This window comes from Lolium perenne, unplaced genomic scaffold, assembly GCF_019359855.2.
Source record: "Lolium perenne isolate Kyuss_39 unplaced genomic scaffold, Kyuss_2.0 unplaced66, whole genome shotgun sequence".
Lineage (NCBI taxonomy): Eukaryota > Viridiplantae > Streptophyta > Magnoliopsida > Poales > Poaceae > Lolium > Lolium perenne.
Window position 1 is genome coordinate 20,869 of NW_027249024.1, and position 72,089 is coordinate 92,957.

Below are 72,089 nucleotides of genomic sequence, written 5' to 3' on the forward strand. Positions count from 1 at the left end.
AAGTTTTTGTAGTCTATCCGATACATTTTCTTTAAGCAAGGGATAACGAATAACGTGCCCAACTTCTGTTGGTTAACTGCCGACGGCAAAACAATGTTACCCTACACAGAATCAAGTCCCCGGGCATGATCCTGGAGTGCGAAAAAAGTTCTATCGGGTGCGCGTTCAGTGCTCCCGATGGGAGTAGCCCAGTGCAGGCACGGGCGCTTACGTTCGAATGCAGCCTCGAGTCACGTTTTTCCTTCGAGTCTTTATTCTATAGGGTGCGCGTCCGCGCTCCCGATGGGAGTAGCCCCGAGCCTAGGTGCGGATGCTCGCAATCCGCGCGTAGGCTCAAGTTGATCACCAGAGCATTTTCTTATCTCTTCGTATGCAATCATTCCTCATGACGTCATCGATGACATTTTTTCTGTCCCCTTGATTTTGACTTGATAAAACGTGACCTGCCAGCCCTGTTTTCGAGCAATTCCTGCTCCTCTTTACACGGTTAGCGAGGCACCTCCTCGATTTCCGCAACCATTAACCGGGGAAAAGGCCCATTAACAATACGAAACCTTTCTTAAGTTCCCCAAGAGACAGAAATTCCTAGTATTCTCCTTCATTCATCCCTTCGCTGTTCTTCTTCTTCTTCTGTTCACAACCGCTCGCGCCGCCACCTTTGTCTTCCGATTTCCCCAGGATCTCACAATGGTGAAGAAGAAGAACCCTAGCGCCGCCGCCGGTTCCACGGCGGCGGTGCTTTGCTGCAGTCCTCCTCAATTCTTTCGAAGGAAGGCGCCCCGAGCGCTCCTCCCCCAGCTCCCGGTGCCGCCGGCGCACCGAGCTCAGCAGCGAGGCCTGGTGATTGGATAGCCTCGACCATCACCAAGCGTGACGAAAAGAGATCCTGAAGTGCCGGGATTGATCTCCCCGATGAGGGGAATGTAATCTTTCCGGTGCGATTTCTCGACCTAACCCTCTGCCGGTTTTACCGTGATGTTCTTGTCGTTCTTGTCACCGAGGCCTTTCACTTCCTGTTCACGAATTCCTCCTCCATCTCCTGCGAACCTATGAAATCCAACTATGGCAACTCACTCCCAACTCAATCCTTCACGTTGCTGTGTTCATCACCCTCTGCGAAGCATATCTGGGCGTTGAGCCTCATTTTGGGTTATGGAAAAAGATCTTCTATGTGAAGAGATACAGCAGTAGCAATGGATCTTTTGTCACCGGAGGAGTAGGATTTGTAGCTCGTTCGGATGTCAATTACTTCAATTTCCCAATGAGAGAGTCCGTGCAAGGGTGGAGACTGAAGTGGTTCTATATCAAAGATTCCTCGTCAGCCGAATCTCAGCTTCCCCGCTTTGTCGATGTCCTTGAGGCCAAGCCTAAGAATTCTGGAAGAATGTTCTCTCTCCCCAGAATTTAGAAAAAGTAGCAACCGACGAATTATTCGCCAGATTCCTTCGGATCAAGGAGGCTGACGGGCAAACCATGGTTGGCACCGAGGTAGCGGCAGTGTTTCTGAAACATCGGGTCCAACCAGTCATGGCTAGGGTTCGTCCAATGTGGTTGTATTCGGGTCCAAAGGATGAGACCAGAATTAACGCTGCCGAACTGTCAGAAAAAGAACTGCTCGATGAAGTCCGTCGCCTCACTTTCTTCAGCCAAGAAGACTCGATCCCATTGTTGACTCCGTATACTCCTTTTGATGCCGATCATCCACCACCAGAGGTAATTTTCCTCCTCAGATTCTTGTTATGCTGCTATTTACTTAATCGACGTGATTCTCATTCGTCTTTTCTTCTACAGACCCTCATAGCTTCCGGGGATTTTCATAACTTGCCAAATGATACTTCCGAAGAAAGAGGCTCTTCAGAACCCGTCGACTCTCATACTGTTGAGCATGCAAACCCGACAAGCGATCACGATGACCTGATAGACTCTGAGACTGCTCACACCAATCTCCCCCATCAGCCGATGAGACTTGCGGCACAGAGGGATCAGTGCGTAATGATGACGCTGATCACAATGCCTTTGTTAATGTAGCTGCCGAAGAATCCAGGGCTCCACCTATGAAGAGATCAATCGGCGGCTTTGCCGATGAAGATGATCTCCTTGATATGTAAAGTGTTTTATTCTTTTTACCATTTTCAGTTCCTTGGTCTTTTCACATTTTCTCATAACTTGGTCCATCAAACCTTTCTTGTAGTGATGATGCTTTCATCGAGCCTCCGCCTAAGAAAGCCAGGTCTGATGTTGTCTCGCCGAGCCGCCGCAGCTTCCGAAGCTTCGGCTCCGAAAGCGGCTCCCACACGGCGCAAGCATCGACTGCCTCCTCCCTTTCCAAAGGGAAAGATGCTCCTGCCGCTGCCACAGCTCCTCTTTCTGTAAGTCTTTGTCAAATCTAACAAGAACCTCTTGGAATGTGCCTTTGCCTAATGATCTTTGTAAAACATTCTCTTTCTTCAAGGATCTATGAGGTGTGATATCCTCTTTAGAGGCCTTCGCCTTTTATGGATCTGTTTCTTCGTCAACGATTTCCTTTAATTTCTTTGCAGAAGCTGCCAGCATCCCTGCTACTGCCTTGGACAACGTTCCAGGCAACTCCCCGACAAATGGTGTGTCAATGGTTCTCGCCACCCACCAGCTTACCCGAGAGCTGCTTGACAAGGGAAAGGGTGCTCTGGCGCGGATGCATTTGATGATATTCCCCAAGGCCAAGCAGGAGAAAACTCTGGGGCAGCTAATTGACGCCTTCGCTGTCGACACCAAGGAGGTCATCGAGGTATTCAAGCGTACCTCACGTACCTATGGTGCCCTCCTTGCCTTCCAACTTATGATGGGTTACGGGTTTAAGGCTGACATCGAAGAAATGACTAAGGAGCTGCCGAAAGAAAAAGATGGGCGACTTGTTAACTTAAGCGCCTTTACAGCATCCTCCCGTACTTGTGCTCGCCAGCTCCTTGATTTAGTTTCGTCGGGAAAGGCATCAACTGGCCCCAGTCTGTCGACTCAGACTCAGGCTCCTTGATTGTTGTAACAATTTTATCCTTGGGCTAGTATGAAACATTGATTCGTTGCGAAAACTGAAATTTGTAATGAACTCTTGTCTTTGGCAATGTTGCCAACACACTTTTGTCATAATATCTTCATTTGCACTTCTCCTGATAGGAATTTCTTGAACCTCTCCCGATGGGAGTTACGTTGGATGCTTGATTTGTCCATAACTATCAACCTTTTGACGTTGTTGCCTGCAGGTTTTCCCGGTGCCCTCATTTGTTGATGACTCTTCGGGTGTTCTTCCTGAAGGTGATCGGGTCCAACGAATGAAGGATCGAATCACGCAGATGGAGAAGGACCTGCACAGCACTTACGCCTTGGCTGCGATTGTCAACAAGAAGGGCGAGATTGCAGTTGACGTAGAGCGGTATGCTCTTACTGAGCTACATAAGGCTACCGAGAGCTTGAACTGTGAGTCCTTTGATCTATGCGCCCTTTGATTGATGGAATCTTATCTAATCCTTTTGTTTACTTCCGTGCCAGTCATTGCCCTAAATCGTGCGAGAGGAGAACAAGCGGATTCACGAACGTGTGAATGCATTGACCCAGCTATCCTTATCAGAAGAGATTTTCTGGCGGGAGCACTCGAAGGCTTAAATTTTGTCGCGCGATTTCAGGATCGGGTTCAGCAAGTCCATCACTTTTGACAAGTGCTACAAGGCTATGAGGATGGTTTGGAAGACAATGTTCCCTTTGAACGCAGTTCCCCCAACTCTCCTTGCTTTGATGTCTGAATTTGGTAACGCCAAGAAGGTCCGCGAATTGGTACGCAGCGCAAGTTTTGCGGGGGCCAGGTTTACACTTGCCCTTGTTCTTGACCGTTATCCTTCGGCGGAGTTTGCTTTGTCGATTGCCAACGCTCTTGGAGACTTGGAGGCGGCTGTGCCGAAGGTATTGTTGCCTGCTAACATAGTTGTCGACAGACTCGAGGAAGATTCAAGGGTACCTGAAGAAAGAGGAACTCCGCAAGGGTGATTTCAGGAATTTAATGTCCGTTTTGTAAATAGAAAATTTGGCTACTTTATCCAAGTGTTTGGATTATGTAATGATGCCTTCTTATTCGCTAGATACATGCATATGTACTTTTACCATGTTATTGCCGTTGGCAAATTTTGAGCGAATCTTAGTTGCTCGTTTAAATGTATGTATATTGGTTGGTTAGCAAATCATGTGAGTGATCAGCTCATGTTGCAGGTCTTGCTAAACCTGTTGTATGCGCAACTTTGCTTTCAACCGTTTAAAATTTCGACAGGCACTCCCGAATATTTCGGGTGTAGTGATTCTGCCGATGAGCCCGTTGTTCTTTGATATTTCCATAAGTGAAATATCGAACGTGTTGTTGTTTATGTGTATTTCCAAACTCTTGCTATTTACAGCCACTCGTAGAGGCATCTACGGCGAAGGAAAGGTCAACGTCGTTTTAGCACTCGTAGAGCTTTTTGGAGCACGATCTTACGCACTCGTACTATTTTTGCATAGTGATGGGGCTTTAGAAGGTTGGTAGTTACTGCAATGCTTAACAAAGAATCGAAGCTTAAGTTCATATTAATAAGGTAAGCACGATGCTAAAAGAGGCGAAAAGGGAAGGCCCTGTTTATAATGAAGGAAAAGAAAATAAGGCTAGTAAAGCTGCTTAGGCAAGGAAGGGTTCTTCTCTTCTTGGCTTCTTCACCGCGTTAGTGGTTTAACTTTGCAACGTTCTTTGGTTTCATCGGGGATTTGGGCGGTGGTTGCCATCGTCTTGCTATCTCCTAAACCTTCTGTGCCATCAACTGCCGAACCCTTTGCTGCCGAGGCTTCTGCTGCCGAAGCTTCTGCTGCTGAAGCTTTGAGGGCGAGAGCGGTCGGCTTCTGCTTGGTTTCCCTGCCATCTTTTTCTTCCTTGATCTCTCGTAAAGACAGCTTGGGCGGAGGATCAACGGTTTCTCGCTGTGGCCCGAACTTTGCAGCGATCCTCTGAAAGTCGTGATCACAATTGTCTAAGCGTGAAAAACTTCCATAGACTGTGATGTTTGTCCCATTGTTCCCAGGCATTTTCAGCTTGAGGTATGCATAATGTGGCACAGCCATGAACTTGGCATACGCTGGTCTCCAGTATAGCGTGATACGTGACTCCCAGTTCACCACTTCAAACTCGATTTTTTCCTTCCTGAAATTGTCGGCTCTACCGAAGATAACATTCAGGTAGACTTTGCCAAGAGAGTAGCCCGGTGCAGTTGGAAGGATCCCGTGGAAGCAGGTATCTGTTTCTTCCAGCATATTCATGGTGATCCCCATGCTTCTGATTGTGTCGACGAATATCAGGTTTAGTCTGCTTCCACCATCCATGAAGACTTTGCTCACCTTGAACCCCCCAATTTGTGCTTCGACTACCAAGGCGGCGTGTCCTGGTTTTGGTATGGTCATCGGGTGATCTGCTCGACTGAACGTAATGTTCTGAGAAGACCAGTCGACGTACTCAGGGATGTTTGCCATGATGCTTTCTGCCAAGTTGATTTCTCGGGTGAGCTTCTTCATCTCCCTTTTCGAAACGCCTGTCCTGTGGATCATGCTCATCTGCCCACGTGGCGGTGGAAACGCCTCGTTGGGTTGATGGGGTTGAGCACTGCTGGACGTGATGCTGCGGTGGAGGTGGGGGTGGTGGTGGTAGTTGTTGCTTGCTTTGGCTATTTGGATGAGTTTGTGCATGTCAAGGAACTGCCGACGGTCCACTGAGCAGGTGACTTGACTCCGTTTTACCGTCCTAGGAAGCAACATACGAGTGCAGGTAACAAGGGGCGTTGACCTGTTCGGCGTAGGGTAGTTCGGGAGTCCTCAGCTGTCGTGGTTTATAATTACGACGGTTCCCAGAGTTGTTCCGGTTACTACCGTGCCTGGCGGCTCGGTCGTCTGCCGATCGGAATACCACTGCGGCTACCAGTTGTTATCATCGTAGTTGCGGTTTTTCCTTCTCTTGTGACGATCCTTCGGCCACCCGAGTCGTGCTTTGGCTGGTCAGCGTCTTCGTCTTCACTAAGCTGGCGTGGCCTTAAATGCGTTGTCCTCACCATCAGCCCAGCTGTTGGCGATTTCCATTAGCTTGGTTATGGTTTTTGGCTTTTTGCGCCCGAGTTCTTCTATGTAACTTTCCCGGCCTGAATGTCGTCGCTGAAAGCGTCGATTGCTCTATCGATAGATACGTCTTCGGCAGCGTTCAGAGCTTTGTGAATCTCCCGATGTATGAACGCATCGACTCCTTACGCTTACGTCGACAATTCCGTAGTTCCTCGATCCCAACGGGCCTCTTGTATGTTGCTTGGAAGTTGGCAACGAAGGCGTCTACTAGGTCGTCCCATGATTTGTGAGAACCTTTCGGCAGCCCCTTAGCCGAGGCTCGTGCTGAATCTTTCAAGTAAAGGCGTAAGCATTGCATTGCCGCTATCTGGTTTCCTTTGTGCGGGATTACGATCTGCCGAGGTGATCGTCTATCCGGGATCTTGGTTCCTGTTGCCCATCGTACTTGGCAGCATCGGTAGGGGTAGGCTTAAATTTTTTAGGCGGCATTGTTTCGCGGATCTTGTAACTTAGACGGTCGGCTCCCACAGGCTCGCCGTCGTACTCCTGGTCTTCATCAGAAGAAAAGCTATCGTTTTCCTTCCTAGCGGAGCGTCGTCGCCTTGCTTTGTCGATCTTGCTCTGGGTGATTTCATCCCGAGCATCTCTGCTTCATGATGTTTCGACCACTTTGCCTTGGACGGTGGTCTTTTCCTTTGGCAGGACTAGGTTGTTCCCCAATATTGCGAGACTCTCCAGGGCACCTCGATGAGCTTGAGCCATGGACCCTTCAGGGCGTTGGTTGATGAGGTATGCGGCGAGGTTGGCTGTTGCTCCTGCAACGGTTTTCGGTCGTGGCATGCCGGCGCTATCCATAGTCATAAAGGATTTGGTCAGATTTGACGTTATTTCCCTGGCGTCATCTTCTGAAAGCCTCGATAGTCTCGACCGGTGCTTGCCTGTTCCTTGAGTGTTTCGGGAGGCACTCCCTTGAGAGCCCCTTCGCCGTTCGCTGGATCGGTCCGCCACAGATAGGCGTCTCTCGAGGGTGGCTTGCTCTTTCGACAGGTGTTCCCGGTTTTTCTCCAGTATGGAGCGATAAGCATTGAGAGTTCCAACCGAAGTTCCTGCAGGGAGCGGCGTGTTGTTGAGTACTGCTGCCCTTGCTGCTGCCCACTCTTCATCTGCGATGGTGTAATCGCTGTCGCGGTTGCTGGCGCTGTTTTCAAAACTTGCCCTTCTACTGGAACGGGGGGTATGGTCTTCGTCTCCTCTGCGCCTTGTGTTTCCCGTGTTATTGGCGACATAAACCTGATGGGGGGCCGTTCTTCGGGTGGTTCCCTGGATGGTGCTGCCGATACTGTCCTCTCCCGATGAGTACTGGGCGTTGCAGATGAATGGTGTGTCGCTAGATCCCAGCCCGTGCACAATTGTCGCAGTTCGAGGTGATGATACGAAGTTAGTTTTGAAGATGAGGAATCATCCGACCCTACCGCCATGGAGGACACCGAGCAGGGAATCGAGGGCACGGGGGAGCACGTCGATCCCGTCAGACCAGCCGACAGATCGAGTGATGATGATGCGCTTGAGCTCGTCGATCCAGAGGTGGGGGATTCCAGCAATCGTAGGATTCCTTCTGCGTTGGCGTTGTAGTGGACGCTGCCGAAGGTCATCTCCATGTTCCCTTGTAGATCTGAAAAGTTCGAGCGGGAGGAATCGCTGTGTGGAGTAAACTCATAGGAGCCGAATCGAATCGGGCTTCCCAGGATTGGCGACGATGGTGTTGATGAAGTTGCTGGTGAAATTGCCGGTGAATTTGCCGGCAAAGCTGCCGATGTCATGATCGGATCTGCCGATGCCACACTGCCTTGTGCTTGAACGGGCTTCCACGAACGGCGCCAATTGTCGAGGTGCTCCTCGGCAATGCCCTCCGATAGGGGCTTAGGGTTGATGGAATCCTGCAAGCTGAAACGAGACATTGGTACACAGACAAGCGGGGAGAGCGATTTACCCAGGTTCGGGGCCCTCGATGAGGTAAAACCCTTACGTCCTGCCTGTCTGTTCTTTGATTATGATGAAAACAGGTTACAATGGGGTGCCGAATAGTTCGGCTGTGATCTCGTCGAGATGTTAGTTGCTAGGGTAACCTAGTTCTAAGCTTCTGCTGGTCTAATATTGCTAAGGTTGATTGTGTCCCCTCGATAGCCCCTCTCCTGGCCTTTATATAGGTGGCCAGGTCTCGAGAGGTCTAATCGAGTACGACTAGGTTCTGATGAATCTGTTTCTAAACTTTCCTTGTTCGGCTCCTTTCGTGCCTTGCACTTCAAGAAACCTTCCGCTGCACCGTCCTAGTGGCCCATCTTGCCATCGGGTACCTTCATGGGCCTTCAGTTGGGCTGTGTAGGGTAGAGCAACATTGGTTATCCGAAGGGTTATGCCCACGTCAGCTTGTATAGTTATTGCTGCGTGCATGTCTGGTCTTTGTGTTATCGTAGACTAACTTGTCAATGTTATTTTTCCTAGGGATTGATCATGCGAACCACTTATTAGAATATCCAACATTAACAGCGGGGACGCTAGGGAAGGTTGGAATCTGAGTTCTTGGTTGGTAACTTTGGCAGTTTACTTCCATTATTATCTATAACCTATATGCATTGTTCCTTATGCAAGAGATTAACACTTGGAACCCTGCCATAGCAATGCCATCCATGCTTTACTATGTTTCTGCCTATTTGATATGCTTGTCTTGGAGCAAGCTGCGAAGGTGATTTGAACACGACATTTGGTCATTCTTAATGCCGATTTACTTTATGTGGAAAACCTTGGCATTACCCTACTCTAAATCTGAATATGCACGAAATTCGTATCTCATGCAAAGCAACATCTAGTTGGTTTTAATCGATATCTGGTAAATATTGGCTTATTCATTTGGCAGCTCAAGTTTTTGTTATTTGAAACCAGTGACTTGGTCTTAAATGTGATATCTAAACACAGATTAAGGACAATGGAGCGGGAGGATTAGCATTTCACTTGATGGCTGAACCTAAAATGACAGACATGTCGACCACGACTAGTGCACGCAAGAGAAGGACTGCGGCGAGCCGTATGTTACGCTACATGTCGTTATCTGATCTCTACATTGCGTAATACATGTTTGAATAGTTAATTGTTGTAACTATTTTTGCAATATTACGAGAATGCATTTTTAGTGAAGCGAGTCATCATTTTTTGAAACTAACTACTGCGAAGTCCCCCACAGCCTTTTATTGCTCAAAACGAGAAAGAAGTATTTACAATATTTACAATAAAAAAATAGAAAGAACACAACTAGAGTCTAACTATTTACAACAAAGTTGTCAATCCATGATGACAAAATGGGAACAGTACTCTCTTTTACTCTATGCTTAAGTAGAGTAATATCGAGAAAGAAACCCTCCTTCCAATTTCTAAAGGTTGGTTGTATATCCTTGAAAATCTTATTATTCCTCTGCTTCCATATATTCCAGCAAGCCAAGATAATAATCTCCACAAAACAGGGGCCCTTAAAACGTTTCTTAGTATTTTTCATCATTTCTGGTCCGAACCGGTGCCCAATTGATTTGTAAGTATATCCAAACTACGACACTAAAGGTGCATTCAAAGAATAAATGTGACCAATCTTCGAGCATCGACCAAAACATAAGACACAACTATGATCAGAGGTAACTTGCCAATGTCTTCTCCTTAACATATCTTTGGTGTTGATTCGATCATGTAATATAAGCCAGGCAAAGAATTTATGCTTAGAGGTACACTTGCTTTTCCATATCCATTGTGATGGAAAGTGTGAATTGATATGATGAAAACTCAGTCTGTAAACTTGACTCGGAATAAAAGCTCCTGATTTGTTGCTTGTAATAAGCCATTGATCATCCTGATCTGAGGTAACTACACCTGCTAGCATATGTTGAAGTGTTCTTAATTCAGTAGCAGCCTCAGCAGAAATAGGTAGATGAAAAGCACATGCGGGGATCGGTAATTTGCAATGCCTCTTTGACTGAGATGAATGTGTCCCTTGCAAAGAAGATAGGCTGGGAAAATTATCTTGGAGTACCCCATCATTCCAATTATCTGACCAGAAAAGAATAGTCTCTCCAGACCCAATCTTGCAATGTGTCAATTGTCTGTATAGCTCAAACATTTTCATAATGTTCCTCCACCAAAATGAACCACAAACAGTGACAGCATGTGGTGCCTCTTTATAGTAGTATGAATTCTTTATTAATTTGACCCAAGGAAGATCCACATTATTATAGAATTTATGGAGCTGCTTCATCATGAGGCACTTGTTCTGAATCTTCAGATTAATGATACCTAAACCTCCTTTATTCTTTGGTTTGCATATCATATCCCAGGAGGCCAGAAAGTGCACCTTCTCATCATCCTTTCTTTTCCTCCACAAGCAATTCCTTCTGGCTCTATCAATAACATCAATCACTCCATCTGGTATATCCAATGTGCTAAGAAAATGAATAGGCATGGATGACAGAACTGAATTAACCAATATTAATCTATCTCCATAAGACAAAAATGATCTTTGAAGCATGTAAGCCTTCTTTCAATTCTATCCGTGAGTGGAGAGAGATCCCTGATTGTTGGTTTAGTTGTGCCCATAGGAATACCAAGGTATGGAAATGGCATGGAGGCAATATTACATTGTATCTGTGCTGATAGTGCCTCAGCTTCTAATTGGGAAATATTGATTGGTATGAGTGAAGACTTGTGATAATTAACTTTGAGACCAGTGAATGCTGTATACTCCCCAAGTATCTCTTTCAATATATGTAATTGCTCAATCTCAGCAGGTAACATAATAATAGTGTCATCTGCATATTGCACTATAGGGTAGTCATTACTTCCTCTATTTGGAATTGGTGCCTTTAATCTCCCTTCTCTGTATGCATGATTGACATAACTTTGTAAAAGATCCCCACCAAGAACATATAAAAGAGGAGATAAAGGATCTCACTGTCTCGACTCCTCTTACGCATACAAAAGTTTTACCAGGAACCCCATTCAACAGAATTGCAGATGAACCAGAAGAAAGAATCTCAACCACCCAATTAATAAATATTGGATCAAACCCTTTAAGTTCCATTATCTTGATAATGGCTTTGTGTTCAATTGTATCAAAGGCCTTCTCAAAATCTAGCTTTAACACAATAACTTTCCTCTTAGATTTGTGGCATTGATGTAGGTATTCAAAAGTCCATGCTAAACAGTCTTGAATAGTTCTACCCCTTATGAACCCATCTTTGGTTTTCATGAATGCATCTTGTAATTTGAATCTGAAGTACATTGTTAGCAGCCAACTTTGTCAGAAATTTCAGACAAGTATTTGTTAGTGAGATTGGTCTAAAATCATTCACAGTTTCTGGAGACAAATTCTTTGGAATCAGAGTTATAAAGGAACTGTTAATACTTTCCAGAGGAGCTTGACCCTTATGAAAATCCATGCACAAGTTAATGAAGTCATCCTTTATGATTTGCCAACACTTCTTGACAAACAGCCCATTAAATCCATCTGGACCAGGAGCTCTATCAGTTTTCATATGTTTAACCACACCCTCAATTTCCTCAACAGTAAACTCTTTTGACAAAGACTCCAAACCTTCAACAGGAGAGATAAGATGAGATATATCAGCTTGTGTGGCAGAAGCATTTGTTACTCCCATTCTATTTTTATAGCATGTCCAAAGAGCATTAGCCTTCTGATTATGATCCACCATAGAGTTCCCTTGCTCATCTTTAATAACTGAGATCACATTATATCTGTATCTTTCAGTAGCCTTGGCATGAAAGAATTTGGTATTTTCTCCTCCAAGTTTAATCCATCTAATTGTACATCTATTCTTCCAATATGTTGACTGTATGCCTAATAACTTTTTAAGATGTACCTTCACAATATTTCTGAAATTAAATTCCTCCCTACTTAAATCCCTAGAATCCTCCAGATTATCAAAGAATAATATGACCTTATTGCAGTGCTCAATTATCAACTTCAAATGAGACAGATTTTTCCCCATTTCTTCAGAGCATATCTGAGATTTTTAAATTTTGCAGCCAAACCAGAAGCAACATTATTTTTGTGAGTTGGTAATTCCCAAGCCTTCTTCACTACATCCATAAACCCTGGCTGCTCCAACCAAATATTCTCAAACCTAAAAATCTTTGCTTTTGGAATAGAGGTAGAGATAGACACCACACAAGGGGTGTGATCAGAGGTAGATTTTGACAAAGGGAATACCATTGTATTGGGAAATTTTAGAGTCCATTCACATGTTGTGAAAAACCAATCTAATTGCTCCATCAAGGGTGTGGCTTGCATGTTAGACCATGTAAAGCGTCTACCTTTCAGAGGTAATTCCAATAACCCCAGGTGGCTGATGATACTATTAAATAGAAAGATATCTTCCATATCAGCCCCTGGTTTATTCCTATTATCAACTGATCTCATAAAATTAAAGTCCCCAATTAGTAACCAATTATCATGTACATGGATATCCAAATCATGCAACCATTGAACAAATTCATCCCTCATGGAAGCAGTCATCATTAGAAGATAATCGCCAAAGCTACCCTGTGCAACATTATGATGTAAGTCTGCTTAGTACAAGTTCCATACATTGTCTTATTTATGCAACTTGTTATTATCTTATATCTACATTGCATAATAAATGTTTGAATAGTTCTTTATTTGTAACTATGTTTGCAATATTACTAGAATGCAGTTGTAATGAAGAAGTCCTTAGTAGAATATAGAGCGCAAAAAAGGTTCCGGGGTGAGCCTATGCAACGATATAATGTAAGTCTGCGCATAGTACTTGTGACTATCTCATATCGACAATGCTTAATACATGTTTGCATAGTTCATCGTTTAACTCTTTTTGCATTATTATCAGAATGCAGTTCTGATGAAGCAATCTTCATTAGAAGAGAGGCCCACAAAAAGTTCTGATCTTTCTTCTGATGCATCCTCTCATAGCCGTCAACCTAGACCATTCCTTTCATCAAACAGTAAACATCTCAAGGCTGTACTTTATAAAAGACATGGTATTCTTTGCTTTAAGGTCTGTAGCTGATATGTTGACCAAGAGTACACAAGATTCAATCAAGGCGATTGCCAAATGTCAACGTGTTATTGATGATGCTAATAGAAGTCTTCAATGATTCTATGTAATTTTTTTATTTGGGCACATTAACTGCCCACATTAATTGCCTTGTAATTTTCCTAGTTATTTTATTTGTGTATGTAATTGTGTGTATCATTGATATCAGATTTTAGGCTCATGAAATTTAATGCAAGTTAACTAGTCAAACACCCAGGGCCCTATAACGATTGGGCGGCCCATTAACGATAGTGTGGGACCCACTTTCATTTTGGGCGGTCACTTACTTATTGGGCCGGCCCGTTAACACGATAGTGGGCCCACACCTTATTGGGCCGGCCCACTATCTTGTTGGGCCAGCCCACTTGCTATATGGTGGACCCCACATACTAAGCGAGGACCCACCTGTGTTTTGGCCCGGCCCACTATCTTGTTGGGCCGGCCCACTTGCTATATGGTGGACCCCACATACTAAATGGGCCGGCCCTTTAACAGGAAAGTGGGACCCACCTGTGTTTTTGGCCCGGCCCACTTTCTTGTTGGGCCAGCCTACTTGCTATATGGTGGACCCCACATACTAAATGGGCCGGCCCTTTAACAGGAAAGTGGGACCCACCTGCTTTTTTGGCCCGGCCCTTTAACAGGAAAGTGGGACCCACCTGCGTTTTTGGCCCGGCCCACTATCTTGTTGGGCCGACCCACTTGCTATATGGTGGACCCCACATACTAAATGGGCCGGCCCTTTAACAGGAATGTGGGACCCACGTGTGTTTTTGGCCCGGCCCACTGGGTTGTTGGGCCAGCCCATTTGATCTATTGTGGACCCCACGTACAAAGTAGGCCGGCCCGATAGCAGGAAAGTGGGACCCACATGCTAATTGGGCCGGCCCAATAAATTTTTGGGTCGGCCCACTTGCTTTAAGGTGGACCCCACTTGGTAAATGGGCCGGCCCGATAACAGGAAAGTCGGTCCCGCATGTCTTGTGGGCCGGCCCTTTTCCCTGTTGACCGGTCAAACGAGTGCTTTCGGCCCGGCCCACATGCTTAGTGGGTCGGCCCATTTTAGTTTTGACCAGTCAACCTTAGAGGTTAGGCCCGGCCCACGTAACTAATGGACCAGCCCAGCTATATAGTTGACCGGTCAAACTAAGTCAGCTGGCCCGGCCCCAAACTTAATGGGCCGGCCCGCTTAAGACATGGCAGGCCTCGTGTGGGCCTACCATCTACCACGGGGTTTCAACCGGTTAACGCCGTTAGCGCGATTAACGGCGTACGCACGTGTCGGTTGCATGGCGTCGGCGATCCAGCGGGCTCCGGAAACATTTACTGCAACGATCCGATTTTCCATGGCGGAAGGCGCCCAAGCGCGACGGACCGAAAAAATCGTTGTAGAACTTTGCCTGACGCAGTTTCGACAACAGAACCCATATCGTCGGGTTAGGCCCATAGGCGACGAAAAATACCCCTTAGCGGACGATTTTGGGACGTTGTCTATCAGAACTTTTCTTGTAGTGGAGTTTGAAGTACTTATTATATATTTCTTTCACTTTGTGCCTATCTTGCTTAGCTCTAGTTGTTATTATTGCACTTAGTGGAGCCTAGCATATTTAGGGTTTGTGCTTGTAAACTAAACGTTAGTTTAATTCCGTATTCTTACAAGCCAAATTCGTAAGAGTTTTTAAACGCCTATTCACCCCCTCTAGGCGACATCTCGTCCTTTCAGCCACCATGTATTTCACAAAAGGTCAGGGATGTCCATATCTGATACATCATTTCTTTAAACTTTGGCAATGTATGCTTGCACTCTAAACGAACACCTGAAATGTAATGTCAGAATAGAGGAGTATCCCTTAAAATCATCGGCTCAACTCAACTCCATCTTACTGCATTGCCCATTTTTTGTTTCTCTATGCAGAGTCAATTAATTAATTCCTCTATATCTTATTTAACTGCTAATTTTGTGTAACTTTGATTGACAAATCTGTTGTTATATGCATAACTATGTGAAAATTTATTCAGCCGTAGCAATGCACGGTCATATTTACTAGTTCTAAATAAAGCTATTACATGATGAATTGACACCCATGCCATATAAAATATAAAGACAACCGCTAGGATCATGCCGGTTGCCATATTATATTAAAAAATTATCTCATACATCGAATATAATCATAATGATATAATGGCCACATCGCATCACATGCCCCTGCAAAAATAAGTTAGACACCTCTAATTTTATTTGCATGTTTTACGTGGCTTGCTTGCGGATTTCTAATAATAACCGTTCATACCTACGAACAATAACCACAACGTTGATACAAATATTGTCAAGCCACCATTTGAAAATTCAATCTCAACAATGGTGTAAGAGATAGACACCCGCAAAGCCACTTGCGCAATACAAGTTGCACATCAAACGTGGAGAAAATCTCATGTACGAGTACATGTAAGTTAGCCACCATCCCGCAAGATGCAAAGTACACGAGAGAGAGAGAGGCGAAAATAAAATCATCAACGCCCAGAAAATCATCGTGTTCTACTCGTGCAACACATCTACACATAAAACCTAGCTCTAATACCACCGATGGGTTTGTAGCATAGAAAATAAAAATTCTACTGCAAGAACGAACAAAGCCAAGATCAAATATACGAAAAAGGAAAGATCTAATCTACTAGATGAGAGAAGAGAATAGATTAGATTCTTACCCTTGAAGAACCCAAGTGGTAACAAGATCAGATCTCGTGGATGATGTAGTCCGACACTTGCCGAACTCAAGTTCGTGATGAAGTCCTTACGAGCGCCGCATGGCAGGAAGCACCTCTATGCTCGGGCACACGTACGATGTCGATGAAGACGTCCTCTCCCGGTTCCATAAGGCAACATATGGAGTAGATTCTCTGGGAATTACAGCAACAGGACATAGTGGTGTTGGCGGTGGAGGAAAAATCCAGCAAGGCTTTGCCTAAGCCTGCGCAGGAGGAGAGGGAGGGAGGAGAGGTGGTGGCTTGGGTTTCCGCGGGGTGGAGTGGCCGGCCCCTTGCCCCTCTCCTCTATTTATAGTGGGGGTGGCTAGGGATTCCCCCTTTGGCTCCACCTCCCTAGGCCGACACATGGGGGGGGGGGGGGAGGAAACTTCTCCCCGAAGTTGCCTTCCTATTTTTGTGGGATTTGATGTTATCTCTCCAGGGTGATCCTTAGGGGCTGACCAGGTGGGCCTAGAGGGATGGTGCGCCTAGCCCATTAGGGCTAGGCTACACCCCCTCGGCTCATCTGGCCCCTCCGGGTCGATGGGCCCATAGGTGGCCCTCCGGAACCATCTAGAAATCCTCTTGCAAGACACGGAAAATTTCCAAACTTTTCCGAAACCCCGAAAGTAACTTCCCATATTTGAATCTTATTCTACAGACTATTCTGAATTTCGGAGACTCCAACAACATTCGGTCTCCAAACCATATTCATGTATCTACCCAAAGCAGCATCGAAACTCACCCAACAGTCCGTGAGTGATGCAAACATGATCGAGACACATCTTCGAGAAATAACCAACCTCGGGACATGGAGATTTGTAATGGCTCCAACATATTCAACTATGACCTCGTGATCAAAATGAATCGTACGTATTGTGACCAATTCCATTTGTCACATGATACTTTACTTATCCAAGGTTCGATCATCGGTATCAACCATACCTAGTTCAATCTTGTTACCTATAAGTACTCTTTTCTCGTTACGTGACATGACATCCCATGTGACCTAGTCGCATGCTTGCAAGCTATAATTGGATGCAATTTAACCGAGAGGGCCCTAAGTATATCTCTCCTTCATTTGGATGGACAAATCTCATTCTTGATTCATGAGCCTCAACTATGAATTTAAGAATACCCAATGTCACTTTTATAATCACCCGATTCACGGTGCGACGTTTGATGTCATTAAAGTATTCCTTCACTTTAGTGGTTAACACAGTGTCATGGTCTAAGGGTTGGGTTATTATGCATTTGAAGGCTGTAGAAAAATAAACTTAATGACTTAATCTTATTGCTATGATTACTATGGGTGTATGTCCATCATCTCATTCTCCTAATAACATGATCCTATTATTAACAACATCCAATGTTAATGACGAGGAAACCTTGATCATCGGCTAATCAGTAAGCTAGTTAAATAACATGCTTACTAAGGACTCAGTTTGTTTACAAAACGCACATGTCATAATATTTCTTGTTAATAAAATTATAGCATGAGCTATAATTTTTTATCATAAACACAAAGATATAATAATAACCACTTTATTATTGCCTCTCGGGTATATCTATAACAGGCGCTTCCACGTCACCCTCACAGGACCACGCTGCTGCGCTCTCGCCTAGCGCCGCATCTCGGGTGCAAAATATGACCCCACCGCCATTCACCATGGGAGGACCACCACCATCTCTTGGGGACACCGACCCGGATCCCATCCCTCGCTGCCATGACCACGCTATCCGGGGCGACACATCGATCTATGGGACCGAAGGGCTCCCCATAGGGAACAAGCCATATTGCGAGAACACCGCCCGGTGCCATTGTTAACCGGGGGGGGGGGGGGGGGGGGCTTTAACCTCTAGATTCCTACGGTGGTAGAGGGGGGATGACAGAGCATTATATGGGGGCGGAAGCTAGGATGGCTTTGATGATCTTCAAAGGTTGAAGTTCGACATGTTTAAACATGGTGCAAGTTAGGTTTATAGATAAATTGGATCGTTTTGAATAAGTGTAAGAAATCGGGAGTGGTGTTTTGGAACATGTGAGCATATGCTATCCTCATTTTCAAGTGCATATTACAGATATTATGAAATTTCAAAAAAATTGAAGTAAAAATTTTGCACGTACATATTTACGTGCTACACGCTTACAAAGTCATTTCAGAAAAAATCGACTTATCATGTGGCCTGTGTAAAATTGAAAAAAATATCAGTGTTGAGAATAAGACTATTCACAAGATAAATTTTATCCTTTTTACATAGACCACACAAAATATTATTTTTTAATGAAACTTGGCGAACTCACATATATTATGGAGATGTACATGTAGAATGTTTTATAATTTTTTTGACACTTCCAAATATAGTTTTTTGGTAGAGGGACCATATACATCCGGGAGCCGAATTGAATTTCTGTAAGGAACCACACTATACACGATTAATGCATGCGGCAGTGCCAAGAATTTACATGGTTACCACCATAGATGGATTTGGAAAGTCGATTTGTACAAATGATATATTGGCATATTTCAAAAATATACACATATACAAAAAAAAATCGTTTATACAATAGCATATAACATTTGATCGCTCTATTTTTAAAAAAAGAAGAATAAATACAACAATGTATAACATGGTTACTTAACGACCAGATTGCATAGCATTCATAGCTTTCTTCTCAATGCTGAAATATTCAGCACTGGCGATTGTCGAGCTGGCCATGGGCTCGGAAAGCAAGCCTTCCATCTCTTCGGGGTTCTCTTGCGCCCATGGATGCTGCATCACCTTCATCAGTGCATCAAGCTTCTCTGTAACCTCCTTCATTGAGGGCCTGTTATCACCACACATATCCAGGCAGTGCTTTGCTATCTCTGCGATCTCTTCAAGGATCTCCATGTTGTCTTCACCTTTGACCTGATCATCTAATATGTTAGCCAGCCTATTCTCCTTCATTGCAGACATAAACATCATTGCTAGACTCTTTTCTTTCTCTGGGGCATCAAGATTGAACGGTATTCTCCCTGTGAGAAGCTCAACAAGAACAACCCCAAAACTGTACACGTCGCTCTTGTCTGTCAAATAGCATGTTTGCATGTACTCTGGGTCGAGATAACCACATGTCCCTTGTACAAGTGTGACGAACTGTGACTCATCAGTTGGTGCCAGGATGGAGGCGCCAAAGTCAGAGACTTTAGCGCTAAGGTTGCCATCGAGGAGGATGTTGGGGGACTTGACGTCTCCATGTAGGATCGGTGTTGAAGCCGACGAGTGAAGGTAGGTGAGCGCATCTGCAGACTCGATGGCGATCCCTAAGCGAGTAGCCAAGGAGATATACCGTCCATGGTTCCCGTGGATGAGATGGAAGAGCGTACCATTCGGGACGAACTCGTACACCAGCATGGGGACTTCCACTTCGAGGCAGCAACCAAGGAGCTTCACAATGTTTCTGTGGTTGATTTGGGATAGGATTGCCATCTCCTTACCGAACTCTTTCTTGTGTTGCTCGTCGATCGTCTTGCATTTCTTGACAGCTACTTCCACGTCACCCTTGAGAATTCCCTTGTACACGGTTCCATGTCCTCCGTGACCCAGAACTTGTTTTTCACTAAAGTTGTCCGTCGCCTGCTGCAATTCTTCCTCGTGGAAGATTTTGAATGCGTTGCCCTCTTTTGACTTCATCTCGTTAAATAATATCAGACCTCCATGCTGCCGAAAGTAACTCTGTTTCATTTTCCGTAGCTTCCTTTTCTCTTGGACCAAGCATGCACATGCTACAAATATCACAAGGACAACAAGCCCAATACTTGCACCTACAATGAGGTATTTGTTCGAATGAACAATCAGTAGCGACCACTTAATAGTATTAGAGTTTTTCCTTTTTGAAAAGCATTATATTAGACTTTACGCATGAGAAAGATACAAGTTACTACCGTTGAGGACTCAAGTATACCGTTTTGAACATGGACGTATTCTCCTAGTGTAAAACTTTGATCATCATCTTGCATAAATATATTTTTCTATCAAAAAATTATGCATTACAAATGTATACTTCATATTATAACAGATCTAATAGATATTTGTTTTTCTGAACAGACACTTCAGAATTCAGATACACAACCCTATTTGTGTTGTACTAGCTTGCCTCAAGATTTCCGTGTTGGCTCATTTATCTCATATGTAGCAAGCTTCTGTTTCTCGTTTTTCTCAAATAAAAAACATACTATATAGTTGAAACTTTGCAGGTCACTGAAACATCAGAAACAAAATGTGCAGAAAATAGTTGGAATTTTTTGATACCATGTAAATATAAATAATACTCTTTATTTAAATAAAGTGTTCTTTTACATATTCATTGCACGCTTAGTTTTTCGTGAATCTTGATTCTATTGTACCGTTCACCTACCAAATTTGAAGATTGGAGAAACAAAAAAGAACAATTTCAAACAATGTGAGTGTGTAGGAGAAGTCCCTGGCTCCCTGCCTAGACACATCTTTTCCAAAACATCAATTTTACATGATCAGTGTGGATCCATTTTTGAATAAATATTTGTCTGGTAAGAGACCGACCACGTTTGTGATCGGAGGGAGTAGAAATTCGGCCGAACACGGAATGTTGGTTCTAAAGAAAACAATCCAAGTATCACGCCGGTACAACTTTTTTTTTTCACGTGACATTCGATTAAGTGGAGTTACTTTAGTGCTCACGGAAGAAAGGAACTTACCAACAACGGGCATGGGCTGGAAACCGGAACCGGAACGCGTTTGAATTGGCACGCAAGCGCCATTCGTCATATAATATCCTGGGCTGCACGAGCAGCTGAAATTCCCCCGCGTGTTCTCGCAGATCATGTTATGGCCGCAACGATTAGCATTTTCGCTGCATTCATCAATATCTGTAACAACACGATTGCTAAGATATGCATACAGGGTGATTGGTGAGTTAACTGATGAAAGGAAGTAAATACAGTAGGAAGGAACCTGTGCATCCATCCTTTTCGTAAGGGTTGCCTTGGTACCCATCGGAGCAAATGCAGCGGTAACCTGTCTCCTTGCCGCGGGTGGTATCAACGCATTCGCTATAACCGCTGACACATGCGTAGGAGCTCGTGTTCTTCTTAGCTACCTCGCAAGTCAACGGCTGTGCTCTCCAGTTCAGGACCACTGGAACTCCACCCTTGTATGTATCAATAAACACCGTCGAATTGACATAGCTGGTGTTGAAACTGAATTTATCTTTTTCCATTACTACCACGTAGCTGCAAGGACTATCTTGCCATATTTCGGTGGTGTTGTAGTTTTGGTTGAAATAGCCACTATAATACCGAGTAATGTCTTTCGGGACATCGGCCTCGCAGCAGCCGGCACCAGAACATAAGCCATTCTCGAGGGTGACGTTGTTGGCGCACGTCGCAAAGCAACCTATTACATACTGCACGCAGCGTACAAATATATACAACAAGTATCAATATCATAATATTAAACATAGTACTCCGTCCGGTCAATATTAATGTACTTTACTTTATCTAGATTCATATGAATCTAGTTAAGTTTTCTTTGACTAATGCATGTGTATCTAGATAAAGTTGAGTCCATTAATATGAATCGGAGGGAGTAATATAATACATGAACCACCATAATATATATTTTATGGTGTACCAATAGATATCTCTATGACCAATATGTTTTTGTCTTTATACATAGTTTTTTTTTAATTTTACATAGTTAAATCTTACAAAGTTTGACTCTGGCCATAAATTATATGCAACATATTTTAGAATATAGGGAATTCCTCTTCAATAGGTAAGATGTTGTAAACACACATGAAGTGTTAATGTGGTCACTGTCCTTTTGTACAAATCTATACTTCTTATAAAACAAAATCCCACTAAGTACAATTAATATTTGTCTATCTCAACATGCAAGCTATCCACATCACCTATTCCCTTAGCTAATCATTTGTCCACCTCATCCCACTAATAGTTCTTATTTATTATCTATCTCTACATGCAAGATATTCATATTATCTATTTTTAACCATTAAACTAGCAATGTCATCTTTTGTTTCCCCTCGATTGATAATATCGCACCCTCGTGTTATATCATTATATAGTTAAGTGATGTACAACTTGAACACCGAAATAGTTTGACAACGAAAAGAACTCTTTGCGAATTAAACTCAATGTTAATTACGTGCTCTTATATATGTAACCACATATGACGTTTTTAAAAACATGCGGCAATGTGCATGCATTTTTCATGCAAGCCATCATTATCATTTGGTTTTTTACCTTATCTAAATCAATCACGTACACCTCTGAAATATAATGATTTTTAAATTTTCAAATACCTATCTATTTCATGGCTATTAAATTTAGTGTCTCAACTCCTATGGCCAACTAAATATTGCATATTCTATAAACCAAGTTTTATGTATTTTATTAGATTTCTTAAAGAGATATCTGCTGCAACGCGGGGGTATTGTTCTAGTAAGGAAGTAAAGATTATACCATTAAAACAGAGTGCACAACTAGAAAATGTACATGTGTGTTGCTAAGGCGCTTCAAAATGTATTGTATTTTAGCGTGTTATCCTATGTAGTGGTGTATGTGAACATACAACCTCTCAAATGCATTATATTTTAAATTTTTTGTATGCATTCAATAATTTTGTAGACAGCCATGCATGATATTAGGCTAGCAATGAATTTTTTCCTATGGGTCAACACAAGTGTTGTATCTTAGATAAGATAAGATACAACACTAATCTCATTCTTAATTAATATAGTGTGCATACTCCATTGTGAAAGTTCTAATGTGTGATTTTCCTTGTTACAACACTAATTAGCTTGTTCCTGCTTGACGCACCATTGCCATTGTATCTTTTTGTCGAGCTTGATGAGTTAGTCAATTCATAAAAGTAATAGGTCTCTCATTTAGCAACAAACTATAGTCACGCTGGAAGTAAACTGCTGCTAGGGTCAAAATGGCGCGGCTCAAAAGTGGAAAGGTTTGCGGTGGATACCTATGTACCTAAAGACGTGGAAGGCGTAGCAAGCCACGAAATGCTATGGGAAATTGAAAATAAGCATAGACCCGGAGATTCCTAAATAGGTCAATCTTTTAAACTTCCTGTTGAGATTAAGATCTAATAATTACACATCGAATATCATGCGCATGTTTGGTTGCTGTAATCCCATTTCTCGCATCCAAGGAGCCAAAATTTCGTCACTTGGTTACCTGAATCGTTTGGAATCTTTGCATCCCACGATTTTTGAAACAACCCAAAACATGAACCATGAGGCACCCTCGGTTCATCTGCACGCCCTGGGAACCGCGGGATACGAGATGTTTTCCCTTAATTCCCGACTCCACTCTCCTCACCTATGAAACCTCCATTCTCTCACCCCATTAGGGTTGCCCTCCATGGACGGTGTTCCTCCATATCCACCTCCGCCATGCCACTCCCTCCTCGTTCACCGGAAATAGGTGCAATAAATTTGAGCAGTGACCCAACTTGACAAGCTAGCGGCCCGACAAGGAGGACGATTTGCAAGGGTGCTCAAATCATCTTCCTTGGTCTGCTCGAGGCCTCGAGCAATGAAGGCAGCAACAACGATGGCCGCATCGGTGGCCAGGATCTCCAGTGTGGATGTGGGTAAGGCGCCTACCTTCGTCGGGATGACCCTTGCTGACTTTGCGGAGATTTTTTCTGCCACCGCGGAGGACACTACCCTTGCGGCGGGGGAATCATCGTCCACTGCGACAGCTCTATCTACTGCTTTGAGCGCTTCCTCAGTGCCTTTGGTACCTTTTTATGCGACTACAACGCCCTGATTTCTCCACTATAATTACTTCCAGCCATTGATTTGATTTATGGTTAGGATTTTTTTAGTGCGGTTATCAACGGTTGATTATGCACTTCCCGACGAGTGGCCGGAGTTGACATTATTGTTCGTGTACATGCATGTTGATTGGATATAGGTTCGATGACATCTAGATATTATGGATTCATCATTGCTTGATTTAGGTATTGCCAATGTGTGCACGTGTGATTTTTGCACTGCCCAAATTAGGAAATGCACTATATATGCATGATCAATTGTTGGTTTATTAGTGCATTTCTCAAATTGGACAATGCACTATTTGTGCATGGTCTATTGTAGTTGTAGTTGTACTTATGAGCTTGTGCCCTGTCATGATCTAGTTAGTCTGCATGGTTTCCCGTGAATGTTTTAGTACATTCCTAGGTGTGGATTGGCATGATATAGAACGTGTGCATTGGCATGATATAGAACTTGTGCATTGCATGACTCATAACTTGTGCATTTTCCATATCTATAACTTGTGCTTCCTAGTTCTACTACAACTGTGTATTGTTCTTAAAACTTTGTCTAACAAGGTTCTTAAGTTGGACTTCGATGCGGTGGGGAGGGGCTGGCGTCCACCACCTGGGTTGCAAGACGTGCGCACTGAACCGCTGGACTAGGGCGCTGAAGCCCGCGGTGTCGGGCAGGGTAGAGGTAGTGGTGGTGGCTCTTCACACCTGTGGCCGTCAACCGAAGCTGGGACACATCCCCAAGGCCCTAATTCCTCATTGTTGCTACGCCCAACCGGACGTCAGTGACTTTCACATGGTTGTCATTCCACTGACGTTCTGGCAGGACCTGAAGGAGTAGACCAGGATCCCTCTGCCCCATAGCGTGGCAGTGTTCTCCTGTTATTGGTGCAACGAGTGGGTGCATGTTGCCTATCACCGTGGGCAGATGGTGACGGGAAGGAATTGACAGAAGATCGTTCACAAGTACATTCTTGAGTACAACGACGTGGTAGAGTTCAAGATTTAGGCCTTCGGCTTGAAACAGATGATCTCAACAAGGATGGAAGCTCCACCGCAAGGCGGTACTCCTACCCTAACCAAGGCTAGGCAATGGCCAATGACGATGGTGCCTACATATTTATGCTCTAGTCCTATGTTTGTTGTATGTAGTAGCGGAATATTCTGAACTACTAAACTTCTTTTAAATGTGGGTGGCTTTTTATCAGGGGTTAAACCCTGATTTTCCAGGATCATGGGATGTCCCTGCTAATGGTGATTTTTGGCCAGTTGGTGTTAATTAGTCTGAACCCATGACTTTTAGATGCATGTGGATGATTAATGCCTAAGTGCACTTGTTATGGATATAAGTTTAAACATGCCTACTAATTTGAACTGTAGTTCTTAGCTATGAGACTAGTAATATCACCATATTCAAAGTAGGTAACCACATCACATATTTGCACATAACCAATCATAGTTTTTCTCTTGCAGTAAGTCGAACTACAAACATGGACAAAACCTCATTGCGGGCATCCAAATGAAATGCAGGAACAACCCCAAGCTCGATTTCCACTCATGTTGTATACGGCGGGCCAAAAGCAAAACACGGGAAAACCGAATGCGAGCAACCAAACAGGAGAATATAAATAATTTTTTTGAGGCATGCATAAATTTAGGGTTTGTGAAGCATCATACCGATGCAAAGTAACATAATACAAATAAAATCCGCCAAAGTTATTTAAGTTTGACTTATATATGCATGTACGGTTTCATACTATATTTTTGAGTTTCAGAGAGATTTGGTGCTTTTGTGTGATTAAAGAGCTAAACAATAAAACTATTATATGATATATGCATACTATGGAGCAAATATTCCATCACATTACAAAATAATAATGCACAAGTTCATGTTTCTTACCATATCGTGGTGGCAATAAAAATGGAAGACATTTTCTAAAAATAAAGTATACATAACCTTTGGCAGACTTTGGTGTGGGAGAACAAACTCCTAGTGTGCTACTTGTTTATACAACAAAAACATATTTATTGGCTTTGAAGTATACATTTTCTCAATTATTAATCATTTTTAGTAATTTATAGGTGAATTCACTATTAAAAGCCGGTAGCAGTTTTCTCTCTATGTTTTTAGGTTCTTTCAAAGGATAAAAATCTAAGAAAAAATAATAGATATTTTCAGATAGTATGAGATGCCACCCTTGAGACTTAAGGTTTCTTGCAATTGTAATCATAATCCTAGGTCCACTTAACAAGTATTTTCCACCATATGCGCAATGGGCCCGCTATACGAGCATGTCAGCCCACCAACCTAGCCTAATTATTGTTTAGCACAAACTTACAACATGTTTTTGGACCTCATCTCTAAAAGATTAGCCTGTTAGAAAAGGACACCTGAGACTTATAAGTCGCTTCTGATCTTTCTCCCACAATCGATGCGGTACTAAACCAAACAATTCTCTCGTGCCACATCAGTCATCACATGGGCTTGCTTAAAACAGCGTTCCATCTCACCAACCATGAGTGACTACCACGAGTACACACAAGATTTGTATTCGGGCCACGTGAGCTCTAATATTAATTTTTATTGCGGTAAACACAACATCAGTCTACCAGGATCAAGCAATCACAACACGACGATGGCAGATTTTATAACAAGGTCCAACAAACTTGGCTACTCCCGAAAATGGACGCTCCCGAAGAGGAAGATGGGGCACACATCTTTTTTAGATGCCCGCATGCCGTAGCATTCTGACAAGCTATGCGTGAAGAATGGTTGATCCCGAGAATTGACAACTTATCAGGCGCTCGTGAGAAGTGGTTGGAGGAGCTCCTCTTATCTCTGTCAAAGGAGTTATGTGATAAAGTGTTGATGATTCTTTGGAGAACCTGGTTCGTGCGCAACGAGATAACTCATAATAAGCCAATGCCACTAGTGGAGGGGTCAAGAAGGTTTATCTGTTGTTATATGGCGTTGATACGTCCAATTTGCATCACTATTTTGTATCATAATTTGCTGCTATTCATTGATATATTTCATGTTTGGGCACAATACTTATGTTATTTCATCTATTTTGCATGTTTCATCATTATTGGAGGATCAAGCACGGAGCCGGGATTCTGCTGGAAAAAGAACCGTCGAGAATGCAATATTTCGGAAGATCAAATGTAGAAGGAAATTATACCAAAAATCCTATTTTCCCAGGATGACGAAGGAAGCCGGAAGGGGAGCCGGGTGGACCCAAGGTGGGCCCACACCACAGGGCGGCGCGGCCCATGGCCTGGCCGCGCCACAGTGGTGAGGGGGCCCCACAGCCTCTTTCGCCTCCTTTTCTTCGCGAAATCCTTCGTCCCGAAGACCTAAGCCACGAGAGGGTACCTCGCGAAGAGTTACTGACCGCCTCTGCAGGGGCGGAGAACACCGAGAGAGAAAAGAGCTCTCCGGCGGCTGAGATCCGCCGGGGAAATTCCCTCCGGAGGGGGAAATCGGCAGCCATCGTCACCGCCATCGAGCTGGACATCATCTCCATCACCATCACCATCATCTCCACCATCATCACCGCCGTCTCCACCGCTGCACATCGTCACCGCCGTAGCAATGGGGGTTTGATCTTGATTGTTTGATAGGGAAACTCTCCCGGTATTGATTTCTACTTGTTGTTGATGCTATTGAGTGAAACCGTTGAACCAAGGTTTATGTTCAGATTGTTATTCATCATCATATCACCTCTGATCATGTTCCATATGATGTCTCGTGAGTAGTTCGTTTAGTTCTTGAGGACATGGGTGAAGTCTAAATGCTAGTAGTGAACCATGATTGAGTAATATTCAATGTTATGATATTTAAGTTGTGGTGTTATTCTTCTAGTGGTGTCATGTGAACGTCGACTACATGACACTTCACCTTCATGGGCCTAGGGGAATGCATCTTGTATTCGTTTGCTAATTGCGGGGTTGCCGGAGTGGCGAAACCTAAACCCGTTGGTATATCGATGCGGGGAGGGATAGCAGGAGCTCAGAGTTTAAGGCTGTGGTTAGATTTATCTTAATTACTTTCTTGTAGTTGCGGATGCTTGCAAGGGGTATAATCACAAGTATGTATTAGTCCTAGGAAGGGCGGTACATTAGCATAGGTTCACTCACACAACACTTATCAAAACAATGAAGATTAATTAGCCATATGTAGCGAAAGCACTAGACTAAAATCCCGTGTGTCCTCAGGAACGTTTGGTCATTATAAGTAAACAAACCGGCTTGTCCTTTGTGCTAAAAAGGATTGGGCTACTCGCTGCAATTGTTACTCTCGCACTTTACTTACTCGTACTTTATTCATACGTTACATCAAAACCCCCACGAATACTTGTCTGTGAGCATTTACAGTGAATCCTTCATCGAAACTGCTTGTCAACACCTTCTGCTCCTCGTTGGGATCGACATTCTTACTTATCGAAGATACTACGATACACCCCCTATACTTGTGGGTCATCAAGACTATTTTCTGGCGCCGTTGCCGGGGAGTGAAGCGCTATTGGTAAGTGGAATTGGTAAGGGAAACTTTTCTTGCTAGTGCTGATTTTATTTCTGCTGCTGCTATAATTCATTATGGAGAGATCTTCTCTCGAATGTTTGTTTGGAAAATCTACTACTACTGCAAAGGTAGTGGATAAGGCGCCAGGTGAGGAAGAGATACCATACAAAATACCTATGAAAATTATTGAACGTGTAGTGGATAACCTTTATACGAGGGGATGGAGCTGTCCACCACGGAGATCATTTCTGTTTTTACATGAATTATGCGGTTTATTCAAGTGTGCAGGTATTGCTATGGATGAAGTGAGGAAGAAACTATTCGCTATATCGCTGTACGGTAAGCGGCGCATTGGTATAAATTCTTGGATAATGGGGATTCTCTTGAATGGAATGATATTGTGCCCGGTTTTATTCTAAGTTCTATCCTCCAAGTGAAATTCATAAGGATCGGAACCGCATATATAATTTTTGGCCTCATGATGGAGAGAGTATTTCCCAAGCGTGGGGAGATTGAAGTCTTTAATGCTCAAATGCCCCATTCATGAGCTTCCTGGTAATGTTATTATTGATAATTTCTATGCAAGACTTTCTTTTGAAGACAAGACCACTGCTGGATACTTCTTGTTACGGATCATTCACGCGCAATAAGGAAAAGTTTAAAAGGGACCTTCTTAATCGGATCCGGGAAAATCTTTGAAGGATGGGAAATCGACAAAGAAAGAGAATCGGTATAAATTATGATTACAAATGCATTGAAGCTTTTATGGATCTTGATAAATTTCGTAATATGAGTGCTACTTATGGTCTTGATTCTCAAGTTGCTTTGCCAATCTTTATAAAGTTTTTGCCTCTCATTATGAATTGCCTAAGAAGAATTTTGATAAGTATCATGAACCGTATAAAGAAAAAATTGATGCATCTATTAATAAATGCGTTGTAATTGAAACTGTTGATCATGTTATTCCTGAAGCTTATATTGAAAAAACTCCTTTCCCTGCTAAAATGAAGGAGTACTCTGTTATAAATAGTGCGGTTCATAAAAGTGAAAAGAAACCTATAGAACACGAAGAACAAATAAAAGTTGAACCTGCTGTTGCAATAGTTAAAGATCTTGTGGTAGAAAATGTAGAGGATGGTCATATTATTTTACGTGAAGATGCTTCTAATATTTTTTCACATCCTAATAAACCCAAGCAAGCTAGTGTTCCTATGCTATCTGTTAGAATTGGTGATCATTGCTATTATGGTTTATGCGATATGGGTGCAAGTGTTAGTGCTATTCCTTATGAGCTTTACACGGAGATTATGCACGAAATTGGTTCTTGTGAACTTGAAGATATTGATGTGGTTATTCAGCTGGCTAATAGAGAAACTATCTCTCCAATTGGTATTGTTCGAGATGTGGAAGTTCTATGTGGTAAGATTAAATATCCTGCTGACTTTTTGGTACTTGGTTATACTTTGCTAGTAATTATTGTCCTATCATTTTTGGTAGACCTTTTCTAAATACTTGTGGAGCTATTATAGATTGCAAGAAAGAGAAAATTTTGACTAAATTTGCTGGTGAATCTTATGAGTTTAACTTCTCTAAATTTACCAAAACTCCTTATAAAATTGATCCGCCTAATGATGATTTTAAAATGGAACAGTGTGCATCTATTGTTCTTGTTCCTACTAATCCTTTGCAGCAACATTTGGAGAATAGCGAGAGTGAAGTTTTTAGGAAAGAAAGAGATGAGCTTGAGGAAATTTTTCTTCGCCAACCTTTTCTTAAGCATGATTTACCGGTGGAAGATCTGGGTACAACACCGCCACCAAAGGAAGATCCTGTTTTTGATTTAAAACCTTTGTCTGATAATCTTAAATATGCTCATATTGATGATAAGAAAATATATCCTGTTATTATTAGTTCTAAACTTACAGAGTTTGAAGAAGAAAGGTTATTGGAAATATTGAAGAAACACCGAGATGCTATTGGCTACACTCTTGATGACTTGAAGGGGATTTCTCCCTCTATTTGCCAACACGCCATTAATATGGAAGATGATGCGAAGCTTTGTTGTTGAACCTCGGCGTCGTCTAATTCCTAAGATGAAGGATGTGGTAAGAAATGAGGTATTACGACTTCTTGAAGCTGGTATTATATATCCTATTGCTGATAGTAGATGGGTTAGTCCTGTGCATTGTGTTCCTAAGAAAGGAGGAATGAGCTTGTTGTGTCTAATGATAATGATGAGCTCATACCTCAAAGAGTAGTTGTAGGTTATAGAATGTGCATTGATTTTCGTAAAGTTAATAAAGTTACTAAGAAAGATCATTATCCTTTGCCTTTTATTGATCAAAAGTTAGAAAGGTTATCTAAAAATACTCATTTTTGCTTTCTTGATGGTTATTAAAGGTTTTCACAAATTCTTGTTAAAACTAAGGATCAAGAGAAAACCACTTTCACTTGTCCCTATGGAACCTATGCTTATAGACGTATGCCTTTTGGTTTATGTAATGCTCACGCTACTTTTCAAAGATGCATGTCTGCTATTTTTCATGGCTTTTTTGCGAGAGTATTGTAGAGGTATTCATGGATGATTTTTCTGTCTATAGAATTCTTTTGATAATTGTTTGCGGAACCTTGATAAAGTTTTTTGCAGAGATGCGAAGAAACTAACCTTGTTCTTAATTGGGAGAAATGCCACTTTATGGTTAATGAAGGAATTGTATTGGGACATAAAATTTTCGAGAGAGGTATTGAAGTTGATAGAGCTAAAGTTGAAGCAATAGAGAAGATGCCCTATCCTAGGGATGTTAAAGGTATTCGTAGCGTTCTTGGTCATCTTTGGATTTTATAGGAGGTTTATTAAAGACTTCTCTAAGATTTCAAAGCCTCTTACTAATCTTCTTCAAAAAGATGTACCTTTTGTTTTTGATGATGATTGTAAGGAAGCTTTTGAAACTCTAAAGAAAGCCTTAACAACTGTTGCTCCTATAGTTGAACCTCCTGATTGGAACTTACCATTTGAAATTATGTGTGATGCTAGTAATTTTCTTTGTGTAAGGCGCTGTTCTTGGACAGCGAGTAAATAAAAAATTGAATGTTATTCATTATGCTAGTAAAACTCTTGATGATGCTCAAAGAAATTATGCTACTACTGAAAAAGAATTGTTAGGCTGTAGTCTTTGCTTGTGATAAGTTTAGATCTTATATTGTTGATTCAAAAGTTACTATTCATCTTGATCATCTTTGCAATCGGATACCTTATGCAAAAGAAAGATGCTAAGCCAAGGCTTATTAGATGGGTGCTTCTGTTGCAAGAATTTGATTTACATATTGTAGATAGGAAAGGTGCTGATAATCCTGTTCTTTGATAATTTGTCTAGATTGGAAAATATTGCTTATGATCATGTTCCTGTTAATGATAGTTTTCCAAATGAACAATTGGCTGTAATAAAGGTGAGCTCGCGAGACAGTCCTTGGTATCTTTGGTTATGCTAACTTTATTGTTTCCAAGTACTTGCCTTCGACCTTTTCAGCTCAGCAAAGGAGGAAATTCTTTTATGACTTGAGGCATTATTTCTGGGATGACCCACACTTATATAAAGAAGGAGTGGATGGTGATTCTGCGAAGATGTGTTCCCGAATATGAGCAATGGAGATATTGAGTAAATGTCATGGGAGTGCTTATGGAGGACATCACGCCGGAGATAGAACCGCGCAAAAGGTTCTACAATCAGGTTTTTATTGGCCAACTCTCTTCAAAGATGCAAGGAAGTTTATTTTATCTTGTGATGAATGCCAAAGGGTTGGTAATATCTCCGAGACGCAATGAAATGCCTATGAATTATACTCTTGTTATTGAACCGATTCGATTGTTGGGGATTTGACTTCATGGGACCTTTTCCCTCTTGAGAAGGTAACACTCATATACTTGTTGCTTTGTTGATTATGTTACTAAATGGGTGGAAGCCATACCTACAAAAAGTGCTGATGGTGAGACCTCTTTAAGAATGCTTTTAGATATTATTTTTCCTCAATTTGGAGTTCCTAGATATATTATGACTGATGGAGGTTCTCATTTTATTCATGGTGGTTTTAGAAAAACTCTTGCTAAATATGGCATTAATCATAGAATTGCTTCTGCTTATCATCCTCAAACTAGTGGGCAAGTAGAACTATCAAATAGAGAAATTAAATCTATCTTGCAAAAGACCGTTAATAAAACTAGAAAGAATTGGGCAAGTAAATTGAAGGAAGCATTATGGGCTTATAGAACTGCTTATAAAAACCCCATGGGAATGTCACCTTATAAAATGGTTTATGGGAAAGCTTGTCATTTACCCTTAGAACTAGAGCACAAAGCTTATTGGGCTGTTAGAGAATTAAATAAAGATCCTAAACTAGCTGGTAATAAGAGGTTGCTGCAATTGAGTTCTCTAGATGAATGGAGAAGTGAAGCTTATGAAAATGCTAAACTCTTTAAAGAGAAAGTTAAAAAATGGCATGATAGAAGGATTATCAAAAGAGAATTTAATGTTGGGGATAAAGTCCTATTGTATCGGTCTCGTCTCAGATTCTTTGCAGGGAAATTACTCTCGAAATGGGAAGGACCATATGTTGTTGAGGAGGTGTATCGTTCAGGAGCAATAAAAATTAGCTCTCTCCAAGGCAATGTCACACAAGTGGTGAATGGACAAAGGCTCAAGCATTATATCTCAGGTGATTCTTACAATGTAGATGTTGATGTTATTCGAGTGGAAACACCGGAGGCTTTCATCAAAGGACAAATTGACAGTCCACCAGAACTCGACTTTGAATAGGTAACAGTACTGGTAATGAAAAGTTCGCAATTTACTTTCCGAACAATATTTTTGCTGTTTTTTGGAAAATATGAAAAATTACGAGTTCGAAACGGAGTGGAAAAGACGCACGAGGCGTGCCACCATAGGCCGGCGCGGCCTGGCACAGGCCCGCGCCGCCCTATGGTCCTGCCGCCTCGTCGCCCCTTTCCGACTACTGGTTCGACCTGGTACTTTCCTTTTGTCGTGAATTTTTTGCTATATAATCCCCCGGACCCCTGGAGGTCCGTATATCGATTTCTCGACGTGTTTTGTTTCGAGCTGTTCCTGCCAGGATCTGTTTTCAGTTTAGGAGCACCATGGCCTCCAATAATAAGGACAAGGGGTTTCCGGAGGAGGAAGTGAGAAGGGTGTCGTCAAAACAAGAGCAGCAAGCCGTTGGGAGTAAGCAAATCTTGGTGGGATCTGTTGACACTCGACGTTCTTTCTCTCATAACTTGCAGGGATCCTTACCACCTGCTCTTAGCCTCAACTCTTTCCCCGTGTTGGAAGAAGCTCTGCGGACTACTGATGAGTTTTGTGATCGATACCGGGCTCTAAGAAGAGAAGTGGAGATACTCCAGGAAGAAAATTACCGTCTACGTAGGATCTTTGGAATACTATCCGATCCCCATCATAAGGTCAATATCGACAACTTCAGATAACAATGAACATCTTCGAGTCTTAGTGCAGAATTGCCAAGATGAGAAACTGAAGCTGAAGGAGATCTGTAAGAAGCGTGGGAGGAGTTCATTACCACCATCGCCAAAGGAGTAATTCATCATCGGTATTGGCATCCCCTTGGTTTGTTCCAAGCTTGGGGGAGTGCCGCGGTATCACATCATCACTATCTTTTACTTTTTACTGTCAAGTAGTGTCATATCATGAGTAGGGAAGTTATCATATAAGATGGGTTGCAGTGTGGAAGTATCTCTCCTTTAGTTGGTTGTCTATGTATCCCTTGGTGTGAGTTGTCGTTATGAAATATTAATGAGAAGTCTTATCATTTACATATTGCACACCTTATTTTAGTTTGCAATTCTATTATATGATTTACCTTGTTCTTAGTATTGGTATCACTTTGGGAGCATCGAATAAATCTATTTGGTTTTGGCAAACTTAACATTGGTCAATAGCAACAACACTTTGAGGTTTAAGTAGAAAAGAGAAATACATGTAGTTGTTTCATTGTCTTTCTTTCTTGTTAGCTCATAGCTTATTATTCTGAAGCTAAAATTGTTTGTGCTTACAAGGAAGATGCATGATTGTTTCTATCACATGTATATTTGTTTGTTTCCTTCAACTCTTATGCTTGCTAATTAGCCGTGCTAGCCAAAGACCTGTACTGAGAGGGAATACTTCTCGTGCATCCAAACCTGAACCCAAACCTATGTCATTTGTGTCCACCATATCTACCTACTACATGGTATTTTCTGCCATTCCAAGTAAATACTTCATGTGCTACCTTTAAACAATTCAAAATTTATTACTTCTTATTTGTGTCAATGTTTTATAGCTCATGAGGAAGTATGTGGTGTTTTATCTTTCAGTCTTGTTAGGCAGCTTCCACTAATGGACTAGTGGCTTCATCCACTTATCCTATAATTTTGCAAAAAGAGGTGGCAACGGGGTTCCCAGCCCCAATTAATCAACTTTCATTAATAATTCTCTTCACATGTTTTGCTCTGATTCATCAGTAAGCAATTTAATTTTGCAATAGACACTCCTCCATGGTATGAGATTGTTGGAAGGCACCCGAGGATTCGGTTAGCCATGGCTTGTGTAAGCAAAGGTTGGGGGGAGTGTCATCCTTAAATAAACTAAAGTACATGTGTAAACAAAAGAGAAGAGGATGATCTACCTTGCTTTGGTAGAGATAACGTCCTTCATGGGAGCCGCTCTTTGGAGGTCTGTTTGGCAAGGGGGTTAGAGTACCCGCTACCAGTCGTTGACAACAACAAACACCTCTCAAAACTTTACTTTTATTCTCTTTATATGATTTCAAAACTGAAAAAGCTCTAGCACATGATTTAATCCCTGCTTCCCTCTGTGAAGGGCCTGTCTTTTACTTTATGTTGAGTCAGTAAACCTATTTCCCTCCATCTCAAGCAAGCATTTGAGTAGTTGTGATCAAACCATTATATTGTGATTTACTTCATCATGTCTTTTACTTTTCCTTGTTTAGTACAAGTTTTATCTGAATGAATATAGCTTTGCAAGTTATCAATGATCATGAGGAGACTATTATGATTGAGTATGCAAGTTGTGCAATATAAACTTTAATATGAGAGCATTGCTCGATAGATAAGTATAACTTTGTTAATTGTTCTACGACCAAGAACGAAGTTTGCCATCCCCGACTATGATTGCTGATGCACCTTTATTTGTGATTACCTTATACTTGTTTCAAGTTGAGTTATATGAGGAAGTTGTTTACTAGAATGTCTTGTGTGAATGAATATGATGCCTCTTGTCCGTATTTTATTTATCGACTCTTCACTCCATAAATATGTGGTCCTGTTTACCGAGTTCAGTTCCGCTTGGGGACAAGCGAAGTCTAAGCTTGGGGGGAGTTGATACGTCCAATTCGCATCACTATTTTGTATCATAATTTGCTACTATTCATTGATATATTTCATGTTTGGGCACAATACTTATGTTATTTCATCTATTTTGCATGTTTCATCATTATTGGAGGATCAAGCACCGGAGCAGGATTCTGTCTTTGGAAAAAGCACCGTCAGAATGCAATATTTCGGAAGATCAACTGTAGAAGGAAATTATACCAAAAATCCTATTTTCCCAGATGATGAAGGAAGCCAGAAGGGGGAGCCGGGTGGACCCAAGGTGGGCCCACACCACAGGGCGGCGCGGCCCATGGCCTGGCCGCGCCACCTGGTGGTGAGGGGCCCCACAGCCTCTTTCGCCTCCTTTTCTTCGCGAAATCCTTCGTCCCGAAGACCTAAGCCACGAGAGGGTACCTCGCGAAGAGTTACAGCCGCCTCTGCGGGGCGGAGAACACCAGAGAGAAAAGAGCTCTCCGGCGGCTGAGATCCGCCGGGGGAATTCCCTCCCGGAGGGGGAAATCGACGCCATCGTCACCGCCATCGAGCTGGACATCATCTCCATCACCATCACCATCATCTCCACCATCATCACCGCCGTCTCCACCGCTGCACATCGTCACCGCCGTAGCAATTTGGGTTTGATCTTGATTGTTTGATAGGGGAAACTCTCCCGGTATTGATTTTTACTTGTTGTTGATGCTATTGAGTGAAACCGTTGAACCAAGGTTTATGTTCAGATTGTTATTCATCATCATATCACCTCTGATCATGTTCCATATGATGTCTCGTGAGTAGTTCGTTTAGTTCTTGAGGACATGGGTGAAGTCTAAATGTTAGTAGTGAACCATGGTTGAGTAATATTCAATGTTATGATATTTAAGTTGTGGTGTTATTCTTCTAGTGGTGTCATGTGAACGTCGACTACATGACACTTCACCTTCATGGGCCTAGGGGAATGCATCTTGTATTCGTTTGCTAATTACGGGGTTGCTGGAGTGACAGAAACCTAAACCCCCGTTGGTATATCGATGCAGGAGGGATAGCAGGATCTCAGAATTTAAGGCTGTGGTTAGATTTATCTTAATTACTTTCTTGTAGTTGCGGATGCTTGCAAGGGGTATAATCACAAGTATGTATTAGTCCCAAGAAGGGCGGTACATTAGCATAGGTTCACCCACACAACACTTATCAAAACAATGAAGATTAATTAGCCATATGTAGCGAAAACACTAGACTAAAATCCCGTGTGTCCTCAGGAACGTTTGGTCATTATAAGTAAACAAACCGGCTTGTCCTTTGTGCTAAAAAGGATTGGGCTACTCGCTGCAATTGTTACTCTCGCACTTTACTTACTCGTACTTTATTCATCTGTTACATCAAAACCCCCTGAATACTTGTCTGTGAGCATTTACAGTGAATCCTTCATCGAAACTGCTTGTCACACTCAAGTCGTCACATGTTGCAGTTTTTGTCATTAAGGTTGGCTAAAATTCCTGTGGAGCTTGGCTCAGTCGAGTTATATGGATACATTGCAGCTCGGGATAATCTGAATCCATTGCTTAATTATATCGTCAATTTTAGCAGGGATGATCCCATCATCGTGAAGCAGGTGTGCACATCTATATATGTCTGCAATTATTTCAATGAATAAGTCTATTAATAACCTATCATTGGAGGTTCATGGCATCGGATGGCAAGGCAGGAGCTGGTATGATCCTACGGGCACATGATGGGACTATCATTTTCTCTGCATGTAGATCCCTCGAGCAGTGTAACTCCGCGCTGGAGGCGGAGCTTTGCGCCATTATGGAAGGTACCGCTCTAGCAGTAGAACGTTGCCAGCAGCCAATCATGATCGAAACAAACAGTGCGGAGGTTTTGCGGATGCTCACGACTACTGCAAGGGATCGTTCACCCTTGGGGCATATTGTCGCTGAAGCCAGACCCTGAGGGCATCTCCAACCGCGCGACCCAAACGGACGCGCTGGGCCGTCCGTTTTGGGCCGTTTGGGTCGCCGCCCGGACACGCGGACAGCGCCCCGCGTCCGCGTGTCCGTTTGGGTCGCGCGCTGCGTTCAACGCGCGGACGCATCGCATAAACCGGAGAAAAACGAAAACAAAAAAAGAGGCAAATTTAAACGAAATTTCATTGAACATATGCCCTATTTTGCGCAAATTTAGTACATAGCCCCTATATGGGCTTTTAAATTTAAACTAATATAAAAACCCTCTATTAGGGTTTGGTCGGCGGCGCGGTGGCCGCCGGTGCGCCGCCTAGCCCCTGTGGGCGTCGTCGTCGTGGACGACGTCCCGGGCGGCGAGGCGGCTGTTGTGGCTCGACCGCGCCGGGGACTCCGGCCACGGAGACCACGGGGCCTCCTCCCACGGCGAGTGGGGGTCCGGAGCCACCCGAGGCTGCGGCGGCGCACGGAGCGGCGCCTCCTCCCCGAGGCGCTGCGCCTCTCCCCGCGAGCGCGGCGCACAGCCACCCTGGCGCCGCCACTCCTGCCGCCGTTGCTCCTCGCGGCGCTCCTCGTCGGCGCGGCGCCTGGCCTCCTCCCGCCGCGCCGCCTCCTCCTCCTCCCGTCGCGCCACAGCGTAGAGCTCCCAGCCCTCCGCCTCCTCGACCTCTGCCGGGCCGCCTCCTCCATCTCGGAGGTGCGAATGGCCTCATGGAGGTGCGGCCATTTCGCCTCCTCCTCCGCCGCCGAGATCATCGGGCGGCGCGGAGGTCCGGGTCCTCCTCCGAGGACTCCGGCTTCGGCTCGAGGAGGAGAGGCGGCGGTTGCGGCAATGCCGCACCGCCGCGGGCGGCCTCTCCGATGTGGAGGCCGCGCTGGTTTCCTCCCGACGGCCGCAACGCCGGCGGACGACGGCGGCTGCTGCTCGCCTCGTCGTCGTTCGCTCCGGGAGCGAACCGTCGCTCCGGGAGCGAACCGTCGCTTCGGGGCCATGGCGGCGGTTTTGCTCGGGGAGTGGAGTGGGGACTGGAGGGGATGGCCAGATCCCCTCCAGTCCCCAGTTAATATTCTCCCTGGTCACCGACCGGTGGGCCCAAGGAGACGAGGCGACCAGCGCGCGGACGCGAGCGGACGGCGCGTGCCATCCGCGGCCACGCAAACCTAGCCCAGATTTGGGCCGGGTTTGCGTCGTTCCGGACGCCGCGGCCGTCCGCTTTTGCGGTGCGTCCCCGCGCTGGACCGCGTTTTTGTCCGGCTCGACCCAAACGGACGCGCGGGCGCGGTTTGGGTCGCGCGGTTGGAGATGCCCTGATGAACTCAGAACAAGTGGCTGGTATTGTTAAGATTTCTAGATCACAGAATGTAGCAAGTCATTTGTTAGCTCGTTATAGTAGATTGAATGGCCATACTGCTGTATGGTTAGGGATAGGGCCAGAGCCTATTCTGGATGCCGTGTTGAGGGATTGTAACACTTCTTTATATTCTTAATACAATCCCTTTGACCCCGCAAAAAAAAAGAACATCACAACAGTTACAAAGGGTGGTAGCTATATATGTGTGCTTTGACTAATCCGACATATCACAACGTCTAGTATTATTGAGTCAAGATTTCGCTTTGAATGTTGAGTCAAGATTTCGCTTTGAATGTGTTTCGGATGACTTTACCAAGGCATATTTAATTGCTCGCCAAGTCATTCGCACGTCTGTCCGGACCAAAAATAGGGTATTTTATTTGGGAAACGATTCTAATCGGGTGACCGATCCGCGGCAGCGATCGGTTGTTCCTACTCACGGCGCTGTTTCATGGTGGCCCACCACTTGCTGTGCTCCGACGCTCGCTCTTTTCCCTTTGTTTTGATCAATGAACCTACTTACCTACGCGCATTGAGTATCTCAAAAAAAAAAAAAACCTACGCGCATTGAGCCCATCGATCGACAGCTGCCTCACACGCACCCGTTGGCCCAGCATGCTCTGCTGCTAGATAGCACTAGCACAACTAGCACCGAACGTCATGTTCCAGCCCTGCTGCTCTGCATGCAAGTATGCACCGTGTGATGGCTGCTGCTAGCTAGCTACTAGTACATATTAGCCAACTATATGTTGTGATTCGATGCAAAACTACAAATTAGCCAATAATTTAGCTACTCCTCTTATCCGTAAAAGTGTCGAGGATATCGCACTAACCTTGTACAAAGTTTATGCGGAGTCACCAACGCTTTTTTTTTAGATTAGAGGAAGTACAATAATTTTGGCTAGTTTTTGTTGTGAGGCCTTTTCGTAATTTTATATACGTGTCTTTTAATTGTCGTCCACGGCACACCTTAGCAGCCTCGTCGGTGCCACCACCCGCCTAAATGATGTCCCGAGTTGAACTCTTATTGTTGTACTTGTTATTGTTTAAAATAGTTGGTTATTTTTGTTGGAACATGTATATTTTTGCATCACTAATCAACTGTAGAAAATTTTACACGATGAATTCTTAAAGTTGTAATAGTTATATATTTTTATTGTAAACATTGGTGGTTTTGTTGGAATTGGTAATGATTATTGTTGGAAACGAGTCTACCGCAAAAGAATTCGCACTATAAACTCTTATTGTTGTATTAATTATTTATTTTTGTAGAAAATAGCTAGTAAATTTTGGTGGACTCAGTGAGGATTATTGTTGTCAACATAAAAGAATTCACACTATGAATTGTTAATGTTGAAATAACTATATATTTTTGTTGTAAAAATTGGCATTTTTTGTTGGAATTGTCAATAATTATATATAACAAGCGAGATGATGTAAGGTTTTGTAGGAGTTTGCAACAAGTTGTCTTATCCTCGAATTTTTTGATGTTGTATAAGTGTTTTTAAAATGTAACAAAAGTCTATTAATTTTTATTGTAAACTAACATGAGAGATGTTGTAAGGTTTTACGAGCGTTTGCTACAAGTTGTATTTTCCTTGGATTTTTCGATGTTGTATAAGTGTTTTTAGAATGTAACAAAAGTCTACTAATTTTTATTGTATACTCAGATGCGAGATGTTGTAAGGTTTTCTGAAAGTTTCCTACAAGTTGTATTTTTCTCGGATTTTTCTTTGTTGTATAAGTATTTTTAAAATGCAGCAAAAACCTATCAATTTTGTTGTAAAATCAGATGTGAGATGTTGTAAGGTTTTCTAGGCGTTGTAAATCAATTTTTAGCACACACATGTTGTTTAACCACTTTTGTAACATGGTTTTTTCAGATGTAACATTAGATTTGCTGTATGCAAGTTGAGGGATTTTGTTGCAATATTAGGGATAAGTCACTTTCGTGTAATTTTTGTGTATAACGAAGTACTATATTGGTTTAGGTGGATAATTTTGTACCACGGGTTGATTTTGCAAAAAGTGAGCAACTAAAATGCAAATACGTGGCATAGGTGATGATGTGCTTTGGATGCTGATCGGATGTTGAAAAGGACAAATGATTTTTTAGGTTTAGCATCGAGCGGCCTATGCCTTGCGTACAACTTGCAACTGTGCCTTTTGGTGCACCAGTGCGTATAATATGTTGTATTCATATGACAATGTTCAATTTTATAATCTTCTGTTGTACAACTTCGATTCTTTTTCTATGGTTTTAACTTATATTTTCAGTTTTCAAGTCATTACTGCCTACCCTGTGAGATACTCGTGTACCTTGTGAGTGGAAGTATAGTGGACGTTTTTTAGTGAACTGACACGTAGTGCCCAGCTAGCTAGCGGGCAGGCAGTAGCTAAGAGTAAGCCTGCATGCAATCAAGCAATTAAGTCATTCACTCCCTTTGTTAACGCACATGCATGCAGCAGCGATACAGACGGAGAGCGCAGCAGGAGCGGGGCAAAGCGACTTGACGAAAGCGTTGTTCTGGACCAACAGATATGACCGATCAAACGGCTGTCGTAGACCAATCCCTGCGCATGGATCGGTCGGCCGACGCGGAGCGTGCGCCATTTTATTTGGCTATAAAATCACAATTCCTAAAGCAGCCAAAACCTTGCCCCGGTAGGCACGTTTGATCTATGTGTTTCTAGCTAGCAACGCGCTAACGTGACCTTGCTTCTAATCTATTTCATCACAATCCTCCTCTAATCTAACAAACCATGTTTCGATTCGAGAAGAGTTCTATGTGAAAAAGACGCGCCTTGATGTTGCGGTTCCATTCCCACTACCGGCACTAGTTTCTCCGAGTGTTTGAAGGTCTATTTCGTGCTCATATATGGAGATTTTTGGACCAATTTTGTCAAAATCATCACGTGCATTAGACCATTTAAAATTTTCTTCGAGGAGTAGGTTCATCTCACAGTTTCTCACAACTTACATTTTCTAAGTTTCCATTTTGAATTGATCTACATTTTCGAATGTGTCCCACAGAGGGGACTTGAGGCCGTAGGCGAGGTCCTCCACGAGGTGTCATGGCTGACGCATTCCCATCCTAAATTTGTGCTTAGAAATGGGTCGACGTGAACACCTTGGTCTGTTTGGATCGGGTGCGGGGGCTAGGTTTTTCATGTTCTCTTGTCCGCGCAGACTAAAATAGACATGGTCGGTCTGTTTGCGTCGGGCCGATGAAGATGCCCTAATACATGTCGCCTCCGTAGAAGGGACTGTGATGATACCTTCTGCAACACAGACGATGGATATGGTCATCGAATGGTGGCGGCTAGCAACGTCTTCCACACCAATGATGAGGGATCCTTCTGAGGCTGGACCTTGCTGGCCGTCACCTCGAAAGAAAATCCCTGCTCACGGTGACGTCCGCATGAGGTCCAAGCATGAGAGAATCCCTTCTCCCCTCCCTGGTGTGGAAGATGCCCATGGCCGACACAATTAGATGACCTTCACCACCCACGACTTTGTGGAAGATCTCGCACCATCACACTACCTTCTACGGAGGATGGAGAAGATTACGACGAGACATGCATGCATTAGGACGGTTTTGCATTTTTTGAATAAAAAATAAGTTAGAGGAGCACACAAAGCACAATCGTGTGACGATTAAGAAAGGGCCACGACACAAGGATGGGTACACTGCCCCGTGTCTGTACTTTATAATTCCACTGTCAAATATCATTTTGTTTGTCACGTTTGAATATGTGAGACGTATTGAAAAGCAACGAAACATATTGGTTTCGTGCATCGGTTGTCCCGTACACAAAACAAAGTTATTTCTCCTCTATCATTATGCTAGTTGGCGGTGTTGTTGCCTCTTTTGGCAGCTTCGGTCTATATGTTCATTGTAAGGTTTTGAATGAATGAAATAAAAGAGAACGTATGTGTTACTTTTCGATGCAGATACCGGGTCTCAACCTCTTTTTAGAAAAAAATAACTCAGTAGATAAGAGAAACTGGAGAAATACTTACAGAGGAACTCATCATATAAGCAAGAGTATTGCACCCGACGACGATAATTGTGTTATTCACTTCAGATATCCAGAAAGGCGAGCCGGTGAGGTCCAGCCAACCATTATTGATCTCCATGGTGCCTGTGGATGGGACATAGCACTGCGAGGAGATCGTGGGGGCCTTCACCCAGGCCATGCCCTCAGCCACGGAGATCTTGGTCAACTCGAGATTCCACTTAAAGGGCTTCATGGCGACGCCCCCGGTGGTATTGCAGCTGAGGGTAAAGCCGGGGTGAAACGAGCAGTCATCGCCGATGCCGAACGGGAACGGGATGTCCACGTCGCCGCACTTGGTTGGGCAGCCGAGACGCTGGCCGGCCGATACATTGGCAGTGGCCAGCACCCAAATCGCCGTAAGGCAAAGAAAAATATGGCCAGAAAGAAGAGGCCGAGAACAACCCAGCTTCATAATTGCTGTGAACGGGGTGGCAGTGTGGTGTGGATGGATGGGTGCACCGGAACTACTTAAATAGATGGATAAAAAGGGAATCATTCAATTAGTTATCGCACATGAGAGCAACTTTAATACTCTAGTATAGTTGGTTGTTTTTTTTAAATAAGATGTCATGTCATCTATAGTCAACATGTAGCTAACAAGTACAATAGTTGGTATAAATTACTTTCTCAATAGATGACCTATATTTCATTCATACAATTTTTCTAGGAGCACGTGCTAGAGCTAGCTCTTACATTCTCTCTCCTCTTCTGTCTCCTCAAATTAGACACAAATATGTTATTTTAATCATTGTAGTCAGCTGACTAAAACTTATTGTACTTGCTCTGAGCGATTGGTTGACTTTCAAGAATGCGGACGCGTAATATTAGTAACTCAACCTGTACGTACACGAGAATAGGTCATAGGGTAAAACCCATCTAGGGTTTCGTCCCTTCCCGGCGACTTTCATAGTGTGCTTCGTCTTCGGTTGCTTTGGAGCTTTGGAGGCGTGGTGAACTACGGCGCCCCGCTAGCGAGAGGTTTCTGTTTTTTGTTTAGATTGTTTTTCAGTGTCTTTTTTTGAAATGGTGAGGCGGCAGTTACATCCTGGCGGTAGAATAAGGTCATCCATGTCCTATCATCGCTCCGGTGATGCGCCTAGTATTGATGGAGGGCATGTGGAGTTGTGTGTCCGGCGGATCTCATGCGATCCAGTCCGTCTTTGTGTTCGTCGGTGTGGTTACAGTTTTAGCTCTTTCGATCTACGGTTCTCATCATTGGCAATGGTGTTGATCTGTTGTGTTGGTCCTCTGGGGTCTTACCACGATAACTTTCCGTCCATCTACTACAACAAACTCTAGTTCGACAAGCTTTGCTTAGCTCCGGTAATGGAGGGGCGAGAACGGCAGCGGCCCTTCGGCTCGCTTCAGTGCTCGTAGTCGTCGCTAGGTGGTCCTAAGATGTTTGTAATCTCTATTACTTTTGATGTTCCTTGTACTGTTGTTGATGATTATTAATAGATCAGTGGTCTTTTTTGCAAAAACAAAAAGCTAACGCGTGTTCTATGTAGGAAGTGTGCGCTATTAGGGGGCGCTAATTATGTTAGTTTGGATATTTATGAAAGAACTTACACTATAAACCGTGGTTAGGAGTATGTGATAAAAGAGAAGTTGTGGTAAGTGATGTACTGCCTCCGTATTAAAATAACTAAAATTCTAGGTTTTAATCAAATGTAAAATCAAACATCGTTACATTCAACTAAAAATATTTTAAAATGGTGTTAATATTTATATCGTGAAACTTATACGAGATGAAAGTATATTGTATGATGAATCTAACGGAACTAAACTGATATGGTACATGTCGATGTTTGCACAAATTTGGCAAACTTAATATAGTTTGACTTGTGATAAACCTAAAACCTCAATTATTTTGAAAAGAGGGAGTGCATATATACAACACCAACAGTTGTGTCTATTAACTGAAGATAAAATATGGGGGCGATTAACAGAAGGGGATAATGACATTTTGATCTTAATGTGTGATATTTGTCATAATTTAAGACGAATTCTAGAACCATGTCAAGACTAGTACTATGGTCATATACTATCGTTTTCTTGGATTCGCAAAAGGAAAACTTCGTTTTCTTGGTAATCAATCATTCAATTTTACAGTAGCCACTAGTGGAGAAGAGGCCTTTGGTCCCAAGCAAATGTCCCACTGCTGAACCAAACCGGGTCCAATGCCCCCATTGGACCCGGTTCGTTCTGCCAGGACGACCCCACCGCTGGCGCTTTGTCTGTAAGCGGCCTTTGGACCCGGTTTGTCATACAAACCGGGACTAAAGGGTCCACCGCAGGCGCGGCAGGCCGTGTCGGTCGTGGGGAACCCTTTAGTCCCGGTTTGTATGACAAACCGGGTCCAAAGGCCCCCCTCTGGCTATATAACCTTGCCCCTGCCCAAGTGTGAGCCACACTTAGCCATTTTTTCACTATCTTCACAAGAGGGGTGTATTGCTTTCCTCTCTTCTTCACATGCACAAGAGGTGTTCGATGAAATGCTTAAGAGGATTTGCCACTTGAGTTTACACAAATCAAGCCACACTTAACTTGCTTTTTTCTTCTTCATCGAGGTTAACAACTTTATCCTTTTCATCTGCAATTGATAAAATGCATGTGTATATATACATCGTGATGTTCTGTAATGGTTTTGATCCGCTTAATTATATCATGCAGATGAATCGGCAATGGATGTACATTGACCGACGGTTTGACGAGTTCACTGCAGGCCTGGATAATTTTATGGCCGTGGCGGAGGCAAACAAACATGGTGGCTTCATGTATTGTCCATGTGTGGACTGCAAGAATACCGTAAATTACGCTCGCTCGAGTCTCATTCACAGCCACCTTCTGCGATCCGGTTTCATGCCCAGTTACTATTGTTGGACCAAGCACGGAGAAAGAGGGGTTATGATGGAAGACAATGACGAAGAGGAAGAGGATGATGACGGTTATCCCAATTTCCCTGAATACGATGATACTGCAGAAGGCAATGAAGACAATGAAGTAGAAGATCAAGAGGCACCAGATGAGCTCTGCTGATGATGATCTTGGCCGGGCCATTGCTGATGCAAGGAGAGAATGTGAAACTGAAAAGGAAAGGTTGGCCTTCGACAAGATGATAGAAGATCACAACAAATTGTTATACCCAACTTGCGAAGATGGCCATAAAAAGCTAGGCAGACAAAGAGGATATATTCTTTCCCTACAACTTCAAGTGAGTGTTATATATAACATACATTATGCTTGTGCACCTTCCACTTTATTCTCGTAATCATTGAGCTATGCTTGTGCAGTTTCCACTTTATTCTCCTAATCATTGATCTTCACCTTGGAGTCGTAAACGTCATGGACTCGAAACGTAAAGAATATGCGGAATGGGCGGACATGGCTGCCATCCTCCAGAGGTAGTTTCAATCAATTTCGTATTGGCATCTTCATCTGCTCTAATTCGAAGATATCATCAACTAATCAATTACTCATTTACTCATTATTTTTTGCCGGGCAGGGCTTGGAAACGGTTCATCAATACTGTTCCGGGTGAATGGAAACCGGAGCTTACATTTAGAGATTACCCTGTAAGTAGTACTATATATATAGCTATGTCCGTGAAACTTTATATATGATATTTACTTTCAATACGATGCTTGATTATTAGTTTGATCGAACTATTTTTTCGTAAAGTGTATGAGGCAGGAACAAGGGAATAACTTATGTGGATACTACGTCTGCACCTTCATGCGTGACATGTCCTGTCCCAAGGGTGGGGATGCCCAAATACAACACACTCGTGTACGATAACAAATTTTCACAATTAATCTTAATTAGTACCATCTATTGTATTGAGTTCCATTCATATATTGATCTCCTTTTTAAATATAGATGACACGCACTGCGGGACACTCTCATAACAGCGGATCAAATAAAAGCAATTCAAGAGGAAATCGCGGGATTCTTTATTACCGAGGTCCTTACCCCAGGTGGAGAGCACTATCGGAAGATCGTGACGGCGGAGGATATTCGTTCAGGACATGTTGTATTGTAAATATGCATGCATTACGTGTCTTGTGTTGACTATGTCGTGTACGTTGACGATGTCTATATATATTCATGACGATTTTTTGTGGTTTCTTGAATGATATATATATGCATTGCTGAAACTCTGCCGCGGCAGAAACGCTCTGTTCTCTGCGCGGCAGAAACTGCTAGTACAGCCCAAATCTGTGCCGCGCGCAGAGAAATAGCAATTCTCTGCCGCGGCAGAGAAACTATAGGCCCGGTTCGTACCACGAACCGGGACCAAAGCCCTTCATCTGCGAGCTCCTGGCCGCACCACGTGTCGAGGCCTTTAGGCCCGGTTTATCTTTGAACCGGGACTAAAGGGTACCCCTTTAGTCCCGCCTAGTTGGTCCGGTTCGGGAACCGGGTCTAAAGGCCCAAATGGACCGGGCCTATTGCCCCGTTTTCCACTAGTGAGCACACTAATATTTGGACAGATATCCATTGCAGACTAATGACTTGGAGAGACATGTAGACTTGGACTTGGCTAGTCTGTGAGGGAATCTTCCAACTCTTTTTGAACAAGGAATCTTCCAACTCCATTCATCCATTTGTTGTTCCTAGAGAAAAAGCATCCTAGGACCGATTCGCGAGACGTATCTCATCCTTTCATTTATTTTTTCATATATCATTCCTTCGCAAAAACCCGTCGCCTGATGTTTACATCGACTCAACGACACTGTCTCCTATACTTACTCTCCTGTCATTGTTGCCCAAGACATATATAGGAGTAACGGGTTAGTAACCAGAGGATTTTTCTTATATCCTTGTGACCCAGCTATCCGTGATCCGTCACGATAGTGAGGTCGTCGATAATTGATGCGTTGTTTTGGTCTGTATTCGGAGATTTCTTGTCTTTTTTCCCATGCACGGAAGATTATTCCAACTTACAACTACAAGCCGTGAATGCAATCCCAACTCATCTTCCCATCGAATGACACGAGATGTTTTTGTGGTTGTGCTTAGTTGCAACGAAATTACAGTAGTTTTTTTGTTCGAAAATACAGCAAAATTGGTGTCTAACGACTTGACGTGTGGTGCTTCAGCTCTGTATGACCGCATCCCAAGTCTCCGTAAGTGACATGTAGTCTGTAGACTGTAGACCACGTGTTACCCGACCAAACCCTGATCTGGTCCATGCCGGCAGTTTTTCCTACCGAGTTGCCATCACGATGGAGCAACACTCAGTGTTGAGAAATAATAGTAGCTTGACGTCGCGTTGCTGACCATATTTAGGGCATGTTCAATGCACGCTCTAGAGCTACTTCTTCACACCTTTAACTAGGTTTGGGTGGTCAGAAGTAGGTTCGGATGAGGAGGCAGTCTGTCTTCAGGAAGTGGGATCTTAAGACTTAAAAGCATGCTTTTTAGAGAGAGAAAGAGATACATAGAGTCATATTTGTGAGGTCCCGTTTCTCTTTTTTCTAACTAAAGTTGTAGCTTTCATTGGAGATATAAAATTGAGCATGTTGTTTCTAACAACTTTTTTACATGAAGCAGCTAGTTGTGTATGCCACCATTGCTCATGCCCTTAAAACTTAATACTCCCTCCGTCACACAAAACATGTCGGAGCTGTAGTGTAAAAATCATTCGCAAAAAAAAAGGTGTAGTGTAAAATCAATTTTGCAATTCAACCCTTCATATTTCGAAATCGTTTCCATCTTGTCCCCAATCGGATCTCCCATCTTCACTGCTCGCGGAGGACTCGCGCCCGGCGGACTCGCGCGAACGTCGCAGCAGAGTCGAGCGCCGGCGGACTCCCGCACCTCTCGCCGGCAGATTCCCGCGCCACGCACACTCTGGCGCCGGCGGAGTCACACGCCCGTCGCAGCCTGGCGCCTTCAGAGTCCCTCCCTCCCTCCGCGCCGGCGACCTCCCTCCGCGCCGACGACTTCTCGCGCCTGGCGCCGCAGGTCCAGCGGCCTCACGCGCTGTGCCACCGCTGCTGGAGCCGCCTTCACACGCTCTTACCTTCTCGTGCAGGTACCCATTCCTGACGACTCCTGCAGATGTGGAATACACAATACTATCCTATAGATCATGCAACTGAAATTGTAACCTGCTAACAATTTTCCGTTCACGGTAACATAAAATTCATAATCATGACGAATACTAATGGAAAGTAACTTCTAAGAAGATCAAAACGAATCCAAATGTTCAGAGAGAGAAAAGGTTAAGTGACTCTTTTTAAGCATAGGTAAGATAAATTAACCTAGAAGAGTCAGACGATTTCTGATTTGCTGATTTCTAGGAGATCCAACAATAACAAACAATTAGAGTGAGACCAAAATTCAGCTGCATTGAATTTTGTAAGATTGTATTATGTCTCACAAATTGATGCAAAACTGTTTGGGGTACAAGGGATATAAATAGTAGAGCCAACCGACTAAGCCTAAAACCCTAGCTTGCGTTACAAGTCTAGCTTAACCGAAACATATAATCTAACATCCCCCCGCAGTGTCAACGTGGGGTTCAATCACGTTGAGACTGAAACGAATGTCATGAAACGGCTGTGTCGGCAGTCCCTTGGTAAAGATGTCGGCGAACTGCGCTGTAGTGGGAACATGAAGAACTCGAACTTGGCCCAAAGCAACTTTCTCCCTGACGAAGTGAATATCTATCTCAATATGCTTTGTCCTCCGATGCTGAACTGGATTGCTGGACATGTAAACCGCTGAAATATTATCACAATAAACCATAGTGGCCTGCTGGATGGGACGATGAAGTTCAGCCAACAACTGCCGTAGCCAAACTGTCTCAGCAACTGCATGTGCAACAGCTCGATACTCAGCTTCTGCAGACGAGCGTGAAACCGTAACCTGTCGCTTAGAAGACCATGAAAGCAAATTGTTACCCATAAAAACACAGTATCCGGACGTGGACCGACGAGTGTCGGGGCATCCAGCCCGATCCGCGTCAGAGTATGCTGTCAAACTGGTAGGTGAAGTGGTGTTTATGTGAAGGCCATAATCTAATGTTCCTTTTAGATATCTAAGAGTGCATTTCATGTGATTGTAGTGAGGAACTCGTGGATCATGCATATATAGGCAGGCTTGTTTGACAGAATAAGATATTTCTGGGCGTGTTAGAGTAAGGTATTGTAGTGCACCCGCAATGCTACGGTAGAGAGTTGGGTCTGAGAATGGTTCGCCATCAGCAGAGAGTTTGGCGCTAGTGTCAACAGGTCTACGAGCAGGCTGACAGTCAATCATGCCTGCGCGGTTGAGAAGATCTAGAATGTACTGACGTTGGGAAAGAAAAAGACCATTAGAGTCACGTGTAACAGCGATGCCAAGAAAATGATGAAGCACACCAAGATCAGTCATAGAGAATTCAGAGTTAAGCAGTGTAATAATATGATCAAGAAAAGTCTTAGTGGAAGCAGTGAGAATGATATCATCAACATAAAGAAGAAGATAAGCTGTGTGTGTGGAAGTGTGATAGACAAAAAGAGAGGTGTCGGTGAGAGAGGGAGTGAAACCGATTGTTTGAATGTAAGTTGAAAAACGTTGGAACCAAGCCCTAGGGGCTTGTTTGAGGCCATAAAGAGATTTTTGAAGGAGACAAACATGATCGGGAGCAGAGGAGTCTTCGAAGCCTAAAGGTTGTTGACAATAAACAGTTTCTTGGAGAGCACCATGAAGAAAGGCATTTTTGACATCGAGTTGGTGAATGGGCCAAGAAGAGGAAGTGGCGATGCTAAGAACAGTGTGAATAGTGCTAGGCTTGACAACAGGAGAGAAGGTCTCGTCGTAGTCGATGCCGTGCTGCTGAGAGAAACCACGACAAACCCAGCGAGCCTTGTAGCGAGAGAGAGTTCCGTCGGAGAGAAATTTTTGGCGGAAAACCCATTTGCCGGAAACAATATTTGCACCGACAGGGCGAGGAACAAGGCGCCATGTATCATTGTGAATGAGAGCAGAAAACTCATCACGCATAGCAGCAGCCCAGTTAGGATCGAGAAGAGCACTTTTGTAGGTTTTAGGGATGGGGGAGATCGGAGAAGTGGTGGCATGAAGATTGAGACACGGCCTTTTTGGAACGTGAAATCCCGTTTTGGCCCGAGTGCGCATTGTGTGATCATTTGTGGGAGCTTGGGTAGGAACAGCATGGGGTGGTAGAGGTGGAGTGGGATGAACAACGACGTCAGGCGCAGCGGATGAGTCAGACGTCGAAGATGGTGGAATAGGTGGAGAAGGAGCGGCGGGGAAGATGGGTGTATCGGGTGGAGCTGCGGACGCGGCAGAAGGAAGCAGCCGACCCCGGCGTCGCGGCGGTGGAGTCGGTGGAAGGGTGCGCGGCGAAGCGAAAGGAGAACCTTTGGGGTGGCGGTAGGAGACGGATGTATGGGTGTAGTAGGAGCGGTGTAGTGGTGAGGAAACCTAGCGGGGTGAGCGATGGGATGATGTAGGGTAGGCGATGGGTCAATGGGAGTTTGGGAGGGTGTCCGTGTGGAGAAAGGGAAGATATGCTCGGAAAAAGTAACGTGCCGAGAGATGTGGACGCGGCCGGAGACGAGATCCAAGCAGCGATAACCCTTGTGTTCATCAGAGTATCCTAGAAAGACACAGGGAATGGAGCGAGGTGATAGTTTGTTGGTGGAGATGGCGGCAGTGTTTGGAAAACAAAGACAGCCAAAGACGCGAAGTTCAGAGTAGTTGGGATGACTAAGGTAAAGAGAGTAGAATGATGTAGAGTTTGGGTTGGACTTGTGAGGCCGGATGTTAAGTAAGTAGGTGGCCGTGCGTAAGGCTTCGGCCCAAAATTTTGGTGGCATTGAGGAGTGGATTAAAAGGGTGCGAATGATGTCGTTTATTGTGCGAAGCGAGCGTTCTGCCTTGCCGTTTTGAGGTGAAGTGTATGGGCATGAAAATCGGAGAAGAATGCCATGTTGAAGAAAGAAGTTTCGGTTTTGAAAGTTATCAAATTCTTTGCCGTTGTCACATTGGATAAATTTAATGGGAAGAAAGAAGTGTGTGGCGACATATTTGTGAAAGTTTAGGAAAATGGTGTGTACGTCTGATTTGTTGCGTAAAGGAAAAGTCCAGACAAAGTGTGTGAAATCGTCTAGAACGACTAGATAATATTTAAAGCCAGAGACACTAGTATGGGGAGATGTCCATAAATCGCAGTGCAAAAGTTCAAAAGGAAAGGTACTAACAGTAGTAGAGGAACTAAAGGGCAAGCGAACATGTTTTCCTTGCTGACAAGAGGGACATATGGAGGTATTATGACTATCCTTATTACAATTTATTGAAAATTCGCTAAGTATAGAAGACAAGGTAGCGTTGTGGGGGTGGCCGAGACGGTGATGCCAGAGGTCGACGGACGCCGCCATGGAGGTGGGTGGGTCGTGGGTGGCGGCGCCATGGAGAGTGTAGAGGTCGCCGGAGCTATTGAACCGAGCGATCTCCACTTTGGTCTGGTAGTCCTTCACAGATAAACCAAACGGATCAAATTCCATAGAAACAAGATTGTCATGGGTGAACTGACGAACAGAAATTAAGTTTTTGATTAGCGCGGGTGCAATAAGGACATCACGTAGGAGGAGTTGTTTGGTGGGTGTAGGGATGGTGGTTTGGCCGGTGCAATATATAGGTATAGTAGTGCCGTTTCCTAGGACTATGGATGAAAGTTGTGTGGTGGAAAAATTTGACAGCATATTACTAGAAGCAGACATGTGACTAGAAGCACCGGAATCGAAAATCCAGTCCATACCTGAGTTTCCCTGGGCAGCGAAGTTGTTCATGGCCTGCAAGAACGCAGATTGGTCCCAGCTCGGTGAGGGAGCGGAGGTCGGTTGATGCAGCGGTGCAGTTGGAGCAGGCGGCATGAGGACAGGCGAAGGCTGAAACATCTGGGGGTGCTGATATGGCATGTATGGCATCCCCCCGTCGTAGTAGGCTGGGGCGGCGTGGTAGGCGTTCGGCGGGGCACGCTGGCCGAGGAGTCCAGGGGAACCAGTGTGGGGGTGAAGACCCAGCGCCCAGGCACCTGTGTAAGCTGGAGGAGCACCGATCGGAGAGGGGGCCGCCCAGGGCATGGACCAAGCCTGAACCATGCCGGTCCAGGGATCATGAGGAGGGCTCCAGGTAGGCGGCGCGGCAGGTGCTGGCGCAGGCGTCGGTGCCGCCGGTGGCGGGCGCCAAGCGGGAGGAGCGGCAGGCGCTGGCGCGGGCGTCGAGGCGGCTGGTGGAGTGACAGATCGCGGCGGCCAGTACATCGGATTCTTGCCCTTGTAGTTGGGGCTGGGACGCCAGCCAGGAGGAGGCTGCCCGGCGGAGGCTGGAAACGGTACAGGGGTCTGCCGCGGCAGTGGGCTGGCTCGTCGGGCCTACCGGTGCAGGAGTAGGCAGCAGGGGCGGCCGGGTGGAGGCGGCGAAGACGTGAGGCCGCGCCTCCCGCCGTGTGAGGTCATCATCGGCGTTCTGCAGCAGGGACCGGATCTCCGCGAAGGAAGGGCGAGGCCGCATGAAAGGAATCATGGCCGCTTGAGTCTTGAACCGGTCGCTGAGCCCTTGGAGAAGGATGTTGATAAGCTGGCGATCAGGCATAGGATCGCCTAGTTCGCGGAGCTCATCCGCCATCATCTGGATGCGCTGACAGTAGACGCTGAGCGAGGAGTCCCCCTGAGGGGTGTTGTGGATCGCGGAGTGGAGGTTGTTGATCCGGGCGTCAGCGTTGTCCTGGAAGAGCTGGCGCAGGGACGCCCAGAGGGCGGCGGCGGTGGCGGCCTCACGGAAAACGAGATTGAAAATCTCCGTGGACACGCGTGTGTAGATCCATTGGATGATGGCGAGATCATCTGTGATCCAGCGAGCGTCATCAGGACGAGGGGCGGCGTCGGCGGCGACGTGGTGACGGAGGTTGCAGCGCCCGAGGTGAACCTCAAAGAGGTGGCGCCAATGGTAGTAGTTGTGTTGGGCAAGATCTAAAGTAATAGGTATGAAGGGGGTGACATCGGCTATGGTGTCTGTGTAGGAGAGAGGAGTAGCCGTGGGAGGGGTAGAAGAGGCCGAGGCCTCGGCGGCGGCGGCGGCCTTGGCGTGCTGGTCGAAGTAACCAGGCGGCGGCGGCGGCTTAGGCGGCGGCGCCATAGGTCAGGATCGATTAGTCTGATACCATGTAAGATTGTATTATGTCTCACAAATTGATGCAAAACTGTTTGGGGTACAAGGGATATAAATAGTAGAGCCAACCGACTAAGCCTAAAACCCTAGCTTGCGTTACAAGTCTAGCTTAACCGAAACATATAATCTAACAAATTTCAGAGTATTGAATTTCCAATGTGCAGCAGCTCTGGACTTGTAGTGCCATTTCAGCAAAAGAAACTGCCTCCTCGAAATAGGCTTTCGCCCCGCTATATTAATATAGCAACCGACCGATACAACGAGACAGCTGGAGCCGCAGCACAATCGAACCCAAACGAAAAAGAAAAAGAAAAGAAAAAGAAACTAATGCCGACACCGGCAGATTGACGAAAACGGGGATGACTCCGCAACCGCTGCGCCCTCCGGAGAAGTACCACCACGCTCCTAGCACGCCGAGACGCCGCATACCAAGCAGCACCTTCAACAAGGGAACGGCGACGACGCCGCTGCTGCCCGGACTAGGCCTAGGGTTTCCCCCGGTACGCGGAAGGGATTGGGGAGGGATACATCCGACGCCCTTCAGGAAGGAAGGCGGCACCCGCAGGCGTCGCCGCGCCGGAGTCGGGCATGCCGACACAGATTTCTCCTGACCACCAAACCCACCACCCTGAACGCCCCGACGTGCTCCACCAAACAAGCCACCAACCAGCACACGCCACCACGGTCTTGTAGTCACCCTCGCCGTTGCACTGTGGTCACCGGGACAGGGCCTCAAGGAAGAGATGACAAGCAGCAGGGACGGGGATAACGGTACCGCAACCGGGCGGGAGGAACTACCTCCACCGCTTTCGCGGTCGCCGGCCGGACATGGCAACGAGGGCACACCAGGCCCGAACTGGCCTGGCCGGGCCCAAACTGGCCCGTAAAGCCCTGCTGCCAAGCTGCAGCAGGCCGGCCGCAGCGCCGTCACCACCCATCCGCCGCCGCCACACCATCTCCGCCGCCAGGGAGCACCGCCAGCGCACCGTAGACGCAGGCAGCCCGCCGAGCCCATTTGGGCCCCGCCTGGGCCAGATCTGGGTCGAGCAGGGACCGCCCGCGCCGCCCGCCTTCGCAACTCCGCCGCCAAGCAGCAGCGCCGCCGTCCCTCCTCCCACCCGGCGCGCGGGTCTCAAGCCGCCGCGCCGGACCGCCGCCAGCCGAGCAGCACCGCGCCGCCAAGGAGCCCCGCCGCGCCGCGGGTAGAGTCAGCCCCGCCGCCGCCGACACCACGCGCGCAACGCCCGGCGGCCCACGCCGGCGGCGACGGCCGGGGAGAGGAAGGGTAGGAGGCCTGGGAGTTGGCGGCGGCTAGGGTTCGCCCGTCGCCCGTCGGGGGGGCGAGCGAGCGAACAGTTCTTTTTTTCCCTCTCCAAGGAGCTTTTTCTGCTTTAGTAAAAGAAACTGTAACAGGCTAACCTGAGTCTGATAAGAAAACGTCATGTTGCACTTCATTTTAAAGAAACAGCTTCAGCCAATTTCTGAGATTTCTTCACACTGCAGGCAGCTCCAAGCCATTCCATCTTTGTTAGGGAGTTACTGATATTGTAGAATTTCTACGGGTGGTGTGAGCATATCATGAAGTAACCTGGGAGTTGATGATATTGTAACACATCCACGGGTACCATGGGTTCATGACCAGGTTTCTTGCCTCTCACCTGCCAGTAAACTGATACCCTATTTCGAGGCCGTTAAATCACTCAATGTCTAGAACCTATACCATGTAAACATTAGGCAGGTATTGCTGAATAATACCAGAATAAAAATCTGAAGAACATGTTTTGCTTCAGTATAACATGCCTAATAAAAATCTGAAGAACATGTTCTCCATACAGTGGGAGTAGAATCTGCCTGACTGCTAGGAGGAAGTAGATGCCTGTAGCATCTCCCAAGTTTTAATGCTAAATCTTGCAGCTCTTGTGCTTGTGTGTTTGCGTATGTTGGTGGCTACAGGAAGAATGTTCTTGGGAGAAGTGTGTGTACAACATACCACTACAGAATTTGCAGCACATCTCTTGATTTAAATCTGAATGCATTCCTGTACTCTAAAACAATACTAGAAAAGTCTGGCTTAGCCATCTACAAGATGTGTTGGTTGCTCATTATCTACTCCAGTAGTATCTTAATTCCATGAGTACATATGATGATGAACCTGATGAAGCTCGGTTGATGAACCTGATGAAGCTCAAGATACGGTGGCTGATGAACCTGATGAAGCTCAAGATACGGTAGCTGATGAAACTGATGAAGCTCGAGATATGGTGGCTGATGAACCTGATGAAGCTCAAGATCACCAGAGGTCTCGATGGTGTACTAGATCTCAACTCAAGCCCAGCACATGATGGTGTACTAGATCTCAACTCAAGCCCAGCACATGATGAGCCCGATGTTCCTCAAGATGTAGTAGCTGGCCAACCTAATGGAGCTCACGATATGGTGGTTCATCAACCTGCTGAACAAATTCTACATGTTGAGCATCCTAAAAAAAATCTGACAAATGAAGAGAAATATGCTGCTTATTTTGCTTTGGAAGTAATTAAGAGTAGAGACCGAGATTTTCAAACAAAAGACAAGGAACTTGTAGCAAGCTTGCAGAATACAAGTGTACGGACAATCGAGCGAATTTAGAGAAAAGCTTAAGATCAGCTTGCACAAGGTCAACCCGTTGATGTGTCGAACACGAAGAAGGGCAATAGTGGTAGAAAAAGGAAAGATTTGGAACTATCGAGGATAAAAACAATACCACTAAACAAAAGAAGGACAATTTGATCTCTAGCAAAAGCTCTCGGTGTTAACCGCTCAACATTACACCGGAGGCTTAAGTGGGGTAAGGTTAAGCGCATCAGTGATACTCTAAAGCCTTCGATGACGCTAGCTAACAAGATACAGAGGTTGCAATTATGCGTCTCTATGTTGGATGAGAACTTTGATGAGAAGTTGCCAAGCAAATTCAAGGAAATGGACAACATAGTCCATATCGACGAGAAATGGTTCGATACGACGAGAATGAGGAACACATCCTACCTATACCCCGAAGAACCGAAACCATTATGCAGTGCGAAGAACAAAAATATCATTGGAAAAGTGATGTTCCTCACGGCTGTTGCCAAGCCAAGATATAGTGAAGATGGTGTAGTCACATTTGATGGAAAGATTGGCACATGGGCTTTTTGTCAAGAATATGCCGCATCCGCCGCCTCAAGTACGTCTGGGACGACGACATGCCCTTCGCCGACGCCGCAACGAACCGCGCCGCCGTTGTGTGCTATGCTCCGGGACTGCGAGTCCCGCGCCGCCCGGGGGAACCGCCTCATCCGGGCCGGGTACGGCGGGTGGCTGCTCTACACGGCGATCGCGGTCGGGGACGCCGGCTTCGTGCGAGAGCTCCTCGCCAGCTGGTGTTCGGCAAGGGAGAGTACGGTGTCACCGACATCCTCTACGCTGCCGCCAGGAGCAGGCGACCGGAGGCCTCCTCAGAGGAAGAGGAATCAAGGCAATCGAGAAAAGTTCAACCCTGGACAGAAAAGTCCAATCTTCTTAGTCGGGAGCGGCGGGGCGAGCTAGACGTCAGAGGGGAGCGTCGCGGGGGCGATATCTGGCGGAGGGGAGCAGCGATGGCGAGCTATGCGGTGGCGCTCGTCGGCGAGGGAGAGCATCACCGGCGGGCGGAGCGAGCGAGCCACTGGGATGAGGGAGGAAGAAAAGGGCGAGTGGGGGAGGGATGGCACGTTGTGTCGGGGATTCCCCGAGGGCGTTTCTGCAAATTCGCCGGTCCGACAATTTTAACGTGACGGAGGGAGTATAATAGATCCAAAGGCAAGGGTTTAAGGTTGCGGCTCTTTTTTAAAGAAGCCTGTACAAATATGTTAGATTTTCAGCAGGCTAGGTCCATGTGTGCATGTGGTCCATTTAAAAATTCTGGAATTTTAAAGCGTTGACAAGATGAGTACCATACTATAAAGAGATAGAGAGGTGATTAGGTTTTCCTGCCTCCTGTCGCTACTAATCTGTCTCGCATCCTATGGCCTTAGAGCCATGGAAGCACGGTGAATCCCGATTCTAGTTGGTGGGAGGGATCCATTTTTTTTAATGTTTTTGTCAGTTTGTGTTCTACTCACGAAAATGTGGTGGTGACACGTCTAGCTTAGCCGGAGGGCGTGTAGAGATTTGTCTCGGGCTGATCTCAATGGATTTGGTCTGTGTTGCTTCCGATATATGTTTTTTTATTGGCGATGGATGTACTCTCGTGTGTTAGTCCTTTTGCGCCTTAGCACGGCAATTTCTCATTTATCTACTACAACAAGTTTCGCCATGTCTCTTTCAGTAATCACTAAACTACAACACCGGTTTTTAGTATGTCTAAATCTTTTGATGTAACCGGTGACCGATTCATCATGTTTTTGCCTAACCAATGTAAGATGTGACAACTTAATCTCATTATCACCACTATAAAAACATTCATGGAATTTATTTTCTAGATGATACCAAGTATTAATAGATTCATAAGGTAAAAGGGAAAACCATGAAAAGACGGCACCAGTTAAACACAAGGGAAGTAAACACATTTTCAAAGGCTATTGCCTGCCAGCTTCTTCCAGTTGTGCTAACTATTGATTAACATGTTCCAAAGTTGTTTTGCTATCCACCCCATTAAATTTAGCAAAATCAGACACCTTGTAACCTTGAGGTTATGGTAAAGCATGTAAATATTCTGAAGAAGGTTTTTGATACATCCAGCTTACGGGATTCGGCTCAATTCTGAGTTATCATGGAACGTCTTCTAGCATTCTGATCTAAGTGTGGCCATGTTTTTGCCTATGGCAGATAAATTTGTTTGTGGTAGTTGTGCAGGAACAATAGCATTACTAGTCTCCTTCTAGTGACGCGTGTAGCATCGTCGGAGGGCGTGTGAAGGCTTATCTCATGCGGATCTCACTGGATTTGGTCTCGGTTGCTTCTGATATATGCTTCACTTCATCGGTGATGGCTGCTACTTTTGTGCGTTGGTCCTTCCGCACGTTAGCACAACGATTTCCCGTTTGTCTACCACAATAAGTTTTACTACGACAAGCTTTGCCCGACTACAATGAGGGGGTGACGAGGATGGTGGCACGCCTCCGGCTCTTTCGAGTTCTTGTAGTCATCGCTAGACCATGAAGGCCTGTTCTTACTCATCTTAAAATATTATCTATGGGATGTTTGATATTATTAAGAAAGAAAATCATATAAACTATGTTCATAACACCTATTTATGTAAGTAGATAAGTGAAAATTTTAAACCGAGGTATCCTTTGAAGTTTCATAGAATATGAGTATTGATGTCTTGATGGTACCATCATACTCATAATTCATGGAATATATTCATTCTTAGTTTAGGAGCTATTTCTCAAAGCAAGAAACTGCAAGACCTTGTGAAGATAAATTCGTATGAGAGAGTTGTGATAGATAGCATGTCATGCTTTTTGATCAAGGAAAATGATAAAACACATTATGTGGAAAGATTTCGTAAACCACTGAAAACTTCAGTGAAGCTATTTCACGACAAACCACGAACAAAATGTAAGAAACAGTAGACCGACAAAAATTTCTAATATGATCAATTTTCGAGAGTGCAAACCTTATCAACTCTTTGTATATCACAAATATGAGCACATTTAACCTGGACCAGGACCTGAGTGTGTATTATCAGCCACCTGCAATAAGACATGGGCAAATACAAAAGGACGGTGCATGTTAACAAAACAAAGTGGGCAAACCATACAAAGGCCACATACCTCATTGACAGTATTGGCCAAACCATAGAGAGGCACCAAATGAAGTTACATTAACATATAAACACACAAGTGAAGAACACAGGTTCAAAATACAAGCAATCGATAGAATATAAGTACAACTAAGGGAAAAGGCTAACCTGCCCAGTGCCTGCACTTCGTTTAGGGAAATGCAAGACAAGTAAAATAGTGTATTTCTTGCCCACCACTGCAAACACCACAAAACGATAGGCATGGACATTGCAGAAATGTCCTGTACAAGAACGAGACAAAACTTCTAGAAATAAGGAGACATATACCTCGCAGACTCGCAGTCACAACAAGTAGAAAAGAAACAAACTGCTGGATAAAAAAGATCCTTGAAGAGTTGAACATCTATGTGAAGCACTTGATAAATTCCACAATACAATTAAAACCCCTGCAGGCAATAGTCAATAAAACAGATAGTCATTATTAGAGCCAACTGGACTTTATGACATCAAACTGTGCAAAACAATGATGAGAGTAGAAAATTTCTTACATACTTCTATCTCATTATAATTTACCTCCAATAGTCTTAACATTGCAGAAAAAAGTCAGTAACAGAAATTTCCTGTATCTCCATATAAACTGCATCCCCTTTCTCTGCGTGAGCTACCTTTTTAACCAAAAAATGATATCAAAACAGCTCCACTGTCTAAGAAAACGTAAAAAAGATTATCAAATATAAGTGTATCATACACAAATTTTAGCACGAACCGTGAGTACAGTAAAAAAAATTTGCCAAAATTTTAAAGTGAAGCAGGGCAGCCATCGTGGTGATAGTACCGTACCAAGAACAGCCAAGATTGGAGATCCAATCAATCAACAATAGTCCAGAACTTTGCACACTGACAGTAGGTAGATACATAAGATGTCATATACTAAGAGATGAAGTGAACAAGTGTTTAATTTCTCCACATCATATCCATTCTGACCTGCGAAATGAAACAAATACTTCAAGTGATTACCAAATGCAATACTAATGTTAATACACACATCTTCACACGCTATAATTCAGTCAAAATTCACACAAAGTAGCTTCCCAATGAACAAGAATAGTTAAACTATGAACGAATTTCTAAATCATCTATGGAAACAAAATGATATAATAACTTATAAGACTGATTGCATAACATGTATTTTTCAGAGGTTTGCATATTACTCGACCATACAGCAGTTGTACAAACAACCAGTGTAAAACTAAAATTGTGGATAGGTTTCACTGAACAACATTAGAAGCATTGTGGAATGAGTAAGCAACAAGCCATGCATATATCCTTCGCACGCAAAGAAGAGAAGCGAATCCAAATTTAAATGGAGGCCTCAGGCATGGGAATTTTTGATAAAAAGGATCACCTGCACCAACGAATTGCCAGAAAAGACCACCTGCAAAAAAAAATGCCAAAAAAGACCACCTTCCTGTGGCGGCAGGGCGTGCCAAGCGACACGTGGCACCTGCCGCCGTTGATAATGGCGGCAAGGCCTGCCGCCACTGTCCCTGGCAGCACGTTAGTAAGCTGGCCAGCTCCGTTAGCAGGCGTTGAGGCAGTGGGCCATACCGCCATCGGCGTTGGCGGCAAGACTGCATGGTGCCATGGCCGGCCTGAGCGGTCCTGTTTTTAATCTATCCATCTCCTTGCATTTAAAACGGACGGAACCGAGCTAGCTAGGTACTGAGTGCAAACACTAATTGATCCATTCACCGGTACTATATTAAATCTGCCTTTTTTCTACATACTCCTCATATCAAGGGTATCTCCAACGGGACGACGCAAATTAGACGTCCTAAATGTCCGCGCGCCTTCGTTTTGCGTTAGCTCAAATGGTCGAAATCGATCGCGCGTCTGTTTTCGTTGGGTGGCTCCAGCGGCACGACACATTTTTTTTCGATTTTTTCAGCAAAAAAACATAATTTACATAGTAAAGAAAGGGAAATATAAATATAAAAACTAACGTCTGCGGCTACTCGTCGTCGTTGTCGTCAATCACGACGAAATCCGGCACCGGCCTCGGTTACTCGCAGTCGCGCAGCCTACTACTGGCCGCGGAGGGGCCGACGCCGTTGTCGAAGCGCGAGCGCTTCTCGCACTCCACACGCCGGGCACACCACAGATTGGTCACCCCGTCCTGCATGCGGCGTTCGAGGGCCTCGGCCAGAGAGGAGTCCCACAGGACTGTTCTGGCCATAGCCGCCGCCTCCTCCTCCATCGCCGCCGCTTCCTCCTCCGCCGCCGCCTCCTCCGCTGCCGCATGGGCCGCCGCCGCCTCATCGTTCGTCTCGGACGCCGCGTGCAACCCCGTCAGCTGGGTGAGAAAGCGGGCTCTGTCCCTAGCCGCCTCCACCACCGCTTCGTCTCTGGCGGCGATGGCGCCCGCCAGCTCCTGGTTCTCATGCTCGACCCGCACGGGAGAAGGGGCCCTCCGCTGGAGCGAGTCCAGGTAGGTCGGAGCACAGTAACCCCCGAGCCATGTCGATCGCATAGCTGCAGGCCCGGCCCTGAGGGAGGGCGGGCGGGGCAGCCGCCCCGGGCCCTCAAATCCAAGGGGCCCCAAGTCCCAGCTTTCTACAGGTTATGCTGAAGTGGAGGAGATGTGACTGATTTGCGGCGGCGCCATTGGAGTAAGACAGAAGTTTCTGTCGAAGGAAGACGACGACGAAACGTTATGCTGCTTTCTAGTGGGCTGCAAGTTGGGCCTATTATTTCCCGTTTGTTGGCTTGATCTTTTTTTCTTCTTCAGTTCATTTGGGCCCTTTAAATTTTAGTTAACTGTAAAAGGATGGCTAGGGTGGGCCGGTGGGATAGATTCTGGGGATAGACCATGGCAAATAGGTTGATGCAGGAATGTAGACTCTTCACTTCAAAGAACACCCTAAAAAAACTTGAAAGAAAGGAAATGTATCCATGTCAAAAAAAAGGGAATAGCACATTGTTCTTTTCAGTCAAACACGTTGGTTGATTTGTCTCATGGTTTCCCAAGGAAACATTTCAGGCCATTGTTAGAGTTTACATGTTTATCCTTACCGTCAATATTTATATATTATTATCGCCATGGCTTTGTACTTACTAATGTTAGAACAACTCTTCAAAATAATTTGTATAAATTATTGTACTTCCGCTATCCCATGAAACTTATCTTAACTTTGTACATTTAAATTTAGATAGAGATAAAATAAATTTCATGGAACGGAAGGAGCATATCAATATTGTTTTCGCATGCACTTTTCATATGTGCAATATAAGTTTTAGTATTTATAGGGGCCCGTGTTTTGATTTCGCCCCGGGCCCCAAAATTCTCAGGACCGGCCCTGCATAGCTGTTGGCCTCCTCCTCCGCCAACCAAGCCTGACGGCGTAAGGCGTCCCCAACCAGGGTGTCCAAGGACGCGACCAGAACGAGCTGGTGGCCGAAGCACTCGAAGCGGCGGGGCACGGGGGCGTCATCGTCCGCTGGTGGGGCCACCGGAGGGGCTGCCATCGCCGCCCGCGCCTCCGCGAGCTCCGTACTGGCGTCGGCGAGCTCGTCCATGGCGTTGGCGATCTCCGAAATGCGTCGGCCTGTTGGAGATGCCTCCAGCGGCGCTACGCAAACGGACGCTGAGCGACCGTTTGCGTCCGTCGGGCCAAAAAATGAGTCTTCTCGAACGCGCCAGCGACTGGCGCCGTTGGGTTGCTTCGGCAGTCTGCGCCAGGGTAATGGCGATGTCTCGGCTGCCAAGCGGGCCCACCTCCGCCAACAAAGTTAATGGCGACGCCACGCGTCCACGCCACGTTAATGTTTAAATGGAGAAGAGGAAAAAAAACAAGTAAAAAAAATGCGTCGCCCCGCTGGAGCCAACCCCAGACGCAAACGGACGCATGGATAAAAACGGACATTTTAGCATCACGCCGCGACGCAAACAAACATTCGCGGACAATAAAATACGTCGCGCCACTGAAGATAGAGAAAGGGCAGATTTAATATGGATCGATAGTATTCCTGGTTAGCTAGTGCTGCTCCGTTTTGTCCGCTTTAAATGCAAAGAGATGGCTGGATTAAAAACACGACCGCGCCAACCAGTGGCGGACCTAGAACTTTCTAGAAGCCTGGGCAAACATGCCTCACATGCCATTTTTTAGGATAAAATGCTATAGAACACCATATGATACTAGGGGTGCCGCCACCGTCAAGCCCGGGCGGCCGCCCAGGCTGGAGGGATGGTGGATCCGCCCATGGCGCCAACGACAGCAGACCTGCAATGGCGCCATGCAGTCTTGCCGCCAGCGCCGGCGGCGGCATGGCCCACTGGCTCAACGCCTGCTAACGGAGCTGGCCAGCTTATTAACGTGCCGCCAGTGATAGCGGCGGCAGGCCCTGCCGCCAACATCACCGGCGGCTGGTCAGCGGCAATTCGGATAGGCCTTTGTCGAGAGCAGGAAATGAAACTATGTTGAAAGCTGTTATACAGGCGATTCCGATTTATGTGATGAGCTGCTTCCTTTTACCAGTGGCTATTTATGAGCAAACGCGGAAGCTGATTGCCAATCAGTGGTGGGGAATGGAAAATGGGAAGCGCAAATTGCACTGGAGATCATGGGAATGGCTATCATCTCCCAAGTCTATGGGGGCGATGGGATTTCGTGACATGGAGATATTTAATCAGGCTATGCTTGGACGTCAAGCTTGGCGGATGGCTACGGATCCTAATTCTCTGTGTGCCCGTGTTCTAAAAGGCAGATACTTTCCCCATGATTCGTTTTGGGATGCACCGTGCCCGCGGTCTGCTTCATACACGTGGAGGAGTATTCTTCATGGGCGGAAACTGATTCATCTGGGTGCCCGTTGGGGTGTTGGTAATGGTGCTACTATTAAGATTGAGCAAGACAACTAGATTCCAGGAACCAAGGCTGAAATGCTAAGTACCCTGACCCCTCTTACTGAGAACCAGACGGTGGATTCCTTATTTGAGCCTGGCTCTTTATCATGGGATGCTGATCGTGTTAAGTCCACATTTGTTGATGAGATCGCTACAAAGGTTCTGCAGATTCCCATCAGTCGTCATGGTGGAGAAGACTTTCTATCATGGCCACATAGCCGTTTTGGCGTTTAGAGCATCTCCAGCCGCGTCCCCTAAAGCGTCCCCCAAACCGCGCCGGATCGAGCGTTTGGGGGACGTGTTTTGTTCGTGCCGCCTTTGGGGGACGTCGCTCCCCAGTCGCGTCCCCCAAACGCCGCTCCCAAACATTAAAAATAATTTAAATAGATAGAATAAAACTCTTTACTAATATTCAAATCGGTTCAACATAAACAAAATACATATAAAACTTCGAAAAAACATAATTAAATTGTCAGCATGTGTTGCGTCGTCGGCGAAGTAGTCGTTGTGCAGCATGGCATGCCCCTCCATCCTCTGCCGGGGCTTCGACTTCCTTCTTCCCGGCCTTGATCCTCCGCGGCGCGGCCTCTTCCTCTTCTCCGCCTCAGCGTCAAGCATGTCCTGGAGGGACGCGATGATCAGCAAATGCTCCTGCACGTCGTCGTCGAAGGCTTGCTCGTCCTCCAGCAGCAGGGCAACCATCTCATCGTCGCTGTCCATGGCTACAGCAAAATCAATGGTTAAAATTGCGCCGAGGCAGACGACGGAACAAACAGCGGCCAATCGCGCCTACCTGGCAAGTCGTCGAGCACCTTCTGTGCGCGGAGGTGGGGCGGATTTGATGGCGCGTTCTGGGACGCACTGGCGACGCGGCGGCGGCGCCACGACCGGCGGGAGCCCCAGCCGCGACAACGGTGCCGACTCTCAGCAGAGATCAGACGCCCAAACGGCCGGGAAATCCAGCGGCGGCGGTGGGGTGGGAGGCGCGGGAAGGAAGGAGCGACGAGAAAAGAGGCGTGAACCAACGGTTTATGCAAATAGTCGCCGACATGTGGAAGCCCGCCTCGCTTTTCGTTGTGTCCGGCGTCCCCGGTGAGTCCCCTGTGGGACGGGGACGGGCTCGGGGCGCCGGACACCGTATGGGGGCGCGCCGGACAAAAATGGGCTTTGGGGGACGCGGCTGGAACGGTTTTTTTGTCCGGCGCGCCCCAAATCCCTTTGGGGGACGCTTTGGGGGACGCGACTGGAGATGCTCTTATACTGTCAAATCGGCTTATCATCTTGCAAAGTCTGAATCGGCGTTGGTGGCACGAAGCGCCAAGGGGCGTGGCATGGTCTCTAACACGGCTGCAGAGGAACAATTCTGGAAGGCGTTGTGGAAGGTTGTTGCACCTGGGAAAATGCGGATCACATTGTGGAGGTTTGCACACAATTGCCTGCCAAGTGGAGATCAACTCCAACGTCGACAGATTCCGGCCTCACCTGCATGTATTCACTGCTCATTTCAGGAATCGGTGGAGCATGCAATGTTGTTCTGCCCTGTTGCAAGGGAGATTTGGAGTGAAGTGAAGAAAGGATACGATGTCCATCTGAACCGTAGAGGATTCATTTCTCCAAAAACTTGGTTAGCTGAATTTCTTGTAAACAACGGAGCTACCCAAGCAACAGTTTTGGCAGTGACTTTCTGGCATATATGGGATGCACGTAACAAGTTGAGAGAGGAGGGTGGCTCCATTAATCCCCTCAGTATCTATTATATTATTAAAACAACAACAAACCAATGGTTTAGATTTATCCCCCCAAAACAAAGATTAAGGAACGGTAGAGATTTATTATGTATAGCATGGCACGAGAGCCAACTCAAAGGGCCGCACATTTGCAATCTAAAACGGTACGGCACGTGCAATCTCAAAATAAAATGTACACCGGTTCAAGAAATAAATTTTCAATGGTACACAGATACGTGTCTAAGATCAACACGTCACGTCCAATCTAAAAAAGATACCGCACAGCAATCTGAAATCTAGATAAATGACTCAGCTACAAGATAGCAAATTTAAAAGGTACACCGATAGATGCCTAGGCACGCACGTCCAATCTAAAAGGAGATGCATATATAACCGATCGAAATAAATAGAGAGACGGGATCGCTTGCATCTCGCGGAAGGCAGGTACCAGGATATCTCAGGACGAGCTGCGGCCGGTTGGCGACCCTGCAGGACGACGCCGGCGATGACGCCAAGGCTCCGGCCGACGACCAGAGGACAGAAAAAATCCATGAAGGAGCTGCCCCTGCTACGGTCTCCCAGCACGGCAGCACTTCGGTTGTTACAACACGAACGTGTGAACAAGGTGCTGCTATGCTGCTAGGCCAGCTCGAGTCCACGACGCCATCATCGTCTCATCTCATGCGCCTAAAAAAAAGCTTCAATGATCTCCCACGGATGGATGCAATGAACGACCATCGATCGGCCGGTCGGCCTGATATTCGGTAGATTGATATTGCCGGCGGCTCATGAGCAGCATTCATGTTTAACTAACGGTTGATCTGTGCATAGGTGCGGAGCGATGGACACGATCATCATCAAAGTGCGAGAAGCTGAAGCTGTCAGGACTCAGGAGGCCATGGGCGAGATGTTGCTCGCAGAGCTTCACAGCGCCATCCCCGTCGTCATCATGCGCCCCACCTTCTTCAAGGACCCCCTCCTTGGATGGATGCAAGGAACGAGGTACCGTCGATCTGCCGTACATTCTTAGATTGATCGATCACCGGCGGCGAGCGGCAGCGCAGTGAATCAACACCGGATGAGTGCATGGGTGCAGGACGATGAACACACAGTACGAAGCAGAACCTGCAAGTTCGCATAATTGATACTCGGCCACGTCTGCGGGACGTCGTTGCCTTGAGCTGCGCCGCGGCGTCCTGGCCGGCCGGGCATCGTTGCCTTGATCTGCGCCGTCGCGGCACGAGCACGCGGCGTCCAGGAACGGGCGGGCGTCGACACCTTGAGCTGCACCGCGCCGTCATGATGAGAACACGGTGTCCAGGACGGCCAACGTCGTTGCCTTGAGCTACACGCGGCGTCCTGGCTGGCCGGGCGTCGTCACCTTGAGCTGTGCGGCGGTTGCACGAGAACGCGGCGTCCAGGATGGCCAGCGTCGTCGACTTGAGATGCGCCAATGCGGGACTAGCACTCTACGTCTAGGACGGCCGGCGTCGTCGCCTTGAGCTGCGCCCCGGCGGCAGAGCACGCAGCGTCCAGGACGGCCGACATCGTTGCGTTGAGCTGCGCCGCGGCGGCATGAGCACTCGACGTCCAGGACGGCCTACGTCGTGGCGTCGAGCTATGTATCGCTGCTGGGTTACCTATCCATGCTCGCTATTTTCTGATCTCTATTGACACACATGCATCGCTGCGCGCTATCTGTTATGCTAAGTAGCAAACCGGCCAAAACCGTTGAACCCGTCCAAACCAAACCGTACGAGACCCCTGATTATATGCCGGTTTCAGTAACCCGTCCAAAACCAGCTAAACCGCGAATGCCCAGGTTTATGGAGGAGTATCAAAATCAGTGAAGCAAAGAAATCTAAAACTGGATTTGCTCATATGCCCATATAAGAGCAAGAGGTCGTCCGATGTGATAAGATGCAGCCTACATGCACAGATCGAGGAGATGGAGCACCACAGCTGAACGAAGTAATCAAGTACGAGTAATATCCACAGGTCTTCATGTGTGTTTAGATGTTTCCATCTTAACCATTACCGCAGCTTCCTTATTAACAAAATAAAATCCATGTTCATTTTCTGTAGTAATCTCTGATTTTCTGATCTAAATTCATATGTGTGTATGTTATCAATAAACAAAAATTCTTCAACGTAGTTCTGAAGGAAACAACAACATGTCCACAAAGAAATTAAGCGAGCTAACAGAAGATGACAAACATGCAATATTACAGGAAGGGCGGCGAGGTTGTTTGATTAGACCAATTCGACTATTGTTAAATTACTACCAGGATATATATTTTCGGCTCCTACAGATAAAATTATGTGAAAATGATCATCATATATTTTTTCAGTTGTTTCTATGAATTCACTAAGGATCAATATGCTCTACAAGAACAGTCACAGAAAGACCAACATTGATCACTGCACGAAAAACGCGGGCAGGCGCTGCCTGGCAGTGTGCCCCAAGTCAGCAGGTATGACAGTAGTCATATTTACATTTATAACTTCCATGTGATATTAGCGACTTATATATTATTTGGGTTACTTTGAAGATGGTCCTAGATTCTCACCAAGATTAAGTCAACAGAATCAATGATAGCATTGCTTACCCATGAATGTCAGATATCCAAGATGCAAATTGAGAGTCAATTTGTACTTCAAGATTATCAGTAAACCTATAATTTAGAATTTATTATGTAGAGTGAAAACACAGACTCAAATCATGACTAGATTTCACTTATCATTCAGGTGAATATTTAATAGAAAATCACATTGTTCTTAATGTCACTCAACAATGTGAAAAAATAAAGGAAAAATCCACTGAACAGACTTAACAAGCCTTCTGTTATTCCGTTAGAACTATTATATTGATTGTTTGGCACTGCCAAAAGTCAGTTTGCGCTAGAATAATGTACTCTCAGTTTCTTTCGAGCGACAAAACACGTTTGTGCAAACCCATATACACATCAAACCCATGAATATACTTTACGACCATAAATAGTAAATATTGCCGACTCACTTCGCGCAACCAGTGATGCATCTATTGGATCAGAATACAATTTAGGATGTCTCAACAATAACATTAGGACAAATCATGACTGCTGATCCTAACAAATACGACAAGAGTTGCATTCTGTGATGGAATGAGAAATACACATATAAAGTCTCAATTGGTATATATATCTTGGAAGTTATATATAACACATATGATATGAATTATGATTCTACAAACACCAAAGAACTACATAATGGATAAAGGCGAACCATGACACACGTGATATGAATTATGATTCTAGCCGCGCAAATGCGCGGGCCCTCCTGCTAGTTTTATTGAGTCAATGGATGACTTATATTGCTTTCCCGATGGGAGTATATGTAGAGTTATTTGTATAACTCGAAGTATACTCACTTCCTTTTTCTTTTTCTTTCTTTCCCTTCTCTTTTTTTTTTATAATTTCATCGGGCACGCGAACAGCGTTCCCGATGGGAGTAGCCCCCGAGGCTACAGTCAAGAACTTGTGCTTGAGTGTAGGCTCCATGGCTTATGTCGCTATATTTTTCTCTTGTCGCATAATTTTTTAAATCTATCGGGTGCGCGAACAGCGCTCCCGATGGGAGTAGCCCCCGAGGCTATGAGCAAATACTTGTATTTGATCATAGACTCTCGCCATTTCTTATTTTGACTTTCTCAACCTTTTCATTTTTTCCAAAATAGCCCCCGAGCATTTGGGCAAAAACTTGTATTTGTTCAAAAGCTCTCGAAACAACCTTATGCTGTCGCCATTCTTTCCAAGCTTCATAGCCGAGATTTTCTTTTACCAAGGTGACATCACTGCTGATGACAGCCACGACCAATGTATATTGAAATTGCGAGATGTTCTTTCTCACTGCCTTGCGGGCCCAAACTCCGCATCATATTGACACGTCGTGCAAGTAGGGGACACACGTCCTCCGCTTTTCCTGGTGCAAGTACTGTAGTTGCTACACTTTCTCGTCTATATGAAATTACCGTTTACCCCTTGTCCACGTGTACACCATCTGTGGCGTAATTTGTCAATCCAATGGCGTGACGGTTCACCGCACCTCTACATAAGGGCGTCGTCTTCCTCCTCTAGTCCTTTCGCTCGCGCCGCTCCTCCGTTCTCCTCTGTCAAAAAATCCTCCCTTGCGCCGTAAAGCTCTTGAGCTCAACCATACTCGCACCTTGCTCCGACGCCATTGTTGATGCCTCCGCGTAAACTCACCAGGCATAGCACACCTGAATCGAAGATGGCGACTGAAGATCTGGCGAACACAGAGTGGGAGAGATCCAAAATCTCCTCACAAGACATCAACCTGCTGAAGAAACTGGGGATCAGCAAGAGACAGGATGCGATTCGCTTCCCCAGTGAAGAAAGTTATCCAACTCCTCCGATGGAGTATCGGGTTAGTTTCGTCGATCATCTCATCCGCGGCCTCTCTGCCCCCATTCATCCTTTTCTTCGGGGGTTGCTTTTCGTTTATGGACTGCAACTTCATCACCTCACACCCAATTCTATCCTCCATGTTTCCATTTTCATCACTCTTTGTGAATCCTTCCTCGGCGTCCAACCAAACTGGGCGTTGTGGAAGCGTATCTTTTTCTGCCGCCGTAATGGCTCTCCCAATATCTCCTATAATATAGGCGGCGTTGTTATCTCCGTTCGCCCAGATATCAATTACTTCGATGTCAAATTCCCTGACTCAGTTCAAGGATGGCGCAAGAAGTGGCTGTACATCCATGAGGAGAACCATGGATGTGCTGAAGACAATATTCCTCCTTTTGACGGTGCCGAGAAAATCCACCGCCGCCGTTCCTGGGATGCAGATGCTACCGAAGAAGAAGAAACGGCGACGGAAGCACTGATGACTCGCATCCGCGAGCTGCAAAACACCCGCGGCCAAGAACTATCGGGTATTCAAATCACGGCCTATTTCCTTAGAATCAGAGTGCAGCCTCTGCAGGCTCGCAAAAATCCTCTCTGGAAGTATACTGGCGATAAGGATGTGGATCGCCTGTCGGTGGATTTATCGGTCAAGGAGTTAGAAAAGCTTGTCCGAAAAATTTCCTCCCTCAGCAAAAAAGATCCTGTTCCGTCCTCTTGTCGGGTAAAACCATATAGCGCCGCCAATGCGCTCCCCAAGGTAACTTTTTATCAACTCTCTATGTTTGTTTGACATCTTCTGCATAACTGCTTTATTGACATCTCTTTTTCCTTTATACAGAACCATCCAAATATTGTCTCTCTTCCGCCCCTTCCTGAAGGTGGGGAAGTCGACGAACGAGCCGTTATCGATGATGATAACCAAGATGCTCCTGGCGCTGATAGTGAACCCGCAGGTTCTCGAAAATCTGCGGGATCTTCTGAAAAGGAAGCTGAATCCGAGGATACTACCTCGACACACTCTCCTCC

General features: G+C 45.2%; 1 protein-coding gene and 1 long non-coding RNA gene across 2 annotated transcripts; both read right to left on the bottom strand.

Moving 5' to 3' along the window:
- Window positions 1-18,571: 18,571 nt before the first annotated feature.
- On the bottom strand, window positions 18,572-43,526 carry LOC139834863 (wall-associated receptor kinase 3-like). Its single transcript, XM_071824851.1, has 4 exons — window positions 43,060-43,526; window positions 20,946-21,396; window positions 20,690-20,860; window positions 18,572-19,777 (listed from the first exon to the last, which is right to left on the bottom strand). The coding sequence occupies exons 1-4, from the start codon at window positions 43,507-43,509 to the stop codon at window positions 18,609-18,611; spliced, it is 2,241 nt and encodes a 746-aa protein (XP_071680952.1). The 5' UTR covers window positions 43,510-43,526; the 3' UTR covers window positions 18,572-18,608.
- A 16,140-nt stretch (window positions 43,527-59,666) lies between these two features.
- Window positions 59,667-61,007, bottom strand: LOC127301948 (uncharacterized). The gene is made up of 2 exons (XR_007852524.2): window positions 60,868-61,007; window positions 59,667-60,731 (listed from the first exon to the last, which is right to left on the bottom strand). It is a non-coding gene; the product is annotated as an uncharacterized lncRNA (long non-coding RNA).
- Between the last annotated feature and the right edge of the window lie 11,082 nt (window positions 61,008-72,089).

Coding starts and splice junctions, on each gene's coding strand:
- LOC139834863 (XM_071824851.1), bottom strand. CDS start 43,509: ATGAAGCTGGGTTGTTCTCGGCCTCTTCTTTCTGGCCATATTTTTCTT. Junction 20,861..20,945: donor CGAAAAGGATGGATGCACAG/GTTCCTTCCTAC, acceptor GTGTTGTTACAG/ATATTGATGAATGCAGCGAA. Junction 19,778..20,689: donor CCAGCCCATGCCCGTTGTTG/GTAAGTTCCTTT, acceptor ACCTCATTGTAG/GTGCAAGTATTGGGCTTGTT.